General features: G+C 38.8%; 1 protein-coding gene across 6 annotated transcripts; it reads right to left on the bottom strand.

Moving 5' to 3' along the window:
- Window positions 1–8326: 8326 nt before the first annotated feature.
- mvb12bb (multivesicular body subunit 12Bb) lies at window positions 8327–43831 on the bottom strand. 6 transcript variants are annotated; one of them, XM_072388339.1, is made up of 10 exons: window positions 43768–43831; window positions 42052–42153; window positions 34091–34186; window positions 32183–32273; window positions 31052–31181; window positions 30741–30851; window positions 23968–24029; window positions 13347–13402; window positions 12776–12835; window positions 8943–9078 (listed from the first exon to the last, which is right to left on the bottom strand). In XM_072388339.1, exons 1-10 carry the CDS (start codon window positions 43795–43797, stop codon window positions 9037–9039), a joined length of 780 nt encoding a protein of 259 aa, XP_072244440.1. In that variant the 5' UTR covers window positions 43798–43831; the 3' UTR covers window positions 8943–9036. The 6 variants fall into 6 exon arrangements, with proteins under 6 accessions (XP_072244436.1, XP_072244437.1, XP_072244438.1 ...); XM_072388340.1 differs by having other exon boundaries at window positions 23968–24026; XM_072388335.1 differs by lacking the exon at window positions 13347–13402 and having other exon boundaries at window positions 8327–9078.
- Window positions 43832–65220: the final 21389 nt, after the last annotated feature.

Raw genomic sequence — 65220 nt, 5'->3', positions numbered from 1 at the left:
TTAATCCTCAAAATATGCAGAACATTTTCTTTGAAGTCGCATAAACACTGTATCTTACTCTTGACTTTATCTTTCATTGAAGTAAAAAGAATGTTGGAGCTGTGTTAAAAAGAAACACACACAGACAAAAATGCTGCGGTCATTTTTGATTCTTTTTAGTAACTTTTCTGCTTAAACATTTTAAGGAGCCTTTAATAATACGAAACACAGACACATTGTACACTGTTATTTTAAAAGGTTTAAAGAAATGTAAAAAAAGAGAAAAACATAGTTGAAAGTATTTGTCCCCAAACTAATTATTAAATTCTTGAACACTAATACGTCAGATGAAGCTACTTTATCTTTAAAATGCTGTCGGTGATATCTGTGCAGGCTTTGAATGTATTCACCATTACACAATTTATATTTTGAAGTTTACTTATTCAGTTTTATGTTTTCATTTCTTTTCTTGAGACACTTTCTATCCATCCAAAATTAGTTAAGTTATTAGAAAGAAGTTGTTTTATTCAAGTAATACATTTTAAGTAATAAATAACTCAGAAAAGGCCCTAAAAGGTATTAAGAAGTGTTTTACTTAAATCTCTTTCTCACAAGCATTGGAGAGCAAAATAAATGACGTAACAATAACAATGTTTGGAGAATGATGTGTTTATGATCGAGGTAAAAACTAAATTTGGATAAAAAAACAAAACACATGCAACGTATGTCTGTTATTCATTTATCGCTGTACCACCATGAAGTTTGTCATTCTACCCCAAGAATGCAAAGCACATTTTTTTCTAAGCAATTATTTTAGTCCCATTTGTGCATTTTGGTTGCTTTTTCTCTTTTCAACTCACATTAAAAATACTCACAACTTTTGCTGTGTCTACATCTTTAGTTTTTTGTATGATCATAAAACATTTCTAAATTAGACTTAGTCTAAAATCTGTCTATAACATCAACAACGGTAATAATACTAATAACAACAATAGTGACTGGTGAAAGCCCAACAGTTTCTACAAAATTATCTCCAAAATATTTTCAGAAGCTGCTCAAAACGGGATGAGAGGAACCAGATGACATTTATGAAAGCCAGAAACAACAAAATGTTTCTGTTCTGTGATGTGGGGATCTCGCTTCCCTTCTGTTTAACTTCACACACAGGCGATGGCTAAACAAGTCCTCTTGCAAGCCTAAGATGTTCAGAGACGGGAGGAACAGCTCAAAGAATGGCCATTTTAAGTTAAACCTTCATTTCCAAGTGTCTGCATCAAACACACACATATCTGTGTGTGTGTTTGAGACTTTCACTACTGATGAGCACAAAAGCAATTGTAAGTCTTTGTCCAGTGATGACCATTTACAATCTCACGCCAGGGAAACCAATTATTTGAACTCTGAGAAAAGTTTTTCAAACGCTTGACACACTTTGACTCGTGAGATCCTTTAATGTTAAACTGTCGTGCCAGAGCTGGACACATGGCATTTGTTGTTACATGGCTACTCTCTGCTCAGGCAGGATTTGCAGCTTCTTTCATCAAATGATCATGTTATTCAGTGGATTTGTTTCTGAAAAAATAATGTTTCCTCGAAGTGAAAAGTTTGACCTGCGGGAGGCCAGGGGCATGATTTTAGGACGAGTGCCATGAACAACAAGCGTCGGCCTTCATGTGGAGTGTAAAAATTCTGTGTGTGCTGAATACAGTGCATGTGCTGGCAGATTTTGTGGCTTAAGTATTGAAAGATATTCCAAACACACCCAGATATATACTTTTATGTTGAGGTACAACTGAATGTCTCAGTTTTCAGGGCACAAGCAGAGAATCAGTATGCATGCATAATATGTTCTGAATGAAAGGCAACAGAGACAAAAAAAAAAAATCATTTTTAAAACCTGTAAAACTATGCAGAAAAATCTGCTTATCGAGTTCAGCAGCAAGTTAACGCCCTCACAATCAGATATCTGCATATGCGTCTCAATCAAACAGAGTGGACATGTTTTTATGTACTGAATGTGTGTGCAATGTGCACATATATGATTGTGAATGAGTCATTAATAGGCTGCACTTCAGAGAAAAAGGTAGAAATCCTCCAGATGTTCTGCAGCTGGGTGGATCTGGTAGTGAAGATCTAGACAGCATCTGTCACAGGCGAACATTTCTAATCTGTCCTGAACATTAGGCAGAGAGCACTAAAAAACCCATCGCTTGCAACATGTGCGGCTCGGTTCACAGTGTGCTCACCACAGGCTCTGTAGTTTGGCCCTGAGAAAGTTCACAATTAAATGAGAACAAAAGCAATATCTATCACACTGAACAGAAAATAAGCTATTCAAACTGCTTCGAAATGCAGAGACTAAGCAAAGCGGCTAGCTGAAGTTATTATGGCAGAGCGCCTGAGGCTAGAGAACAGGGCTTTGAACTAGAGGTCCAGCAGAGCTTAGTGAGGTCAAAATATGTATAACAGCAAGCAGAACTAACGTCACAACTTTCTAGACAGATAGTTTCTTCAAATAACTTCAGTTCTGCTTTTCAAGGGAAACACAGAACATGTATATAAACTGTGGTACACATGGCCACTTACATTATAGCTTACTGCCATCATCATGTCAGTCACCTTCAGTATGAAGGCAGATTATAGATAGATGCAAGCTTTGAAAGTGACTTCCACTATCTTTCTGAATATTTAGGTTATTACATTTGAACAGCAGTAATACTACTGTATTGCTGCTTCTAGCATTTTCTAAGCTTTTGGAACTGTGGGAGTCACAGCAAGCAGACCTTGATGGTATCTAGATATTTCCCTTCCTGGGTTCATGTGCCTAGTTACTACTTGGTCAACCTTGTGCCCTGTGAACTGACCCTGTCCTCCTGTCGAGGTTTGAAAGGAAAAGAAACCCAATCCTCCAGGGAGCGCTCTGACTAACAAGAAAACTGCTGGCCCGAATCTCTCAGAAGTGCTGTGTTTTCCCACTGGACCACTTTCAGCTTAATAAACATCTTAACTAGCCAGAGGTCCCGCGGGAGCTGCTGGGAAATCCTCTGGGCAGCCAGAGCTCAGGAGCTGGCCCTTTATTGCATCCAGGTGGTTGTTAAAAAATGCTGGCTGGCCATAAATGTCCAATAAAATGCAAGTGGCACCTTTGCGGGTGGACAGGGTCAGTGCACCTGTCTGGGGACGAAAACTCCATGTCCGATCAGTTTGATGTCACTCTCTGTGTTGTGCCACCACAGTGCAGATGCAGAGATTATTCAGCAGGGCTTCCAGGTCCAGAGGTTTAATATTTTTTTTGCTGAGAAGTCAAAACACAAGGTAATGTAAAAAGAACTGCAGAGACTAAAAACTTGATATTGAGACAAAAACACAAAAAAGGCAGACACAATAAGACACAAGGACAATAAAAAAACAGTGATACTTAAAACTACCATTTGGAGATACAAACTGACCTCTAAGAGTTGTAAAACAATTATAGAGCAATAAAAAAGGCCACAAAAGGACTAATTAAGTCAAATGTAAAAAAATCAGAATATACAGGGAAAGTAACTATTACAAAACTATTACAAAGAAGAAAAAAACAATCCAAAAAGACAACAAAAACATTCTAAAGGACAACAAAAAGACCTAAAACTACTTCTAGAAGACACACACTAAGGGATACACAACCACAACAACAATAAAAAAAATTCCCATTACCATTGTGTGTATGTACACTGAATCAAAGCAACGCCCAATCATACAGACACCCAGTCATTGTGGGTGCCTTGCTCCCCTGTAGGAGAGGTAGGGAGGTCTGTTATACGTAGTTTCCATGCATTTAATAATCCTTTCCTCTTTGTGCTCTCAGCAGATAAATCAGTCCTGTCATGCTGTTGCACTAATGCACAACTATGCTGTAAATTAGTGGGACACTGGTTGGAATTCTGTCCAAGAACCTGTTTGTTTACGAGCGCTTCACACGTAGGTGAACAGTGGCAGCAGCTTCCCCTCATCTGTCCACCCTGATCGCTGTCCAAAGGGAGAGTTAATTGTCCCGCAGGTCTTGGTAAGACCTGGTCGGTGTATTGGGTCTTTGATCTGACTTGAAAGGAGTTAATTGATTTCTGTGTTCCAGGCAGTGTTAGAGGAAAGAGGGAAAAAAATAAATGCTTGCTGGTCATTTCACAACATGTGCCAAATATCTGAGAGAGAACGACGGGTGGGGGTGGTGGGTGAAGAGAGAGATCACCTCACACCCGACTCCATCCCTGCACAATTATAGTAATGTGACTCACATGGGCAGGCTGCCGTGGCTGTGGGAGAGAGGGGAAGAGAGCTGCTGTCTGGGGTTGAAAGGGGGTTCCCTGCTCTGGGAGATCACTCATCTTACCTCTAGCTGAAGTATGGAAAGACAGATATGATGTGCAGCTCCCCTCAGAGTGCAGCCTGGGGGCTTGTTAAGGTGGCTGTACGGTGAAGACCACACGTCTAACCCCTTGCTCCTCGTCTCAGTGGGGCACTCCTGCACTTGATGACGTCAGCAAGGAACAAAGAGAAGAAACTGCAGGAGGAAAGCAGTAAAATGGTAGAGAAATGTTTGACTGCTTATGATCTGGATGATTGTATCTCTTTCTTACAATATTAGAACTTGATTTTCTGACCAGCTTCAACTGGTCATGAAGGTTAAACTTGACCAAGTGTTTCCTGTTTGTTCATAAAAACAAAAATGCGGAAGGAATTCAGTGAACTTTGCATTTTCTGGCTGTGTGATTTGCTGCATCACCAGCTCTTTTCAGACCTGCTTTGACAGGCCTCCTGCCTTTACTCCCTCACCTCACTCTGTCTCTGGTCACCTCAGCTCAGGGGGAAACAGGGCTGTCAGAGGGAGAGTGGCAGGCTAAGCCCGTCTTAACACAGCACCTCAAACCACCTCATAAATACAGGCTTCCTCTTCCAATTTCCAAGCGGCCCATCTACCTCTGTCTACATGCTTACACACTGCTGCATGTCATGGGCCGGGGTGTGAGTTTAAAAATGACCATGAGACATCTGGTGGACTCACAGAGGGTGGAGCTTTGATGTGAAGCTCTGCAGTCCAGTTTAACTTTAGCTGAGCCAAATCCTCTATAGGTAACACAGCAGCGGTGACTCAGGAGCTTAAAGTGGGCTTGAGACTAGATAGCAGGAGTTTAGGTCTCTTGAAACAGATTTGTGAAAGGCTTAGACACAGCAGCATCTATCCACAACCTCAGACTGATTTTTAACTGAAAATAGTACAAAGAAAATATTCGATATGGTGTTGTGGTCTACAGTTTCTTTCTACGGTCTATGAGTTCTGTTTTGCTGTTAGATTCTCTGTTTAAGTGTGTTCTTTTGGTTTTCCATGTTCTGTATTGTAGTTTATTTGTTGGCACTGGTTCACACCCTGCATCTCAGCTACATTGTTTCCTGTTTTATTTATTCAAAGCCTCCTCTCTTGTGTGCTGGTCAGCTGTTCAGTTAACTTCTGTTCTCCTCTGCCTCACCTCCATCTTGTTTGTGATTACCCTCCTTAGTGTATATATTTCTGGGTTTTCTGTGTTCATTTGTCCTTTTTGTAGTGTTTTATCTTGCTATGCTCAGCCTTATTTTTCAGATGTTTTGCGTTCTGGTACCCTTGGCATTGCAACTCCCTCAGTTTTAGTTAATTTGTTACCTCCACCTGCCCTCCTCTACACACACACACACACACACACACACACACACACACACACACACACACTGTGACATGTTGAAACTGGGCAGTTTTGTTTTTGGACAAAAACGAGCTCATTTTTGATTTGGTGCTAGACAAATGAATCAGATGAGTTGGGACAGGGGCATGTTTATCCTAGTATTGTATCACCCCCTCTATTAAACGTTCATTTAGTATTTTCAAAGTGAGGAGACCGAGTTATGTTAGCAAAATGTTTTCCCGTTCTTGTTTCACAGCCCTTCAACAGTTTGGTACCTCCATCATTTTTTTTTTTCTTCCAGAAAATTGTAAATGTTCAGACCGTGGTTTAGCGTTGTTTGGCTGAAATAAGCAGTATTTTGCCTGAAAGGAAAGGGTCATACAGATTGTTCCTCCAAGACCTCTAAACATATTTCAGGAATAAAAGTGCCTTCACAAATGTGTAAGTTATGGGATGTGCACTACTACCCACACTGTGGACAAGGTGAGACAAGGGGTCCATGATTTCAAAAAGAAGAATTATAATCCTGATTTGTCAGACTACAGGACAGTTTTCCAATTAAACTAAGTCAATTGTTTTTGTTCTTTTTGCAAGGTAGTATTCTAACTTATATTTGCGGATGCAGCGACAAACTGTTCATTGACAGAATATTTTTTAGAAGTGTTACAGACTCTTTGCAGTGATTCCCACCACAGAATCATGTCAATTTTTACTGTATGCAGGCCGAGGAGCTGAAGTAACAGTAATTCCCGAGTGGCTTTTAACCCTGTGCCTCAAAAAAAGAGACTTTGTTTTAGGATTCTATGAATATTTTAATGATTTGGGTGATTAAAACCTCTAATTCAAAAGTTATTCTTAAATGACCTATTTGTTAAGGAAATATTTCAGGGAGTGTGGAATCTCTGCAAACATGAAAATATTCTGCCTCTCTGGGACACTTTTTTTTTCTGATACATGATACATCTTAACGGCCTGTAACAAATTAATCTAATTAATTGAAAGATGCTCCTTGTGTTGTGTTGTCCAGACTGTTCAGAAGTGTGTTCCTGCCATCAAATTCAAAAGGAGCATATACATCTACAAGTTTACTCGTCTTTTTTTATTTTACAATAAAAATAATAATCAGTTTTAACATTTGGATATGTTATCATTAATTAATTAAATTCAAAGGTTTAAATGATTAGATTTCTCATTCAGTTTTTACAAGGCCTCCTAACTTTTCCGGTAATAGACTGGTGCTAAACAGACAAAAAAAGATTGTTTTTCTCTTAATTAAATATTGTGGTTTCTGAAAAAGATTATTTTCTGTATCATAAAGTGCATTGAAAGAAAAAGTGCAATCATGTGAGGCAGCTTTTTGATGGGCAGGTTTCACGAGGGAGTTGCGGTGGTGAGAGAGAGGCTGCTCCTTGCCCATCTGGAGGCTTTGGCTACGCTGCTTCTCTGGCCATGAAAGCAAAACTGGTGATTAGCTTAATCTAAACACTCACATCTGACCTGCACAGCTAACAGCAGACTTTACCTGCTGTCCATGTCTGCTTACAGCAGCAGCTTGAATGCTGCTCACATGCAGCTCAGTACTGTTTTAGTGCAAGTTCTCCCAACATCTATAAATATATACTAACAAACAAAAGTACATATATCTATATCTATCTGTATAGAGATATAAGTATATATATATCTATCTATATATATATGTTGTTTTTAACTTTATTTTACAATCATCAAGTAGGTAAAACAAACAACAAGATAGTTTATACTCTATCCAGCCTATCTGTGGCAAGTTTGTAAGATGAGAAAATACAGCAGTTTCTTAGGATTATTTCATTTAAGTATTAAATTTTAGTATTCAGTTTATGCTGAATATATAATTGTTTTTACACTGACATGGGGCTCATTGGCTCAGACAAATATAATACAACAAGCTTAAGATAGTACCTAAAACAAGATTGTATTTAGATGAATTAAAACTGAATAATAAGTTTATGGATCAAAGTTGTAGCATTTCAAATCTTACACGCTTTTCAAAGATATTTTGTAGTACATAAGCAAAAATGAACTGTGGAAAATGAAGGGTGTGGGAATATGGATACATATGGCAGACTGTACATTGCACTATATAAACAGCAGGCAGGGAGGCTGTTGAAGCCTGTCGCTGTGCTCTAGGGCATCACTGACATGAGTGTCACCTTCATGAAGGAGCGTGAAAGCTGTTCCCACTGCAGAGGATTCCTCAGACTGTCGCTCTGATTTTAGCAGCAGAACAGAGTAACAAACGCTTGTGGAGGGTTGTCATCTGCTGCATGCTTCATTAAACACCTGTGAATATGAAGAGCCATTAGGAATTTTGGTCAGGAAAAAAAAATTAAACGTTTCCCACGCTGTTAGCAGAATTCTAAAGTTCACAAACTTAGCAGGAGGAGAGGCTAATTAATAACTGGGACTTTAATCTGTTCATGAGTTTCTGATACTAATTACACCTACAGATTCTCACAATTTAATGAGTTGCAGATGACATGAACAGTGTGATGGTGGAAATTCTGCATCTGAATTTGGCAGCAAATTGTCGTTTACATTAAAAAAAAAAAAGAAAAAAGAAAACATCAAATAAAGATGATCTCTTTTCAGAAGAATGAATCAAAACGAGTCAACAGTTTTCGATGTAATTTTCCGTCTTTATATAGTGCAGATTAGACAAATATACTGTATGTCACAGCTGAAACGTAATGTTGTCCTGTTTTTAAAAAGCTGACTCAGTAGAGGAGTCACAGTTGACGTGGGTGGGTGTCTGGGGTAAATGCTCCCATGTCTCAAAGCGCTGCTTATTCTTGCTGCACGGTGCTCATGATGAACTTTCTGATGGAAAGATGCTTCTGCTGGAAAATGAACATCAGAGGGGCCTGTTTGTCTGTCATGAAGCTGCGTTCTGCTTCAGTTTGTCTTCCGTGATTGTTTCTCACTGTCAGCGAGGACCTGATACTCTGATGAGCCAAATGTGAGTCAAAGCTAACATTCTTTTTTTTTAATTAATCTATTCAGGAATATGAACTAGTTTAGCATTCAAATCATCTCCTGTTAAACTATCTTAGTGAGATTAGGTGAAAGCCAAAAGTTAAACATGTACAGAAATTTAACAAGGAAAGTAGATAATCACAAACGTTTCAATCATATTTTGTTTAAATAGAATCAATCAATGAAGTTAAAATACTTCTTCTGTATAAAATTCCACAACAAGCACCACAGCATTGCTTTCCTAAATGTCTGTGCATTTCACAGTTGAATTTTGTCCACAAATGATTAATTTTTTGTCCATCTGGACTGTTGCAGTTGTCGGGTAAAGGGCTGCGGTGAATCAGGTGGGAAGTCACTGAGCAATGCTTCGCTCTGTTCCGAAGTTGTAGTGAAACTGTAAAGAGAAGAAGAAGAGAATGTACACACAGAAAAACAGAACAAAACTATCACCAACCGAAAAATAAATCAAAATAAAAGCACAGCCACTAAAATCACCCAAATAAATAAAGAAACAAAATGACCGTGTAAGAACATAACTGATTTGAAATTGAAGAATTTGAGGTGTTGATTGAAACTTATTTTAATAATATTCACCCAAATTGAAATTACAACTATTCAGAGCAGAACTATATAGTTGTCAAGAAAGAAATTTGGGAAACATGAAGAACCAGTGTCCCCTTGTGGCAGGACATGGACATCACTAATAACATATAGAGATTATGTCAAACATTCCTGGTTCATTTGACATAAAGTACAAGTTAGACTGTATAGTTTAAAAAAATATTAGATACAATGAATTAGATATTGTAAAGTCATTTTTTGTTAAGTATTTTTTATATGTTTTTTTTTGCCACAGACATAAAATGGCTTATTTAGACACAAAACCAAATATAATAAAACGAGCATTGAATGTTAACACAGTCGATGACGCTTTAGGCCCTGACAACAATCTAAAGCCACAGCATGTCAGAGTCACATAAATAACTGACTCTTTCTCAGTGTTACTATGAAGTTTAGTGCTTCCACGACCAGGGTGAAAAAAGTCAGTTTTCACAAGCACATAAACATCTGGCTTTAAGTTGCCTGTCATAAAAATGACTTCTGTGCAGTGTGATATACAGTATGTTAGATAGATCTATCTATCTATATCTATATCTATATACATACACCCATATATATGTATGTATGTATGTATGTATGTATTGTATACTGTATTTACATATCTATACATATGTGTATATATGAAAAAGTCAAAGTTCTAAAAGAAAGTCAGTCAATGTGGAGTCAACAGAACAGAACAGAACAACGGGTTTCAGCAAAAGAGTTTCACAAATATATGTAACATGCACAGCTTTCCTGTAAGATGCTGCATGTTCAAGTTGGTGACAGAAGTAATTCTCACTTCACAGTTAAAACAGTTGTATTACTGCAACACAGCACTAGGTGATGCTATATGATCACTGAAATAAGTTTCAAACTCTCCAACAGAAGCCACTGAGAAACAATAGCTGAAAATTTGAAATTGGGTGCTCGCTATGAAAAAAAAACACCTTCACTGATTTTCATCTACTTGAGGGGAAACAGCAAGTTACCCTAAACCTGTCACATATCACAGGCCTATTATTTGTGAAAGAATTCAACCCCCAACCACCCCCCGACCACACACACACACGCACACACAAATCAGTCTCAACATCTGGCACAGTAAATAAATATTCCAGTGTGTGTGTGCGTGTGTGTGTGTGTGTGTGTGTGTGTGTGTGTGTGTGGATGATGGATGGGGGAATGGGGTGTTATCAGGGAGAGCATGTATCAATGTCTGCCAGTTTTACACACAGGCTGACAGGACAGTGACACACTAGAACATGGGCGGCAGTCACCCAGACGAGCCGAGCTTCATTTCCTGTCCCTGCTCCACTGCCAAAAATATGTGACATGTTGTCTTCATTAATTCCACCTCTATTTGGAGCTCTCCCTCTCACACAACCCTGTACACTACTGTCCTTACATACATTCGCGCTGAAACGCACACACATTCACATACATGCATAACCAGGCACAGAAACACACATACACTGATAATTCCCTACAAGCACTAAAAACCAATCATACATAGGTGCTAATGAAAATCTTGTCATGTGTGCATACACGCTTCTTTCCACTCTAGCATACTCCCTCTGAAAATCATTAGCCAGCCGCCAAAAACATTTTTCAGCAGAGCAAACTACATAAAGATGTCACTTTAAATCGCTTACTAATTAACACTTAAAAAGACACAAATTAGATATGCGTGGCTAAAAGCAATTATAATATCCGCAAGTTTTGCGAGTCATTTGGGAAATGAAAAGAATGCCTAATTGCTGGAACCAACATCATCTGAGACATGGCTTAAGTGATGCCTGTTAGGAAATGGTCTTATCTACAACTGCGGCTGTGATTACAACAGTTTTCCTCAATTACATGTGCATATGGAGAATTCTACAAAGGATATTTATTTCGTGAATCTATGTTTTTCTAATAAAAACGAAGAAACTAGAATCTGTGCAGAAAGCACATCTTGTTTCTGAGATGGGGAAAAGAAACTCTGCTGTCATGCAAAGCAGACAGTGACCTCTTCTGGACAACAGGAGAAGCAAGTTTCATCCAAAAGCAATGACAAAAGTCAGGGGAAATTTATTGATAAAAAAGTTTTTCCTAATTTCAGAACTGTGCCTTTGTTGTTTTACATAATGTAACCACGAATGAGGTGCCAACAGAGCACAGAAAACAGAGCTGGCATTCATTCAACAGTGTATTACAGAAAAATAAAAAAAAGGTGCAGACTTTTTCCAGCTTTTTAGCAGGAAAATCACTGACTATATCCCCCCATTGTTCTGTACATCTCATCATGGGATAATAACAAGAGGAGAGAAGTAAAAATAACACAATGGTGAGGGATGCTTCCACTTGGAAACTAATTATCAAGCTAAGCTGTGACTTATCCTCATCAGCCTGGCCCCACCATTAATCTTGTGCTGTCGTCCACTTCACTAAATCCTGTGTGTTACACTATCTCACATTTACTTCATCAGCTCCAGCGCGGCTGTAATTAATGATTTCTCATGCCCTTCCCTTCTCTTCCCCAGCTCAGCTCACCATGTGTCCTCCTGCTAATCACACTCTCTGAGAAGAAAAGGAAGGAGGAGGAAGCAAGTGTGTAGGGAGAAGAAAAAAAAGACGAGAACATATAGGATGAGCAGTCAGCCTGTCTCAACCCTGGACACACACACACACACACACACACACACACACGAACACGTACATACCATTAATACCTGCACCGACAATGAGCTTCATTCAAATGACCATATGACAAGATGGCGACTCTGTGTGATTTGGATAGTATATGACAGAAGACAGAGGCAGAGTGCAGAACAGACACCCGGTTTGATGAGGGAGTGTTTGCCTTGTAACACATCTCAAACCCAACAGCACCTGTTCTTTTACAGTGGTCTGTCACTTCCTGGCAGTTCTGATACCAAGATACCGTGCTAATGAGAGAGAAGGGGGGTTGTCACTCTCTTTAAAGAACACACGCACACACAGAGACACACAAAGGCATGCTGATTCTCTTTCTCTCGCTCTCACAAACACATGAAGTATAAAAAAGGAGCTGCTCACAAATGATTTTCTTCCCACAGATGCCTGTAGGCTACAGTATTTCATCAGAAATAGGAAGAACTTTGTCGTGCTTAATATTTGCTCAACACAATCTCAAACTTTTTAACTATGAAGCTGATTAGAAACCTAAAAAGTTAAACATGTGGAATGTGACCAGAAAGGGCCATTAAGATGTGCAGCACTGTGGGAGATGCTAGATTGAGCTGTTGGAGGAAAGAACTGGGGAATAAAAGTCAAGTGTTTTGGAACAGGAGATGAAGCTTTTAAGAGAGAATGGCTGCCTAGCATAGCCATGCTTTTATTCAATTGGGGCTTAGTGGAGCCAACAGGGCCTCGCTGTCTCAGACACTTAATTACAACCCCAAGACCGTTTGCTTTGCATTCTGGGCCAGCGGCGTCAGTGGCAGTCGAGCGTTGCAGCCTCTACTCACTTCCTCCTCGATCTCTGCCAGGGATTTGATCGTAATGCCCATTAAATTGACTTGCTGCATCTGAAATCAAAAGCAGGGAAAGGAGGAGGGAGAGGAAGAAGAAGAAGAAAAAACACAAGAAACATGGCGGTTAGGCTCATGGCTAAGTAAGCATGCTTAAAATCTTTAATCCTCTCCCTCTCTGTGTCAATACAAACGGGGCTATAGTGACAACCACTGCCAGCCAGCCAAATGGACTGCATTGAGCCAGCTCTGCCTGACTGCATGCATTCATCACTCAGAAGAGAGGAAAGAAAAGGAAAGAAGTGAGAGGAAGGAAAGGAAAGGACAGAAGAGGTATGCACCTGAAGAGACACGGTAAGAGAGGGAACTACCATTATTACTCTCATGTTACATATAGACCTGTCCAGGGTGTACCCCGCCTCTCGCCTGATGACCGCTGGGATAGGCTCCAGCCCCCCCGCGACCCGACCGACGGATTAAGTGGGTATAGAAAATGGATGGATGGATGTTACATATATTAATAAAGATAATATGATGGATTGCACAACAACCTGAAAGATTTTTTTACCTCTGTGGGTTTGTCATGAAATTTCTCTGAGATCACAAAGGGCACATCATCCAGAGCTGCAACAGACGAAAAAACAAAGTAAAAATTTGACTTTTAAACAAAACCAAATTACTTCCTATTCTTCTATTTCTTCAAGACTAAATGTGGGATTATAAAACAGCAAAGCTATCAACATCCCCAGCCACCCTGACACCTCCCCTCCTTCAGTCTACTGAGAGAAGATGAAAGGCTTTTTTATTCTCTGCTACATTTGAACACCTCCACTCTCTCCTCCAACCCAGCCCTTTTCCAACCCTCTTCCAGTTTAATTACTCTTGATTATTCCCGATTCTGTCTTGTCTGAAAGATGTTCACCTCTGAAACAAAGACACACTCACACTAGGCACAGAAAAGCGGAAAGAAGAGAGACAAAACATTCACCAGATATCAAATTTGCATGAAAATAAGCCACACTGTTCAGCCGGCAAAAGTGGATTGAAATGAGGACTTGCCAGGAGCGTGGTGGTATAATTAGCATTTGACCAAACAAACGAGCTTCAACAGAGCTATAATTAAGCAGGCCTGTAATTAAGTGTATGCCCTTTATCATAATGATCGTGGTTAAAATGGTGTGATGGCTGCCAGTTGATTATTAATGGTGTAACCCGTCCTGAATGCATCCTGCACTGGAATCAAGGTGTCATGACTGTCAGGCTAGAGAGCAGCCCTTTGTTTATAAAATACATTAGGGCCCAAATTAACACAGGGTGACAAGAGACACAAAGCCTCTCGTTTCCAGGCTGAAAGGAAACCTGCAGCTGCTCAGCTCCATTTAAAAACTCCCAAATCTGGAAGCACAAAACTTGCTGGTGCTGGCTTCAACAAGAGCTCTAAATATCAAGAGGTCGAACTCCCAACTGTTTCTCTTTAAGCCAGGGTCCATCAGACCACTGGCACAGGAAAAGGAACTCATAAACCGAAGCCAAAGCTCTTCGTGAGTCATGGTTTGGGATTTGATGCTCCTATTACGTTTTCTTGTTGGAAGCAATAGTCAAAGTATGAAATTACAAAATTCCCTCACTTTGACACTTATGTGACTTGCTATCCTCTATTGGCTGTTACGTAGATCTATGGTTTGGCATTTTCCATGCAAGTGTAGTACAATGTGATCTTTGTAATCAAAGCATGACCCTCTCCCTAAGGACCAAAGGAAAGCTTTTTGAGTTTCTTGGCTTCCAATCATCTGCGTGCTGCTTTTAAAGTGGTGCTTTAAGCTGTGAGCTGTGAGCATGCTTTGACGGTCATAATTCCAAAGATGATGTGTTAAATGTTTACCATCTTCAACAGTTTAACATAAGCTTATTAACACCTAAAAGGTGAAGCTACAAATATCTAATATTATTAAAAAAATAATATTTAAGTTTTTCCCCTTAAAACCACAAATGTCACACTCACTGTGTCAAGCATCACCAAAGTCATAAAAATGTATCCTCTGGGCAACATGAACATCTGTACCTAATTTCATAGTAACCCATCCAATAGTTATTAAGATAATCCCGCCTGGATCAAAGTGGTGCACCAACAAATGAACAGACAGTGCCATTCTTAAAACCATAGTCGATACTTGGCTAGTAAGCTGCTTAGTGGAGGGATTCAAAAGATGTTAAAAGCCAAGACACAACTTTTGCCACAGCAGCTTCGAACTTGTGGATATCTGGAGCATAAAGCCAGCCAAGGCAAGTGGTATGATGGCTTGCTCAAGCTTATAACTACAAGCAAATAAACGTGCACTACTGTGTCGCTGGCAGCACCAATACCAGGCAGAAGTAGGCAGCAAGAATACATTTAAATCAATAGCCAGCAGTGGGAAGCAGAGATTGCGGCTGCTGATGGATCTACGTGGCATGGACAGATGAATGCAGAGAGCTGAAGGCCAGAGAGTTGCTTTATTGCTCAAGGATTACATTTAAAACCAGGTCTCACTTTGTATTCCCCGACCATCTATACTAGAGAGCCCATCTTACATCTAGACAAATGGAGAGGCACCGGAGATGACTTGGTGGTAAGGAATGCAGGCTGTACTCTAAAGTAATCTTGAGGTGCAAAGGGCAAAAATAATGTAAATTGAATCCTCTGACCAGGAATCCCACTATGAAGCATGTTTGAGCCGCTGAAATGGCCAGGCTACACCCCATTAACCCATGAGTGTATTGCAGTGTGGGGAATTGGATAGTTATTTGGCATTTGGAGTATATGAGAGCAGTCAATACGAAAACATCTGGCAGGACTTTTGGTACACTGACTATGATCATGATGGTGATGATGATGACTGTGAGCACAGAGGTGGCGTTAAGTAAGGAGGACCCTGTGGCTTGAGTGATTGTAGTGTAAAGAACGAAGTCAGCACAGGGCCCGTGTGGATCATTGCCTTATTAATGGCTCCGTCAGGTGCGATGAGCAATGGCTGCATTGTCATCTCCAGCCCCTGGGCACAGATGAATGGCTGTTTCAGGGCAGGAAGGGCTCCCTCGTACGCTGGGCTGAGCACTAATCCCTCACTCTTCCATTGTTGGATGCACTGTCACCCAGGACCTCAGCAACACTATACATCGCATTTCCAGGGCTCCAACAGACATAGCTGTGCATAACATGAGCTCCGAAATACCCACACACACACGCACAATCACATAAACCACATCAAGTTGTGAACATTGACTGATGGAAAAAAAATATGCGTGGGTGATCAAGCGTACCCCATATTACCTGAACCACAACTCAAGAGTCTCACTTTAGGAATGTTGATGAACTTTTATTTTACACTTCACTAATCCAGCACAATTGCATTGATCTCCGTCTGGTATGATTACTTGGGTGAATCGGTCTTGCTCCTGAATTAAGTGAGGAAGTCAAAGTCGAGGCAATAACAAGCAAACAAGAGAGAACATCTACAACATTTTTTTAAAATCTGTTATTCTGTTGTTCTGTAGCATAAGATCTTAGGGAAATGATAACCAAGAGAGCCCAGAAAAAGCTTGAAGTTTTCTCTGGAAGCTGCTTTATTTCACATTCCAAACAATTGGTTTCTTTCCCTTTCTGTGTGTAGCCAGGCTAGACACTGCAATGCCTTCCGTATCGATGTGACTCTCAATTTGAGCCAGATTCTTTATGCAGACCATGGAAATGCTATTCCTGTTGCAGACCCTGCTCTCTGTCAGCAATGCAGTTAATGGTGAGTAGATGAACAGAGAGCTGGAGGAGGACCCCCTATGCCCACTCACAGCCCTTAGCCCCACTCTGACATGAGAAATAGTGCCCAGGCCTGACAGCATCTCGGAGACATATTGTAGTTTATTTTGTCGCCCGGGCATGCCATCTGTGCCATTCCAATGGAGGGTGTGTGTTCAGGCTGCTGGAGAAGAGAGGGCGCAAGGCTCTGGGTCCCTCAGTAGCTCTGCAGCCGCGGCAGGTCATTAGTCAAATTGCCTAATGAGAGAGAATACAAATGGCCCCCTACCCTGACAGGAGGAATTTTGGAGGTGTCAGAGCTCCTGACCCGTGCTATGAGAACAGATGATAGCGAGTTGCTATTTTCAGATTCTTTTAATGACTATGGCTCTGTGAAACCCATTCTTTTTCTTTTATCTTTTCCCCACTTTTTCAAACCCTGTTGACAGATGAGTGGAAAAAAAGGAAAAACTTTTCAATACATTAAAAATCTCACTTGCAAAATTGGAATTGTAACTTTTAAATTATTCAAATGTTTACTTGGAAGTCAATTAACATTCAAAAAGGCGTATAATATTGATACAAAAACAGATTATGATGTTGAGGGTTTCTGATAATGTATTTTTATTTGTCTCTGCTGGCTGTGTGCAGCGTGTTTCTTCAGTCTCACTGAAGTGTGTGCAACCTTCTGTTGCAATTCTCCTGACAGCAAGATGGTTAGTTTATACTTAAATATTAATTTCATTTCATCTGAATGTTGGAAAATGTAAACAAGTTTAAAAGGTTTGTGAATACTGAGAGTACTGTGTAAGATATCCAGTGGATTAAACTGTTTATAGTTACACACTACAGGCTGGGGGCTGCAAAACAAAATAGATGTGTGGAGAAAAACTGGAGGAGAATCACAATCATTCCATATACGCTTACTTTGTCCACTTTTATGATCCTTTGTGAAAAGTAATGAACACACCATCAAATACCTTACTTATACATATGGGTAATTATATTATGAAGCATTGTGAAACATAGTTGGACATACTGTGGACATACTGTAAAAACTAGCAGCAAACACATATCTCATTGAAATGATATAAAATTCATCAGTGTTAAAGTTATTTATCTATTTTTTTTGGCATCAGATGTATATGACAAGCTAATGTAGAATGACCCACTTTCTTTTCCATATGTGACAAGCAGTTCTTGAAATCTGGTTAAGGATCTGAAGCGGTGCGATTTACCGTGAGATGACTGCAAAAACAGCGGTATAATTCAAAGACGCTGAGGGGTGTCTTCATGTGTGATAACTTCTCTCACAAACATGTATCCAAGTTAGAAGAAATTTTGTCCAAATGTTGAGCTGTGAGGTTATCTTGTATTACTATAGAATCAATTTTAATAATCCTTCAAAGTTGTAATAACAGGAGAAATACTGGGAGAACCCTTTTCTATTGGCTGGTTATTGAGAGCTCTCTTGAAACTAAATGGACAATCAGACTTTAATCAGCAGCACAGACTATTTTAAGACGCTGCCATGGCACTGGCATTGATCCCCAGCTGTGGCTGCTGGTAAATGTGCAGCAGAATGTGTGTATAAATGGGGTACGCCTCTCTGGACAAGTGTAAAAGCTGGCAGAGGGCTGACAGTAAATTGCATGTGCCGGATGGGACACAGCAGAAGGCACAATTACACAAATCCCCTCTTAATTAGCGGTTCTGTGGGCAAACTAACCCGTAATGATGCGAGGGATGTGGCGAGCCCCAGAAATCCTAACAAGAAACACTCAGCAGCACTGGAGACTGGGTCATATGGCCCCAGCTCCCCTGAAGTAGTGACTGACGCATGATCTGTTTTGATCAGTGCGACTGCAGGAGATGATTCCCATGTAGCGCAGCTCCCTACCACTCTGAGCCCTTGCTTAGCTACTTGCCCTCTGGACTGTGGGTAAAGCAGCAGGCCCTATGTGGTTGAGGGTGGCATTATTAAGTTTTCCTTGCTCACAGTACCGGGCAATGTAAAGTGGCATCTCACACAGTGAGTAATGAACTGTGCCAGGGCGGAAGCAGGAGGGATGACAGCCAAAGAGGCCTCCTTGGCAGCCACTAACCTGGGCATCCACTAATTCATCATTCCCTAGAACCAATCCACCAATGCCTCACTGCCATTTGTCATTAATTATGCTAATAAGGATACCATTACTCTCCTGATGAAACAGGAGACTGTTATTAGTATAATACATTTACAGTGTAATACATATGCATTTGCTTATTAGTTTTACTCTCTGAAGAGTCAGACTTCAAAAAGAGATGTTTTCCAGTGCTTAAATAAAACTGCAATGCAATTTCTTCCACAGGTGAGGCAGGGACATCTGCAACTGTTCTATAATTATTCACTATTCCCAGCTCCATAGCAAAAAAAAAAACAAAAAAACAAGGCTTCTTCTGTGTAAAAACACTGATGTGTTTGAGTTTTTTTCACAACATACTTCATGGTTCTAAGCAAACCAGTCTGAGCAGAACTATTTAATATAGCTTCTGGGAGCCCCAGATGCCCTTTTCCAAAACGACTTCATTCCCAGGCTCTCATTGTGCTTTCTAAATCATACCACAGTATGTATTAGAAGATCATTAATTACAAACTTAACAAGTCAGCAGAGCCATTAAAAGATCTTTAAGGCATATTTGACCATAAATCTCCTTAAACTATATTTAATGACTAGATTTTTGTGAAATATTTTTTATCAAGTTCTAATTAGATGTGTGATAACAAACCCTGCTGTACATGGGGCAGATGAGGGCACCGTGACAGGCCCATCCATTGAGGCCGTCCACGTCTGGACACTGAAACTAATGGAGCACTGCCTCTATCTCAGGGATGGATAGAAAGCAATGAGGGATGAGACTCCACAGTCCAGTCTGGCCTGCAAATGCAAAGCCATTTGAAATCCTTTTTTGACTGTAATAAAGGTTCAAAACTGCCTTTGGGCCTCAGGCTCCAGTCAAAAATTCCATTAGGATTCATACAGGATTGGTCCTAAAAAACCTAATGACACCATAATGCTGGAATTGGTCATGTTTTGTCACCAAACCTAGATGGTCCAGTAAGATTTCTATAATATGAATTACATACAAGTCATCAGCTCTATTTCAAGCTTTGTTTCAATCCAGTTGAACTGAATATGTAATTGTGTCTCAATGGTTTAGAATAGCTTATAAACAATAACTTTAAAAATCATACAATAAAATTAATGACTGATGATTTACATTATTTCTGTAATACATGATTCACAAACCATACATAAACTCAAAATGATATCTAAAAACAACCATGACAAAATTAAGCTGTTGGGAAAATTACACAATCCAAAACACGTAATGTATAAAACCCACGTTGGTCCACAGAGGACAACACAATAAAGGCTAAAAAAACACAAGATTACTAAAACGTCAAGACTCCCAAATTGTTATATACTTGCCATGAGTTGCCTATATTTTGAATTGTGTGCAAATGCCATAAAAATTGCCCCCCAAAAAAATTGCCAATCTTAACAAGCCCAAAGGAGGGAAGAGCCAGTTGCATTCACCCTTGGATTGTCTTACAATTCAGACTAACATTATTGAGAGTTATTGAACTTTTTAACTGTACAGTCAGCCCTGCTGATTAGGTTGAGAAAGGTAGAAATCATTTTAGAAAACAACATTATTTTGTTTTAGCTATCAATTTCTGTAAAAGCTGCCCTACACAAATGGATAAAACTACTTTTCCATTTCACTATTTTAAAGCCAAGAAGACTGGAATGTTTACTTTAGCATAGCACTTTGTTTACAGCATGAGAAGATAGGATCATAAGATGATTAAATTAGTAAGTAAGTCAATTATAAGCTATAGATTTATTATTAAGAAATTAAACATTCCTTCAGTTGTTCATGAATGTGTGTTTGTGCGTATATGTGCACTTAGTGTAAATACTATTCCCCCACTAGAACATTCTCCCTCTCTTTTTTGCCTTTTGCTGACCAGGGAAATTAAGAAGCAAAACGTGGGTTTTAAGAGCATTCCTTTCATGTCTTGATGTAAGCTTTGGCATTACTTCAAACATCGGGATCGGTTTCATAGAAATCCCATTCCATCTAAAGTAAAAGCACGGCAGTAAATCTGCCCATGCCTCCCCCATAACACTTCCATAAATGATTCATTCAGCTCAGTTTAGCTGATGCAAAACAGAATGTTAGTGACTTGTGGATGAAGCCTGGGTTGCAAAAGGAGGACAAAACAAGCTGTTCAGTAATTTCATTAATCTATAATAGAGAAAGAGGGGAGAAAGAAGTGAGAATAAGATGGCATACACTTATAATAACTGTTGTGTCACTATTCGGGGGTTGTGTTTTTTAATCCCTCAGCCTAAAGAATTGTGTTATTCTAAAATATAACCCCAGCGGTGCAGAAGCAGCTGAGATCCATCATGGTTTGAGATAAGACCCGGCTGATCTCTTCCCTCTGCACAGCCTTGCCCAGAACTACAGGGGGAGATAAGATGGAACTTTTGTTTGAAACCTGATGAGAAGCCTCTTAATGAAACTGCTGCGCCAAAAATAATCTTTTTTCTCCATGTTAGTCAATCAAGAAATGGTGTAGTTGGGGGGGAAAAAAGAGGAGAAAGAAAGTAATTTTGCATAATCAGTGAGCACCATCTGGAACAATTAACCAAATTCCACAGAACTCAGAGGATCAGTCATATTGGCTTATTAAAGATCCAGAATTATACAAGTAATAAATCCTTGGAAAAACGAAGCGTACCCCTGCCTGTCACGACTATTTTAACTTCAAATACAGTGGAATACTTGATAAGGCTGAAAAGAGGAGATTAATATATGCAAATTATGTCGAGCATTTAAAAGCCCCCAACAACTGTCTCGTTTTTTTCTGTCTCTTATTACAGGGCTTTATGTTTTATTCATACACCAACTCACCTGTCATTTCATAAGCTATAATATTATGAGGGTATTATTAAACAGTATAAAGTGGAGCTTTAATTGGAAAGCTCCATTGCATTTTCCAATTATTTGTAGCAAATTAAAAGCAGATGCACATAGTTTAATAAGAATTCTAATATTGTTTCCTGAGAATCAAAAATCACTGTCATTCTGCCAAGATATTTTGCAAACCCAAGTTAATTTTGAGCCTCCTATTTTTTTCCTCCTCCTTCTCCACTGAAGGATGAACTGTCTAGTGCCTGTTAATTGAAGTTCCCCTAATGGATAGGGAAATAATTGCTCTCCATATTATGTTAGATCAGGGCCAGTGTCAGGATCTATTTTTGATTAATGCTATAGATATGCAAATGTATTACTTTTTATTAGATTTACCTTTTTATCAGGTGGATGCCTGCTGAATACTATATGTTGTTTTGCTCATAATAAAGAGAGACTGCAATGCAACAGACATCAAATTGTTTTCTTTAGGATTTCTAGACTGATTTCTAACACATTTACTTTTGTTTTAAAAGATATCTGCTTTTTAGACAGATTTCTTGAAAGCACATACAATTACCTTTAAAATATCCTGATTTACTGTCAGTGTTTGAATAATAGACCTAATTGCCAAAAGGACTTGGCATGGATCAAAGCAATGCCGGTGAAGAAAAGCAAAAGGTTGGGGCTGCTATGAAAACTTGATAACTTTTCAAATGAGCCTGAACTGTCAAGTGATGGAGGGCTGCAAAATAAATGTGAATTAGTTTTTAATATTCTGGTAATAAATGTCAAAGCTTCAGCACATCACAACTGTACATGATGTGACTGCAGATGACAGATTTCCTCGACATGTTACCTCTCCTCCCCTCAACTCGTTTTTTTTTGTGTGTTGGGGTTTTTGTTTTGTTGGGAAGTGACGGAGGGTTTAATCAAGAAAGCAGGCAATTCATCAATCCTAAAGAAGGCGCCTGTACAACCCTGACAGAGCGCACATGGTTTTAGACCAACTCGAACCTGGCCAGCTGTCAGCCCACACACACACATGCATGCGCAGGCACCAACGCACACGCACACACCAATGCTACCGTCATGCTAACAATTAACACAAATAGGCTGTCGGCTACGACCTCACACTTGGGCTGCAGGCAATCACGTTGTTAATGAAGGGAAGTTGTGTTCTCTCACATTCACAGTGTGATGCTGTAAGGCTGACGAGTACACAGTCCCAAGTAATAAAGCAAGAACCATCTCAGGCTGACTCCATTATTCTCTTTTCTTCAAAATCACAGTTCGTGAAGGTAGAATGAGGGAGTCTACTCTGTGCACCTGCAGAGGACAGTTTTCTGCAGGTAAATGATGACTGCTGGCAGCGCACCGTACAGTATGTGCATGTTCCTCCCTGTCACTCAAATCCCGTCCCAGTGGACGAATCTCACACCAAATGCCACAAACCTTTCAGCTGTGTGTTAATATCTGCCTCTTCAGGGCCTTCTGTGTCCTGACTAACTCATAAAATTACTGTCATACGTAATAATAACGTAATAATCAGTGTTATTTTGCAGTAATGCGCCAGTTTATTTTTTTTTCCTCCTTTTACTTTTTTTAAAGACGTTCAATTCAAAATAATTTTACCTATTCAAATAAGTTTAATATGATGTACAGCAGTTTTGATCTCCGTAGTTATTTATAACTAGACTTTCATTAAATAGCCTGGGTGTAATATGGCCAAAGCATTGGTGTGCCTGAGCAGTAGGAGGAATCCTCACCACATGGTGTCTCTCTCCAGCTGGATAAAAAAGCTCACTTGCACAGCTCACACGCTCATGATGTCTACAGCTTCTCAGCCGCTTCTGACTCTGCGGCGCTGAGACTGTCGGAGTCAAGCTCTGTTTCCTAACAAATTTGCTCTTTTTTCTGATTTAGTCATACGGCATCATGCTGAGGTTGAGTTTCTCTTTGACCAAGAGTAAGGATTTTCCAGTGCATACAAACATATGTAAGTATGGTATGTAATGGATCATCTCTGACAACTGTTAATGCAGGGCTTTTCGAGGAAGTCACATTCTCTGAGATAAACATTACTCTGTATAGCGTCTATCAGAGAGAACATCTAGACATGAAGCATAGGTATATCAAGTATCAGAAGAGCTTTCCTTTTAAATAGACATACACTAGGAGAAACTATATTATTTATGCTGAACTATTAAGACTACATTATATAGAATATTTATATATCTATATAGATATATAGATAGATATCTATGTCTATATATGCAACAAAGGAAGCATTAATACAAGTATTTCACTTTTTCTCCAAATACTAGCGTTAATTTAAGGTAAGAAATGCTGTGTAACAATGGAGTTAAATTATTCTAATTGTCTGCAGTAACACAAACAGCATCAACAAATGGCTCTGACTTGTATCCATAAGTCTGAGATCTTTTACCTGTCATGGTGTAGATCCCACTGTGCTGTTGTTCATGGTAAGGCCGGCCTATGGTTCTCCTGCTGGCAGAAAAAAAGACACCCTGGTCATTCATACAAAATATATGTAAACTGATCATGTCAAAAGGACTTCCTCCAAGAAACATATCTAAGAATTTTAAATTGATTCATTAAAAAAAAAATCAGAAGCATTGAATTTCTATTTGATCACAAAAGTGTCAAAACAGCACTGACATAACAGACTGAATCCAGAGAGAAGAAATATAGGAAAAGTTCAGCTGCTCCACAGCTGCCCAGGGGCTTCAACAGACCTTTAACGGAGGGTTAAAGCAGGATCTTGTTAATTCAGGAGGAACTCAGAGATTCCATTATTCAAGAGAAGTCTGATTTTTTTTTCTTTTCTCTTTTTTTTCCTACTGTCTCGTGGCCTTGTACTACAGAAAACAGCACCGAATGCACTTTGTGGGTAGTTGAAGTTAACAAACCATATAAGATTGAAATCCTCATCAATCAAGCTATCATGAATTACACCCTGTGACTCACCCCTACGGATCGATAAATCCACAGCAAGCAGGGGGAAAAAATTGCAGCCTCAAGAGTGCTGCATAACATGACATGCTTTGGAGGTAAAATGATTTCAAGAATTGGCATTATGGAATAAATGATCATCTAATGATAATGCAAAGCAGTTGGCAATATCATTAAAGAGGGGAGCTGCTTTGATTAGATGACAAACAGGCATGAGAGTTTGATGTTAAGGACCAAGAACAAGACAAGGAGGATGTAGAGCAAACAGGAACTCTGTCCTGAATTTTAACAATGAAGATATAGACAGATATAGTGAGTGAACAGGTGTGAAGTTGCAAGTAATAAAGTGCATTTTGTATTTTATGTTCTGTATTTGGTATTTTGGTATTTATCTATGGAAAAACATAATCAATCTTTGCTTAATTGGAGTTAATATAAAACATTCCCAAAATGTAAGCCTAACGCCAGATCTGCATATTCTGAAGGTGCTTTATGTAAGGTGTGACTTTCAAAGCCTTATCTCTTTGGATGAGATAAATAAACCCAATAATTTCCATCAACAGCAATAAACAAGACTTGTGACAGGCTGTGGTATTTATGAGCTGAAGCCTGCAACTCAGATTTATTTGCAATGAAAGGGCCGACTTTTCTCCTACTCATTTACATCAGCATTTGGCCATGTTAAATCCAGGCCAATGGTGAATTTTTAAAAGGTTGGCATCAATCTTGGGAGAACGACTGCCATATTCAGCAGGGACTTCTTTTACCTGTAAAGGTTGATTCCACTGCTGAGGGAGAAAGGTACACATCTTTCAAATCACAAAGACATCTCATGGATAAAGTGGATGCAAATAGTTTTCATTTCTTTTAAAGCTTCTTCTGCATGTTTGTCTTATTTCACTTTGTTTCAAAAGAAACAAAGAGAACAGAGAAGTCTGGTTCTCCATCTCAGTATGCCCACAACTTGGTGTGAAACACGAAATTTCTGCTCAAGAAATGCTTCTCTACAGGCAACCTCCAGGGCTGATTTCCCATCTGTTTGACAAACACAAAACTGTCTCAATCCAAATAGCTGATTTCTAAATACAATTTTAGGTGCATTGGAGAGCGCAACATATGGCAAATCAATTAGACAGCTAATTCTTAAAACAAAAACATGGCAAGTGCATTTGCTAATCAACAGCAGTGTTGGGGCTCGTATTATGTTGGCCACTGGAGTTTTGAAAACAATTAATCCTCATTTCAGGCAAGGAGAGCCATATTGACACATATTCCTAATTTGAATATTCAATTATAGTGAAGTTCCTCATCAAATTATAGTAAAACTGGGAACATGGCCTGAAAGATTTAGGCAATTACAACATGGGTGAAGAGCATTGTGTTCCTCTGAAAACTGCCGGAGTTAAAATCATATTAGTGTAGCAAAGCAAAGCACAACACAAAGGATTACTTGACAACATGAATTACAATTCAACAGATTTGCTTTGTATGGAGTTTGTCTTTGTTGTTTCACACAGAATAAAGAAATGAGTTGTTTAAATCAAAAAAGAGAGAAAAAGAAAGAAAATCAAGAAGTAAAACAGAAAGTGGGAAAGGCTGTGGGGACAGACAAGCAGTAGTCAGTGGAGAGGTAAGATGAGAATGAGAGTAATATCACTGACAGAGGAGCCTGAGCTGCGATACAGAGAGCTGGAAGCTCTTGTTTTGACACACATCCAACCTTCCCCGTGACAACATCTCCACACCTTCCTCTATGTGCCAACAGTGCTGCTTTGTGGGAGCTGCTTTCTCACCCATCATTATCCTCCTTTAAGCTCAGTGTCAGGTGCTGAAGAGAGGATCTTTCTGATTTCCGTGGCAAATCACTGTATAGTCTGCGCCCATCTGATCTCAGTTGATCAATCAATCATTTGTGGCACCACTCTGCATCCCTTTTCTTGATCTCTGCTACTTTTTGCAACTTTTTTGAACATAAAGTAATGAGTGAGATTGAGCTGGGAAGGATTCTCCTTCAGCACTTCAGACAGAAGATCTGTCATGTGACACACTGACAGTCACAGTGTCTCTTTTTCTTAACAGTCGTGTGCAGTGGGAAGTCTTGGTTAACCAGCATGCAATGAAAGCTGATACAATACTCAGGCATAGCTCCAGCAATGTGCGAAGTGTCACAGGTAAAAGACTGTGCAATTCCAAATGCATTGATATGAACGCCAATTCTGACAATGATGACTCTCTAGAGTTCATGTGTTTAGAAAAAAAGCAAGCCAAAAAGATGCTTGGCCTTGACATTTTTATCACTACACAGTTTGGTTTAAAAAGTGTCCATGTGTACAAATAGCCTTTTATTCTAAGAGAAATGTCAAAAACCTTGATTCTGAGCGAGATGAAAGAAATTGCAATATTAGGACGAGGCTAATTTATGCTAGCAGTCACTGTAGAGGTCAGATATCAGCCTCAGCAATGACAGTTTTATCAGGAGAACAAATAGCAGTGCTGGTCAGGAGGAGGAAGGAGGGAGATACTTTACAGGATACATTAAAAGGCTGACCGGATGGTGCAGGTTTTTTACATTATGAAGTCAGGGAGTGGCTGATAAAGTCTGTTTTGACAGAGAACAAGCTAAAGTGGTTGACATCAAGCTGCAGCTATGAATCAAATCAGAACACCGTCACGGCTTGAAATGCTGTTGACAAACTTGATAAAGAGACATTTAATACAGGAGGCATAAATGCATTTGCACAGAAAACAGGCCTCTATCTTTCATGGGCTACATATATGGTAGATATAGCTTAAAACAATGAGAAATACTAGTTTTAGTGTTAATCCTTGTACTTTTAGTTTTATATTAATCAAGAAAAACAATTATTCTCTAACGACTAATGAAATAATATATTTTTCTGCCATTTTAGATATTACATAACAATATTTTATTTTAAATAAAAGATGGATATAGCAACCATGATTTCCCTCATTTGCCTACAGAATATTTTCTGAAGTCTTTATCATTTAACTTTCCATATATTTTTTGGAACTAGAAAGGAGGTGCAGGGGCTGGATGTGCATGAGACCCTAAGCACACTATACACATCCATCCACCTCATACGGCTTAAGATGTTTTGTTGTAATCTGACAGTATATGAATGAAATTAAATTGCACTGTCACTCTAAGCTGTCTTGAAACAACTCCAATTCAAAAGCATGGATACTATGTAAATGGTTGTTACCATTTAATTAAAGATAAGCTAATTTTTCTCATGAAATGGTGAAATGTTTCATTTTCACCTTTTGATATCTTGTCAATGTTCTATTGTGAATAAAATATTGTTTTATAGTATTTGCATTGTCACCTTCTGTTTTTAGTAACATTTTACTCAGCCTCCAAACCTTTTTGGAACTGGTCTGCTTTCTTGCATACAAAAATTCTCGTACAGTTCAGTGAAATTAACTTTGCATCAAGCTATGTTCATACAGTGTTGTAAACATGTTTATATCTGTTCTAAAGTTAGGACATTTTATCTGGGGATCAATGGGGACTGACTTGCTTTTGGAGCAAGCCTGAAGTGGGCTTTTAAGAAACCTTTTGGGCACTCTCGTGTTGGTTTTATTTTTCCCTCTGGCAGTTGACGCTTAGATCATAAAACCCAGATCATACAACCCATATCCATGGATGGAAAATGAATTTGATACATGATTTTAGTATTCCCTGGTTGGAAATAATATGTTTTAATCTATCTAATCCTATACACACTTTATTCTGTTTTGGAGGTCTGGAGCCTATCCTAGCTGACACTGGGCAAGATTCACAGGACTAACACAGAGAAGGAAACCGAGAACATGCAAACTATAGGTTAAAACCTTTGTCTTCCTTATACTGAGATAACAGTGCTAACCACTGCATCACTGTGCTACACAATCGAACTTTCCTCAGGATATAATTACTTAATGTGACCTGGAAAAGCAGTCAGGAGTTTTGTCACTTTGATTTACTTTTAATTTATTTTATGTACGGATTCTACGTTTTTTGTCGTATATCCTAGTGGATACATTTCTTCGTTCATATTCATAGCAAACAAATTGATTACAAGAACAGTGGGAAATTTCAGGGACACTTCACATGACTTTTTGACAAATGTTGAATGAAAAAAAAAAAGCTAATGGAAAAAATTGGCTGATTGTCCAGTAAGTAAAAAATAGCAGTTATATGTCTTTCAGTTTTAGTTTTTAATAAAAGCAACACTAATAGTGCTTGTATACAGTGGCTAGCTGTGGATATAGAACTTGTAATAAGTCTAATTGGCACTGACTGAAAAGCCTTTCAGTTTGTAGGTGTGTGAGATCTCCTGACAGCCCATAATTACATGTATATACAATTAATAACCAGCATTACTGCCTACAGTCGAAAATACAAAATATCAAAGACTTTTGCTAATTGAATTTTTGACTCTCTGAGGTCCTTTCCAGGATCTGTAGCCACTATTTTTCGAACTGACATAACAATACCAAACAATGCGGATGAAACACATTAGCCTTGATGCAGTAACCTTGTGCATCCCATAATGATGCAACACTCTGCAGTTACTCTGTGCTGCTGAAAACCTGATTTGTAGTTTACGTTTGTACACAACAGTGACAGGCTCTCTCTGCCTGAGGCAACTTAACATTTGAAGGGGGCGGGGGGGTCACTGTGCTTTCAAAATTATAAGGGTCATTAAAAATTTACACGTTATTGACTGTATTTAAAACATCTTTTCCAGTGACTGTAAAGAGCACTTAAATTTAAGAGGTGCTACTCTCCAAAGGCCATAAAGTTGTTATAGATAGCCTGAAGGAGGCGTGGAGGAGAGAATTTTCTCCTGCTGAATATGAATAAAGTACAGCGAAGAGTTACCACACAGTTACATTGTGGTACTGCACTTACTTGACGAATCAGTGAGACTTGTTTATAAATCACTGTGTCAAACCATCTAATCTGTGACTTTAAAGAAAGTACAGAACTATTCATACCTTTAAGTATGGCTGTCTGAAGTGTATGTAACTACACAGGAATAAATAGTCAAAGAACTGCCACAGTATAAATTGCCCAAAGTCCTGTCCTTATGTGTCAGTGCTTTACGGATGGAAATACTCTCAAAAGAAGACTCTTGGAGTGTGGAATGAATTTTAATGTTAATACAAAAACAGCAGCCTGTGATCTCAGCAGGCATCAGTAGGGGGGTGTGAGTCGCTTGGAGGTGCAATTTATTCCAACCTCTGAGCCTCACAAACTTGAAAGTGGGCTTCAAAAGAGCTGAGGATTACCGGGAAGAGTTGTGAAGGCGCACATTGGCCTGAGTTCTTATAATAGCCTCAACACATCATAGATTATTGACCAGCGACTTCCAATATATGGATAATTCACAAAACTATGCAGTTTTCTATTTGAATCCACAGCTGTCCGTTTCTTGCTCTCATCCAACTCCATGGCCATGTGAAAAGAAGCTCTGTTTTGAATATGCCTGCTGGCATCCACTGCTCTGGCCTGGTGTGGCTTTTAAGTGGCTTTTACTCTTCCCTGCACAGAATGGCAGAATGCTGCACTTGAAGCTGGCAAACACATCACAACCCTGTGCCAAGCTTCCCTCTCCATAGCGCCGACGCATGAAGGAGTCTCCATTGTTTATTTACAATTTGCTGTGGAAATCCCCTGCTCTTGGTTGTGATAAATAATTGAGCTGTTTGATCTGGACACAGTACAAAGGTTTGCTTCATTCACTCTGAGGCCTTAGGCGGAGGAAGCCAGAGCAGCATGAGCTAAGGAGGGAGCGCACACATTCCAGCGTGGCGGAGATCTTAGAGCTCTCCTCCCTTCCTCTGCAGCTGTCGTTAACTCTCCGGGCAACATCTCCACCTCTTTGTCTGCACAGTGCAACAACTCCTGTCACCAAGTCAGAGGAGCGACTTGCCTCTGCCTCCTGGGACACACCACAAATAACAAGAGTTTAGCCCTCATTGAACTTGTGTTCTTGTTCAGGGGATCGTGTCTAGTTAGCCTGTCTCACCAGTTCACCCTTACTACCTTGTTGTCCAGCCACAACCTTTACAGCAGATTGCCCAAGAGTGATCAATTGCTTGTGTCTTCGTTGTCGCACATATGGTAGAGATGCGAAACAAAATCCCAGCAGGGACACTAGATGTGAAACGAAAAGAAAATCAAGGAGGAACGTTGAGCCCCTGCTTATACTGCTGAATACTGTGACTTGATGCTACCTTGAGTTGCTGAGTAGGGCGTCAGCTTGGGGTCCATTCGGCGTTTCCTGAGACAAGTGATGCCGAGGAAGATCTCCCATTCGATACCATATTCCCATATTGTTTATATCACTGTATAAAGAGGAATAAGACACAGATATTTCTTGAAGCTTTAAACAGCTAGGTGTGTGATCTTGTTTTTAACTTTGTGATTATAGTGTCTATACAATAATCTAAAAAGGTTAAAAGAAAAAAAAACCCACAAAACTTGGTGTGTAACACAAATGACAAACTATCATGATTTCATTCATTTCCAGTGTTTATCAGCTCACCCTACACTGGTGTGGTTAACAAGGTGGAACTTGGACTTCAGAGTGACCTGAATGTCACATACAGCTGTATCGGCAGTCTCACGACGGCTCATTTTCACACAGAGCCTCTTCTTCCTAAAGGCGGTTTCCTCTGTTGGGTAAAGTACACATGAGGGTGTCAGAAAAGAACTAGTGGTTGCATATTCAGTTCCTCTGAGCCTCAGAGAAAAGAGAAACCTATAGACATCTTCAATCTCAAAGAGAAATATATTCATTTACAAACCCACTTATATTTATTATTTTGCCATTACCACTCGAACAATAAGAACTGAGCTAGTTTTGGATGACTTGCTGTGCTCAATGGGAAATGACTGCATTCTGAAAAGCTACAAAATTTGCATGCATTATTATCATTTTTATCATTTTAGTAGGTAAAATGACAAAAGCAAGTGAATCCTCCATCAGCTGTAGTGCACAGTAGGGATTTAAACTTGATATTCCCGATAGAATCTCATACATAATGTCACATGTATACATTAAACATGGATTCACGTGAAGTAATAAAACATTAAATTACAACACAGGCAAACAAAACATAATCTCTTTTCTTCATTCTGGCAAAAAAGCATTGCCATGCGTTCCTATATTGCATCTGTGCCTTGCTCATTTATTTCCGCGGCAACACTAGAAAGTGCAGTGTAAATGCAATGATAATAAAAATAATAAACAAGCTGTCCTCTCTCCCCACACCCAAATATTATTACATTTCCAAGGCATGGATAGCGAGGGGGAAATACGTAGCACTCAAAAAGCACTAAAGCATTGGGGAATGCATTTCATTAATATTAGATAACCCCCATCTACTGGTCCTCTCCCCAAATAAATACATAAATAAATAAGCCCCTCATAAAGAAAAGCCCAGCTCCAGCTGAGATAAACAATGACTCATGATTCTCTTCTCTTGTACCTCCAGGGCAAAATGTTTATTTTATTCCCACAGTCTGCCATAAATTAAGCTAACCTGCACCCATAAAACATTCACTATCTCAAGCAAAGCTGCCCCTGAGGACCTTTGCATAAGCTGGTCGGAGAGCGAAAAAAACTACAAGAGGAGGGGAGTGGGCCTGTGCTCAGTATTGACTGTTTATTTACTCGTGTCCAATGTTCCTTGCACAGGTGTGAAGAACTCTGGCAATGCATCCTTGATGTCAATCAGCTTCATATCCACAACAACTTCAGGCCCCTGAAAGACAGAGAAAAGGCAGTAAATTGTAAAAAATAACAAAAGTATGTATGCAAATTTAGCTTTTGAAAGGACAGAGATCAAAGACAAGCCCTTCAACCTGGGAGGGATCAGGACAGCAAATGTAGATAATAATAGGGTCAATGATATATAAAAAGCTCTGGAAGTCTCTAAAGAGAAAAGCTGACAAAAAAAGCTCCAGTAATTACTCTCCTACAGATTTTTTTGAATGAGAGAAGCATCTGTAATAATTTTCAACCTTTTGGCTAGAAGCTGTGGTGTGATGGGAGACAGCACAGGCAGTCTGATCAACAGAATGGGACTAGTTAAAAATAATCAGGGACTGTGTAGCTGACATTTTCAAGCATGACTCTCCCCTGCCTCCCATTACATTTTCATATTTTGCCATAATAAATTGCAATAATACACAGCGGCAGTAGAAAGTGGAGTGAACCAGGCATGACTTGATGCGTCCGAAAGCCTGGATTACACTGCTACTGTTGCCTGACTGTCATTACCATTAGAAGCATTTTTTATTCATAGTTTTTATACTGACGTAAAGAGGAATATGGATGAATGTTATTACTATGCATGAAACCTTTTTTTTTTGTTTTCCCCTTTTTCTCAAGATTTTTTTCCATCACAGGCTGACAAAAGGGGGCTATCTACCTTCAACCTAGAGTATGATAAATCACAAACTATTTACCTCCCCCCATATAATTCAGGGGCTAATTTTACAGAATCTGTTTTTGTCATAGACAATTACAGTGGGAGTTTCATTGACTGGCAGACAAAATAGCCTTTGTTGATGGCTCTGCCATGTTTTATTTGTGTCAAAGTCTTTAAAGCAGTGTGGACACACATTTAAAGATAATACGCAGGAAGTAGGGAGAGGCTATTTGTATGCTATATCCTAAAGTGAGGGCCAAATTGAGCTAAGGTATGAGGCAGTCGCTGCCAAGCTGCCTGGCTTTTAGAGGACAGACTGAAAAAAATATGACTTGATTAAGTACTAAAATTGAGCTGATGCAAAGTAATAACAAAAATTCAGGTTTTGTTTACAATGCTGTCTGCATGGTCCACCTGCAGCCCAGGAAAACTTAATTAATAGACAGCCAATAGCAACTGTATGAGCTTAGGTTGGACAGGTTGATGACTCTGGCAGTGTAAGCAGGTGTATTTATGGCCACAGAGCAGCTGACAGCCAAGAAACACATCACCTGTATGCTGCAGGCAGGCGAAGGGTCCAAAAATGACCCAACAGCATTATTAGAAATGTAATGCAAAGATCATTTCAGCCACAGAGGACTCACGGCTGCTTAAATTGGCAACGCTATATATAGCCCAACCAGGCTGAAAGTGCTTTTTGTGTTGTGGTTTATTTCTTACAAAAAAGAATATTCATATTCAAAAGTTATGTGTGCATCAGCTTTCAAGAATCACTGGTTGGTAACAATTTTCTCTACAGGGACAGTGTTGATTGAATAAATTGGAATAGTTAAAATACAGCTCATTGTTATTTCATGAATAAACATAAATAATATCCTCAGGAGAGCATACAAAAAGAAAAATATCTCTCCACGGTATTATTCATCTGGAATATGCATGCAAATCCATTATATGTAAAACTTCAAAACTGCACAGCTAATGCTGTCCTTTTTAAGTGGGACTTTTCAGTGATCAAAGTGCAAAGTGCATGAAGATATTCTGGCTGCAGAGAGCTGAGCTAATAAACACTGGCAAACAGGAAAAGTGCAGCAGATGAGGTGTTAGTGGTGAAGGTAGTGGGAAAGAAAGAAGTTTACATTCCTGCTTACAGTTTTTCTGGAGAAACAGAGGTAGCGAGTGACCTTGGATTTGAATAAGCCGTCCTTCCACAGGTCGGCGTCAGAGCCATCTGTTGTTTGTGCAACCTACGTGAAAAAAAGAAAAAAAAACAAGGGGGGATAAAAAAACACATGCAGGAGGTGGGATAAAGTTAATGTATGTATGCCATGGGCATGCTGCTTTTGCCTCTTCCTTTGCATACTAGCCTTAATTAACGCTTGCCTACACTTGTGCTCCATCTCATTAGTGCTCTGCGTGGGTAAAGTCTTAGCCTCCAAAAAGGTGGCTAAAAATATCATCCCTTGGGACCAGGCTGATTAAAGATGCCCTGACAAGGATCTGCTCTAATAAGGAAACCAAACTTCAGTGTGCTTCAGTGGAAAAGCTGCGATAACATTTGGGGTAAATGTTGATTATATTATTATTTTAAGCAAACCTACTGTGGTAATAATTTGCAAGACACAGGTAAACTGGGAACATTGCACATGTCCCTGCAAGTAGATTTACTTCCATTATTTAAAGAGGGACATTTTTACAGAGTAAAGTACAGACAATTTAATGCCAGTCTAAATCCAAAGACCTGATTTTCTGAGATTGCCCTTGTACAATAGAACCATTCATCGTTGTAAATGAGCAGTAAAGTCAGTTCAAAATATAGATTGCATCACACTGACAGCATGTGGGTGCCACAAGTCAAGCTCAAGGTCCTACACTACATTGCTATGTAAATGTAGGTATGCAAGGGAAAATGATAAAGCAAAACATAGCATGCAGACTGCATCAGAAAGACTCTTCCATCGTTCGAGCAAACATGCTTGGCTGAATCGTCATGTTCCATTGGCTAGCATGTGTGAATCACCTAAACAACTGCCAGAGTTATTTTCTAAAGGGATCCTTTACAAAGAAGAGTCAATCTAATGAGGTTCATTCAAATGAAGAAGTCATAGATCTCTGCACCCACCCACACACATTACCCCCTTGACAATAATGATGAATGACCCCAGTGACTAGGTGGGGGAAAACATGGCATGGGGAGATTCATGCAAAACCAGCACTGACTTGATGGGATGAGAGCAGAGACTAGCATGGGGAACAGAGACAGATAGGGTGAGAGTAAGAGAAAGAGGAGCAGACGAGCAGGGAGACGGATTGTGGGGCGTCTCCAACAGCAGTTCCATGAAAGGTCCCAGAAGGAGCCTATACATCACCAGCCTCCCTCTTCCTTACAAGACAACCCGTCTTGGCCACTTTTTCCAGGTCAGTAGCCAGCGCATCCTGTCAGCGTAAACAAAGGGCTCGCTTTGTGAAACCCAAAGTCAAGCTGAGGAGTAACGAGGGCACGGTCCTCTAAGGAGGCACCTCAGGCATCATTCTGCCACAGCCGCTGGCAACAGGGGTGCGACGCAGCATGAATGTGAAACGCCAACTGCTGAGCCACAGCACAGGAAGTATGCATAAAGTTGCACAGGCTTTTTCTTTAACACCTTCAATTGCGCTACAACATGGCTTGATCATTAAACAGACTTCAATGAGAAGAAAGTCACACACATGATAAGAGACATCATACAATAGCTCTGATATTGAAATGTGTCATAACTTGTGATATAAAATGCAATGGCAGATTCAACTGCCACTTGCAGTGATCTAAAAGCCCACCTGTGAAACATGTCTTAAGGGGAATATTGAATATTGCTACCGTATGAAGCATCTCCGGAGACAGACACCAACATCAAGTTGCTATGAAGCACTGATAGGCACAGCCATGAATAAAAAGCTATAAGGGCATGCAATCAAAAATCTCTGGAGATTTAAAGCAAGTGAAGTAAAGAAGAAATGGGGCAGGTACAGGAAAACAAACAGTCTCTTCAAAAGAGAACAGACAAGCTGAAAAGATGAAATGTGAATCTTATGAATCTTATCTTTCAACTGAAAATAGTAGGAAAGGTGACTTCTGACTATTTGTTGTGAACTTCAAACATTTTCTCAATGTTAGGGAAATCAAAGTCTCTTATTAAAATTATTATTCATATAACTCGCAAGGCTTTGCATTAAGTGTTCCAGAATGGGTGCTTGGGCTAGTTCGCTAGTAGTTTAGCTGAGAATGAGGGGAAACAGCCCCAATGTAACCCTTGCAATGAGCATGAGTGTGCAAAAGTCTGCTCATGGTGTTTGATGTTGGGTGAAGCTAGTGCTTCAGCAAAGCTCCTGATCCCAGTGGAACAGCGTTTGATCTTGGCCTGTGCTCTCTTGTGTTGGAACAACCTGCTCAGGTTCAGAGATGTGAGTGCACCATATCAGAGAGCAAAAGAGGTAATCTTCCCTTTGATCTGCTATATAAACTGTGTAGTAACTATGGTGAGCAGTCAGTATTAGGGAGGAATTTGAAAACGATTTTCAGTATGAAAGGGGGAAAAAAAATCAATACAGCTTAATATACTGAAACTTCCCCCCATTTGTGGTGCTTTAGTACACTGATCCAAGGTGTTGATATTTTTGTTAGTATTTCAAATCTGAAGATGAAAATACACTTAGTCTTGTCCAAAAGTTGTTCTTGAAGATAGGACAATGGCATTTTGGCCTTCAGGGCAAAGTGTGGTGAAAGCACGCTCTAATTAACGTCACGTGCACAGATTTGAATTTAAAAGTTTACAAGGAGTACTTATCCTGAAAAAACAAGAATGCTGTGGTGTTCATAGCTTTAAATCTGGTGCACATGTTATTGTATTAAAATTACTATCAGAAAGACAGTAGAGTGTTTTCATATCTCTATTTTATGCCTCCTTAACTCATCGCTCCTTTAAGCTCCTGGCTGTGACCCAGAAATTGAGCTCAGAAAAACCTCTTGAAGGAATTCTTAATTCTTAAAAGCCACCTGACTTGCCAGAGGAGCTGTAAGTGAATATGCACAACTGTTTCCTTTGAGGTCTTCAGCTGCTGAGATAGAAAAAAAGAGGCGTGACACATTGTCTCACATTGTAAGCTAATTAAAAGTTAATAAATGAGCTGTCACAAACACTATTAATACTCATATGACAGAGAATGTGAAATGGAGTGGTAGGTTATAACAAAACAACGGACACGCAATGCAGCTGAGTCACATGTCATATTTTATGCACATTGTTTCATAGAGAAATATGCATTTCTCATTTCGTAAATGTTGATACTTCTCTCCTCATATTTCCTCATCAACTCTTCAATTTTGTTTTCAGGTGGGACGGACTGAAATGAAAGGGATTTCAGGGGAAAAGTCAAGGATGTACAATCTGCGAGATAAGAAGGGTGGACTGTAAGTAGGTCCACAATGCTAATTACTGGCAGAAGAAAAGGTATGCTACAGTCTAAAGTTAGCATGTTAAATTGCTCATTCTGGTTGCTCAATATTTCTACTTTGAGCAAAAAGAGATCAACCAACTGCTGTGTCAAAAATAAAATAATTTCTCAATGGATTATTTTTTGGAATATTTCAGATTACTTCAGAGTAGAGTATTTTCTCAGTTTTTTAGCATTCATGAACTGTTGAAACAAATCATGATTCAAAAACTTAATGACAATAAGATACATAAGATTTGTTTTATGTTATCTATCGATTTAATTATCTACTAGTAAATTCAAAAGTAAGCCAGATTTATTTCCTCATTTAAACTGCTGGTGTACTGTCCTTTCTGGATGGCCTGCACTATATATTGTACAGTATTTACAATATAGTATTTGCACATCAGTTGTCTAACGGGCTTTCTTTCTGTTTGTCACTATCATGCAGTGTTTTGCAATTTTCACGCCAGCAGCTCCATTTGATCCCACCCATCATCTTCTGCCGGAGATCAGAACAAGCTGTGCATGTAGGGTGGAGCAGGAAGAGATAAAAACCGGGAGAGGAGGGAGGGTGTGGGTGAGTAAGGTTTTAACAGAAGGGGTCTAAATAGGAGGAGAGGAAAAGAGGAAGAGACTTCTGGCCTTGAGCTTGTTTTGTGCTTTGTTTAAGCTACACGTTCTCTTCTAGTTTTTACCCTCTCCAACACAGTTACAACTACAAAAAGGTCTCATTAACAAGCTTGGCCTGAACTACTTCACATCCTGACACATCCCTGCTATTGGTGAAGTTGTGTGAGGCTTGAATATAAAGAACTCACAGGGACAAAGTTAAATAGTATGGGCTTCAACCAAACATCATTAAACCCTTGCCTCTGGTGTGTCTACAATACTGGTGGCAACCAGTACAGAGAATCCTCTAAACCATCAAAGCAAACTTTATGAATAAGTCATGTAACAGTTATAACAAGAAAAACAAAAACAAATAGGACACCATGGATGGCTGCCAATTTTCTAACTGTGCATTATATTACACAACCAGTTGTAACAAATATGCAAACAAAAGCAAAGAACAAAGATAAAACCATTTATTAGATCTAAGATTAGACCTTGGATCTCTCTTTTTTTTCCCCTAAGGAAATTAATATATATTGGCTAGACTTATTAAGACAAGGAAATTAGCGAATAACTGCAACACACAAACACACACCCAAAAAAAAAACTCTGATGGGAGTGATGAGTTATGCTGCATGGACGATCAATTAACAGCTCGGAGCTGATTCATAAGCATGAAATGTAGCGAGCTCATTTGAAAATGACCACCATACTCTAACCAGAAAAGCACAAGTAAGAGTAAGGTTGCTAACAAACTGACCTGTTGACAACCATGTGTGGGTTCTTTACTAATTTCACAGGTGATTCTTGTTAACATCATGGGGTTCAAGTGTGAAGGTGACCATTCATACCACTTGTTAAGTGGTTGAAGTTATTCAGACAGACAGACAGACAGACAGACAGATAGACAGATAGATAGATAGATAGATAGATAGATAGATAGATAGATAGATAGATAGATAGATAGATAGATAGATAGATAGATAGATAGATAGATAGATAGATAGATACTTTATTAATCCCAAGGAAAATTCATGCTGAGCCGTTTGCTTTTAATGGTTTTTAGTGCCTTCATAGAATACCCTTTTGGACAGATTTCAAACTTTAACTTATTTAATTTCAAAATTTCTACTGCTATTCACAGTTCAGGAACATGGACAAAAGTTATGCCGCCAAAGCCTGACATATAACAACAAAAATAAGGTAAAGATCTTAAACTGTGGCGTACAGCTTAGGTTTGCACGGTTTCACCTGAACAAACAAAATATATGACTTCTGGTAAAAATGTCCCTTAGACAGACAGGATCAAAGTGGAGAGGTTTGGTCATCATACACAGAAGCACATTATGAAACAAAACACAGTATATCATTAGAAACAACTCATTCTATCAAGCACAGCAGCGGAGGGCTGATGATTTGGGTTTGTTCTGCAGTCACAGGACCTGAGCCTCTTCTTGACACTGGTTTGACCACAAACTTTTCTGTTTACCAAACTATTAGATTCAAATATGAGGTTATCTGTCCAACAGCTAAAGTCTGGCCAAAAACTGGGACATTGGTCAAGAATCAAAGTATTACAATGGTCCAGTTTTTCACATTGTGAAACAACAAAGAAACTCTTAACTTCATACAGAGAACGAACAGGTTTTTGCTGCTAATGGTGGCTCTGCAAGCTACTGAATCATGGCATATACTTATTCATCTGGGGTTGTATTTAACTGATTTTAAGACCTGTTGAGGACCAGTTGATTCTTTTTAAATATGGTCTAATATCTAAGCATTGGTAATGGAAGCAGGTGCACTTTCATTTTCAAGTCCAAACAAAAACCTTAGCAAATAGCATTGAGTGATGTGTTAAAATGCAGTCAAAGAGAAACTAAACACGGCCCATTATGGAAAACAGCAAATGCACTTCAGACACTTACTTAAAGCTGTGCATTATTAGTAAATTCTAACAGTAGTTTTTAGGGTTTTCCCTACCAAGAATCTAGCCATCAGAGTATTTAAGTGTAAATGTAGTCACCCTTTCATTCAAAGTAGTTATATCCTGATCAAAGCTTTTTGAAATGCAGTCTTATTGAAGTCCTTAAATTTATATTCAACACAATGAAATAGCAGTTGTAGCCTTCTAAACTAAATACGTGTCATTTGTACATGATCAAATGACTTAAGGGCCTGCTTCAAAATGACTAAACTAATTCTTCCAGTGAAAAAAGTTTAACTGGAGAAATGTGACTCCTGATACTGACATGATATCTGACAATAGCTTTAGCTCAGGTTATTCAGAAATAGCAAGTTTGGCTGGTCCCTTCACATGTCCTGGTCTCCTTGGGCAAGACAGTGAACCCTGAGTTGCTCCAGATGGCAGACGAGCACCTTGCTGCCAGTGGTGTGTGAGTGTATGTGTAAATGAGTGAGAGCTTTGTGGAGGTTAGAATCCATCTAAGGTTAAAAGACTAATTTTAATACATGCAGTATTACAAACTGATGCTTCCTTTTCCTCATGAACAATCTTTGGCAGCAAACAGACTGCAAGCTATACACAACACAACGCTTGTCTCTCTTGTCTTTTTGGGGTGTAATCTGTTATGTCGGAGCATTAAGGCTTTTTTCTTCAGCTGCTTCTGTTGAGCAGTCAATGAGAAAGATCGCTCTGATTGGCTGCTCAGCACAGTAAGTAGTGAACTCTGTAGTCCGTTAACGTGACTTTAATGCTTGAAGCTTACATGCTTAATAAAGCATGCATGTACAAAACAATCAGAATAACGTGTTAGTTTTAACTGAGATGCAGGTTTTTGAGCCTAAACACAATATACCACCTTATAATTGAGCTAGGTATAACTTGGATGATAAAAACTGAACTAATAATGACCAGACTGTGTACAAACATTGTTTTGCCGACATATTTTTTTTACCTTACTGAATCATTTATAGACTCCTGCTTCGATCTGCACAGCAAAGTTGCGTCTTCTTGCACATGTGTACACTGTACCTCAGAGTTGGCAGTTGGAGGTTGGCTTTGCTCTGTGTTGAAGAGCAATTTTTTTCCTCAATGTTGCTGACATGTGGAGACACAGCAGGGTGGTGTGCTGTCAATGCTTGTTCTTGACATCGATTTGGTGTATAAGAAAACTAAGTTTTACTTTAGCTTTTCATAAAAGTACAAGTGGAGTTGGTCTAATTCACAAGAGCTTGTCAGACCATCCTCTAGGAACACTCTACTGCTTCTTGAAGGCTTTACAGAACAATATTCTAATAGTGAGAAATAGAGTAGAGATAAAGGATTGGATAAGATGACTAATTTTGCAAATTTTGTTGACCTGGATGTCAGAACTGGCTGCACAGTGGTGTGGTGGTTAGCACCATCGCCTCACAGCAAAACGGGCTCTAGGTTTGAATCCTGGGGCCTTTCTGTGTGGAGTTTGCATGTTCTCAAGGTATATGCTTGGGTTTTCTCCAGATACTCTGGCGTCCTCCCACTGTCCAAAAACATGCATGTTAGGTGAATTGGTGACTCTAAATTGTCCTAGGAGTGAGTGTGAGCGTGCATGGTTGTGTCTCTCATACATCTCCGTGTGGCCTGTGATGGACTGGCGACCTGTTCATGGTGTACCCTGCTTCTTGCCCAGCTGGGATAGGGTCCCAAATTGGCTGACCCTAAATTGGATTAAGTGGGTATAAAAAATGGATGGATGGATGGATGTCAGAACACACCCGTCTGTGTGACCAAATAGCTTTTCACATTTATACACTGTAAATTTTGCTCTTACATGCAGATACATTGTAGCATACACTGTAGCATAACACAGCTCTTACTAAGTCACACAGACAGGCTGAGAGGCTGAAAATAGTGGACATTTCCATATGAGGACACGCAAAAGCACACACCCACAAACAAGCACACAGGTAGAAAATCTTTACAAAGAAAAAAACTTGATTTTGATTGAGCAAATAAAAATGCATTCAAGTAAACCTGGATCAGCATTAACACTGATCCTAAGGATCAGCTTAAGGCAACTATACTCACAACATAGTAGCCCTCTGGGGCCTTGGTGAATGAAGTAATTACTCCAACTGCAGAGATGGGGTCTGTGGGCAGCAGGTTGCTCTCTTTGGACATGTTGGTGATCTGTTAAGCAAGCAGACAAGCCTCATAACAGGGAAAAAACAATTACAATAATCAACAGGTTTGTTTTATTCCGATCCAATTTGAGTTCTGCTTATACAGAAGAAATGCTGTAAACGTATTGCAAGAAAAAGAAAGGCAAACTGCAAGAAAATGCTGAAAAAATGTTTAAAAAAATCCTGTGAAAAAATAACCATAAATAAAAAGATTATTTAAAAAAAACAACATTAAATAAATACACAGAATCAAAATGAGGATCACACCCTTCACAGTCATTATCTGCAGAATGGACACAGGGCTTTCCTTTGCTAAAATGGTTTCATTATTGACTTCTTGATGAGGCTTATTAGCCTCTAAGAAAAAGTGCCCTCCTAATCAAGGATCAAATGACAAGTGAGACCAGTGACTAAACACCAGTTGGAGAGCACCCAATGACTTCACCAAATCACAAATTAGGGGGAGTGATCACATATTTTCAAGGAAGTCCCAATCAATTGCTATCTATTCCTGTCTAAGGGTATTTTTTCCTAATGGGCATGCAGGCCTTTTACTGGGTAAGTGGCTTTGCAAAGGTTCCCTTATGCAATTTTATTAGATTAGGTTTAAAGCTTTCTTGTACCAACTGACAAAGTTGTTGCATTCAATCTTGATATTTACAAAATCTATTGCAATTAAGCTGATCAAATTAGGGGATTTACTCCAGAAATAGCTGTCTCTTTAACAAATGTTAGGTAGGTCTACTCATTCAAATGAAACGGGATGGCAAATTAGCTAATAAAATGAAAGATAACTTTCTAAAATAATTTTTTCAAGAAGAGCTATTTTTTCCAGCACACCACTGGAACTCAGAGACTCAAAAAAAGCATCCAAACAAATCTGAAACTCCCAAGAAAAATAGAGTGTTTCTAAACGATACTCAAATCAGTATGTCTTTCATGGTTAATAGCGGTTTCATTGTGAATGCAGTGAACACTATCTTTACAACCGTATGACTTGTACAATATTGAAACATTTGTTGAAGCACCAATAATAGTTTGTTAATTTAATAATACAAATGTGTAACTGAGATGATTTTGTAGCTTGTAGTATCATACATTGCCATGGTCTAATTAATGGTTGCAAACCTTATGTGGTATTAAGTAAGTGGTAATATAGAAGTTTGGCTCCTTAATTACAGCTTAAATGTAAACATTATGTGAAAACTAATGAAAAACTGTGCATTACTTACATTTAGAATGGTAACTCGGACACAACTTATTTTTACTTACTGTACTCTTACTGTACTCTTTGAGGCTTTAAACCATTAGGCTTATAGTTTTACACGATTTACCGCAGAGCAGAGCTCATTTCACAATAGAGTTCTAATACACTAGTGTTACAGAGTGACATCTCATATACGCTATACTATAAAAGTACTGTGACTCTATCCGTGACTGATTATGACTGCAGTAGCCTACAACATGTAGTGCACTTTGTGTAGTATAGGCTACCATGTCAAGTGAGAGTCAAATAACTGCAGTGTTGGAGTTCTATCAGCGCTGTCCCAGGCATCACGCTGAGGTGAAGCTAAAAACCTATAAAAGCACAAATTTGTGTATTATTGCTTAGCTTTCTTACCTGTAAAATTCTCTTCCTGCTCAGTAGCATTCACCTTTTCAACTCAACATCGGACTTCACACCCGTGGGAAAGTAACACTTCCGGAGTTCACGAGCTGCAAATCATTAACCAAAACCCAATGCATTATCACAAATAGGCCTTTGTGGCTTACGAGCACCTGGTGTTTCAAAATATTGAGTCAGTTTTCATTTAACTAAGAAAATTCTGTTTTCAGTGAGACAGCATTCTGTTTTTAAAATGTAACTGTAGCTTTACTTCATATTTTTATTTATAAAAGAAACATATTTTTTTTAGCACAAGGTGCAACATTTTCAGTGTTTGAATTATACATTATTTTGCATTTATTCAATTTAATTTTATTTAAATTTATTTATTTTTATTGTCCAGTAGATTGCATCACGAGATTTACTGACTACATTTTAAAGTAATCTGACCTCAGCTCTGTTTATGTTTACATATCATCAGCTAATTACATTTTTATGATGTTTCTCAGTCACTGAGATCAAATCAGTGGAACTTGAAGGGTGAAGGGTTAACATGTCAATTTACTTTAAGTACAGAACATAGAAGCCGGATGAAGCAATGCCACATTGACTTGTGGGTGTATTTCTTTGCAATAACTTAAGCGATTCAATTTAGCTGTTCTAAATAAAATAAGATTGTGCCTCACTAAATGACTATTATTACATGGATACATCCACAGGTCATGCCTCCTGACAGTTGGTTGTCTCTCTAATAGTTATCACATGTCATTACTGTAATCAGATAAAAGTAAGACAAAGAGTGATGAGTGATACTAGCTTAGCTGTTACATTAGGATGTGCATATCCCTGAGTACAGAAGCTTCTTTGTACACTCTCCAAACCAACAGGCAACAGATGCTTCCTCATCATCAGGTTTATTATTTCTACCCCCCCCCCCCCCCATCCCCCATACCAATCAAATACATTATTTAATTGTACAACTATTATCCTAATTAATTCAAATCAAAGACTTGTTGCTCTGTTCTGTGACATGGTGCCATATGCCAGTAGGGTGTCTTCGCCAGGGCCACACAGAGTGAGATGAACATACTGACATACATGCAGGCCTGACTTGCAGGCCTCAATATTCATGTTAAATGTGTTTTTTATTCACTGATGATACATAATAAATTGAACAAAGAAAATCTTTGACAGTCTTAATAGCAAAAAATACTGAATTACAGAGCGGAACCTGATGTGACCAGTTTTTCCTCTGCTGACAGTCATGGTCACATTATGCTTTCATTCATTCTGACGAGATATTACACATCGTGACTCTGTCGTTCCCATTTTAATTAATTGTACGTTTGTATGTTTAAATGTTTTCAAACATGGTAAAAAAAATATCTCCACTTTAACACGTTGGTTCTGGTAGAGATTTGTGTACTATGAAGATTCTTGGAGCAGTATTGTCGAGGGTAATAGGCATCAGTAGATTCTCCCAATACAAATTGGTCCCAGGGGATGGTCCAGGCAAAGTATGCTGTTCCCTTTATATGAAACACCCAAAATGAATTGGGAAATAGAAATCTCACAGTAGGTTATCTATCCACCCATTGGGGAACTGGACTCTATTCCAGCTGTAATTAGGCACAATTTTGATAATCTATCACAGGGCTGACAAAGAGACAGTGTCAAATTCATACTTTAAGTTAATCAATAATCATCAATTAACCTAACATACACATATGGGGATTTTGAAATAAAAGCAGTGCATGCAAACTCCACACAGAAAGGCCGTGGCCACAAATCAAACGAGAAATCTTCTTGTTCTGAGATGACCATGCTAATACATGAACTTGCACCCACCCTAGTACAGCCTATTCAAAATACCTAAAACATCAGGCCTTCTTGGAATGAATCATTTCTTGCTCCATTTTCTTATGACATTGCTGTTTTAATGGAACATTGATATATTGAGAAACTGACATTATATTGTGCCATAAAACCTTATATATATATATAAAACCTTTCATCAAAGTTCTATCCAAAGTATTCCCTTAGAATGAGGCTATGAAATGAATCTCAAGGTTTGAGCCTAAAAACATTAGATTGACCACATTTATATGTGGAAGACACATTAAAAAAGTTTACCCTCCTGATTTACTAAAGAATATAAGTTAATATAGACAATAGAAACTAGATTTTGGACATTAAAATGATTGACAGGACAGCATCTTGAAGATCGCAACTTGCTGCAAAACAATGTTCCTCAGAGCAAAATAGCTGCTCGTGGCTGACTATAATCAGTGTTTTTTTTTTTCATCTGGCAGCAGCAAATAGTTTGAGCAGAGAAAACTAGATGCTGTAAAAAGATGTTCTTTTCCAATAATCTCACTTCGTCATCTTCGTGGCGACACATCATCACCACTACCCACCTCGCATGCACATAATCTTACCAACACATGTTATCACATCAAGGTGTTGAAGACATGCTGAAACAGGCATGCTCATTTTACGTTGAATTTGTGGCAGTGCTGAGGGTAAGAGAATTGACTCTCAGGTGTCAGTTGGAAGGAGAGAAGAAAACACACACACACTCACACTCACATGCTCTGGCTGGGAAAAGGTGCACCTGCTACAGTAATGGTCTAATTATGGAGTAGGTGATGAAACGCTCATTGAAAGTCTGGAGTTATCAGCAACACATGCTAACTGTGAAAACCATCAGCTTTTACAGTGTTTTAATGTGTGGCACCTTGCATGCTGAGGATTGTAGGGTAGGATGAATGATGGCTGTGGCAGATTTCTGTAGGGGAGCAGCCAATGTGAGATGCTTGGTGTTACAGCTGGTGTCTCAAAAAAGGTTCATTAAGGCTGTGATTTCTTTATTCACCTTTTGTATCATATACTTTAAGACGAAAGTCAGTTGATGCTGACCCCATAAATGCTGGATCCTCTTACCATACAGTATATGAAATGTAACACGCACATTCCCAGTCTTTACTATGTCGTAATCATGAGAAGTAATTAGCAAGAGACAGACAAGTCCTTGAACCAAAATAAGACCTTTATGAATGACTTTACACATAAAAGATTAAAAAGAAAAAAAACAGCAAAGGCTTTTTTTTATCTATAAAGGTTATTCATTATGTTTTAAAATTTGCTGACGCTTGTCTCGGAACTGAAGATGAAGATTTCTGTGTTACCACCCTAAGAGTAATAATATCCCCATCTCAACTTGGGAAATCTACTGCACCCCAATGTCACCTGCATGAGCCCATTATAGGCTGTGTAGAAATATGCAGGTCTTGTTTCATACAGAACCTTCAACCCCTTCCTCCTCACTTTTCTGTCTACATACAGAAATAAAACCCTGTGTCTGAATGGTTTATAATAACATGCTTTAAGAAGCCTACCCTTAGTGCCCCCATAGGATACGGCCTTGCAGGGTTCCATAATATCATGCTTCTTTCTAATTAAAGGTCAGCTTGGTCAAGTCTCATTGTCGCTCTGACTGGAAAAATCTCCTGAAACATGATGGTTTTTCCAAATGTGATTTAATTTTCCATTTATGCCATCTGTTTTTTTTTATTAAAGCACTGACTTGCGCAAGTTGAAAATGTATGAACTGCCAGATTAATTTACTAATTCAGCACATTTGTGAAAGAAAATAAATCGAAATTTAAAAAAAAGAATTCATAAAATGCTTATACATTAAATGCAAACTTCTAAAATGAAACAGTGGTTTTCTTTATCTAATTTGTGTGGCGCTTTTTTTGAGCTTGTGCATGAATCTCATGCACTTAGAGACTTGACTACTGTAACTAATTTCTTTGGTAATATTTTGCTCATCTCTATCAGTTTACACTTTCCCACTCAAGTTATCATCAAATATACACACATACACTCACACGTATCCGTGCATACAGCCCTCACACACACGCACACACACATATACTTTCCTCCGTCTGGTAGGGAGTCTGGACTGCTCCGACTGACTGCGCCTCACTGCCCTTGTGCAGTGGTGTGCCAGTTGTGCCTTCCCCCATTGCTGTGAATGCCACCATCTGGTGTGCCACGTGGACATCATAATCTCCCCTTAATTACATTAGCAGTGCAATCAGTTACTGCATTACAAGGCCGGGCGAAGAGCTTTTAAATCTTGGAGGAAATCATAAATAATTGCACTAAGTACCCAGCGCCAGATGTGAGTGCCAACTTGGCTGGCATGAGATAAATAGTAACCTCAACAACAGTGTTCACATTTGAATCTGCAAACAGTTTTTGGACAGTATGATCTTTCTGTCCTTTGCTCTCATCCCTGTCCTCGTCCTTTCCTTTTAGATTCGCTCACTTTGTGTCTTAAAGCACACAGAGAGGCTGGGCTCCACTGTATTCAGTCAGCCACCTGTTGCTTTAGAATTTCCCCTCCACTGTGTGACTGATAGCATTCAGGAAACATTTTGTAACAAGGCATCTTACCTCATCACCATTCTGTCCATTACTGCCCCTTTCAGTCAATTTTTCAGCATATAATTTGATGTTTCTCAGGTATCTTGTTTGGCAAGTTGAAATTCTTTATGGATTCTCAGTAGTTGGTTCAGCTGTGTGAATGTATGAGCAGCATAACAAGATATTACACATCATGAGGCACCATCAAGTCTTTTATTCCACTGAGATGAGATTGAGTTGTGTTGCATGGTACTTTTCACGCATCTTCCTGTCAGCCTCTCAGTCCCAAGGGTTGCTTATACTGACACACATCTCGCTCAGTGTATTGCCAGTTATGTGTCGTCCTCCTGCCCACAGGCTACAGGAAGAGTGGTCACCAAAACATGAACTCCTATGACGAACAGGAGGCAGTAAAAACCCTTCCACTACAGTTTGACTTGTCATTTCAGGAGAAGCATCGCTGTTATTAGTGTTCCTAACATCTCCAGTGAGCCAGCATACATAATGCAATGTGATCGTTAATGTTATTATCTGTACCTGTATTTCTCATGCTATATAACATCTCAAAGAATATGCCACAAAAAGCTATATTTCAGTCTACAATGTGGAGCTTTAACTGCAGGTAAACATCATTTAAAGAGAACAATATCTGAGTGAAAAAGTGTTAATGTGTCTATTGCACTTAGGGAACATGGGTAAAAAAGAAAGGAAGCTTTCGAAAATGATATTTATGGTACTCATAAAAATCCAATTTAAGAATGCTGATAAAAGCTTGAAGTTCTCTTTGAAATGACTGGACATAGCTTTACTGCTGCATTGCACTTGTTTTTGGGACCCCTGCCAGGAGTCTGGATATTCAAGTACATTCAGAGTAGTGTAGCTATTATCCTAATGACAGTGTGCAAGCACCACCATATTACCCCATCCTTTAAAAACCTCTTTGGTACCTTGATGAGAGAGTTTAGATTTTTTGCACTGACTTATCAGTAAATCAGTGAAGAACTTTCTGATAATATATTATGTTGAGGATATGGTCAAATATTTGCAACACAAGCTGGCAACGCATGATTGCTTTTTCAATGAAAGATTTGATATTTCAAGATTCAAGATCTGTTTGTGTCCCCCAGATCACACAATGTAAATAAGATATACATTTTATAAAAGGCACCATGACAACCTGTCTCCTTCATGAAGATATTGATAACAACAGAGAAAATGTCCATTTCAATTTGATCACAATCTGGCTTCAAAGTGCAATTTAAATGGATGGCTTTTCTTTTTGTCTAAACAATTTCAGGATAAAAACAGAGCAGAGTGAAGAAAGAGAATTACAGATATTGACTAAATACGACTTATCATTTATCATAATTTCTCTATCCACTTTGTCACGGCTTCAGCATTTAAGGAAGATAGATGATACAAGATGTTGTCCCCTCTTTCGTACTCTCCGTGCTCTGGGAAGTGTGTCCAATTTGGACTTACTTTACCTCTTTGTAATTCAGTTTGTCCATGTTAAGTCACTATTGAGACTATTATGTTTTCCTTGCATGTTTTTCTACATGCTGAGCCACAACATCTGGCATTTGGACCTCTAACCTTTATCATAAAGGATACACTTTATAAGCAGCAATAAATCGTACGGATAACAAATATTTAGAGGGCATCGTGTCAAATTGCTACATGGGTGTTTTAGTTGACTAAGCGGCTGATATATGTTATTCAGGGACTTTCTGAAGGCACAACAATGTCAGAGTGGTGTCATTAAGAAGCAAGGCTCTGAAAGGTGTAGCATTTGCTATGTTGCATCACAGTAGGCTTTATGCTGAGGTGGTTTCCTCTGCAAGGGCAGCCATTAATATCTAAGGAGGAATATTCCCATGGTGAGGCGACTGGTTGAAGAAGGTCCTGCACTTGTGCAGACACGTAAAACATGATGGTTCAGAAAAGTGCTGACTTCCTCATAAGCTCCGCCATCTGCTCCCTAACTAATGTAAAACAGCCATCGTGAAAAAAATGGTAAGAAGCTTATGATCTACTGTCCAATTTTACTTACAAGACCAAGATATTACCATCCAAAAAAATCAACCAATCTCACATATAATGAGAGAGGAAATAAAAAGGAAAGTAAACAAACAACATCAAGAGTTATTAGTTCAATAAGATGTACGGTTTGGATTATCACAACAGTTTGCTTTCATTCCTTTTGTTTCATGGTCTTCATACAGTGATCTTTAAATCTATTACACACGCAGGACTTTGTCACTTAACTCTCTCATGTATTTGGATGTGTTGTTTGCCTCTGTGTTGTGATTTAGAGGGAACATTTTATCAGAGCTAGCCAACAAAGCCTGGTCCACCAGGGAGCCAGGCATTTTATAGGGGTATAAATAATCAATGACACTGAATCTGTAATAGGCTGTAATGCTGTTTGTTAACTCCCCCATTCCATCCCTCCCCCACACAGAATGTCGTGTGTGTTGCTCAAACAATAGAAACGAATTGCCATGGCTAATTGACAAAGCAGGAGAATCTCCTTGTAGCTGCCTCAGTTTATTCCCGTATTTCTTTTATTGCCCATGAACTGTCTTACATCATGCAGTGAGATACTTCTCTGTTTTGTTTCAGCCATAAATCACTTGTGACTGCTTGTTGTATGTTACACATACCACATCTGTTTTCTCACAAGAGGTATACATGGAACAGACAAAGTCTATACTACAATCTATGCTTTACATTGTATTCAGAATACATTATATTCAGATTAAGTTGTTGAAACAATTTGATTATTGTTGAATAATATCAACTGTTGCTTATTCTGAGAATCTATCTGAAATGAATCATTGATCAAATACCAAGTAAAGGGGGCTTTAAAGAGTTGCCAAAATGTTCACTTGTATGAAACATCATAAACCTACAAGACATGTGGAGATTTTGAATAACTGTGGTCAGTCAAATGTGTCTAACGGAGGAGAGCGTAGCTTTGAAATAAGAAATGTCAGAAATACAGATTATTCTAAGTGATTTTTAGTTGCATACGATCGTGTTCTTTTTAACATATTTGAGAAGAGGAGAAAAACACCAAAGTATAACCACCCTCCAACCCCTCCTGCATCCAAGCGTACACCCACAGCCAAACATGATACATATTTTGAGTCTCACCCCTCCCCCAGAAGTCACCCATGAGCCTTTGATTTCCATTATTATTAATATCTGCCTGTTTAATTTTCAGCTCTGTCATAATGTGTCGGCCTAAACTACAAGAGACAATCCCTTATTGATTACTTTCCCAGAAGCCCTGGCGCATGCCCCAGCTGATCACGCCTCTCATGCACAGACATCTCATGCATTTCAGATAATAAGCTGCTGCTCTGGAGTTGAAACAAATTGGATGTGCAGTCAGTCACTGTCCAAGTAAATCATGTTGCAGTCTGTCAGCAGACAAGGCTTGGATTATCATCTTACCCAAGTGAAGCAAAAAAACATAGGAAAAAAAGTTAGGAGAACCTTCTGTGAAGACAGGATGGTATATTTGAGCAAGACTCTTGTTGCAGAGTTAAATATAATGAGCCTACTGATCACCAAATGAGTTCAAATAGAATGTAACTTTGATAATAAAAACTTATCTGAGGCTGTCCCGTAAAAAAAATAAAATTTGAAAATTGTATACATTTTTTTGGATCTATTTTGAAGAAGCTTGAGGTTTGAAATGAGTATAATGTCCATTAATTTTACCATAAGTTGCTCACTTTTGAGTATATTGATAGCCAAGAACTGGCATTTACCATAAACTATAGCAAGTCATTGGTCCCTTAAATTAAAAAGAAAGTACTAATTTGCAAACAAACATGACAACTTAATAAGATGCTAGAAATTTTCTACCAGAATGAAAAAGATCAGCTATGTTATATCTTGTATATTCACCGTATATTAAGGTGTGTTGGCAGACATCTCCATTGCATTACAGAGGTAGCAAACTTTCAATAGCTAATATTAGGCCTTGTGCACGTTCCACTCTACACAGACAAGACATATTGTGCCAAAATCTATGTCCAAAACAATGCTACCATTGTATTCATGTGCTTAGAATTCTGTAACAGGAAGAAAATAAAGCATCCTGTCACCGTGAACTTGGCTGTGTTTTAAATTCAGCACATTTTCAAGCGAAAAAAAAATCAAAAATGGAAGTTTTTGGAGTTGCATGGGAAGGCATGATTAATAATACATCAGGATTATAGAGCACAGACCTTGCTGCACTGACTTTAATAAGTCCATGGAGGGAAAACAAACCCAGACAATAAAAACAACCACATTCACTGCCTGGAAAACATCTGCATTTAAACTCCAATAAATCTGCACAACCCCCCCTCATTGAGTGTTAGTTGGCTAGTTTCTTATTAGAATAAACCCAAATATTACTGATAGCTCTCATATCTTATAAAAATACTATACAAAAGAATGGTTTTATTTGGTAAATACACCTGAGCTACAGTGGTTTGCTGCAAAACCCTGAGAAGTAGAATAATTGGCACCCTAGTGTAAGACTCCCTCTGTTTGGTGCCAGCTGTTTAAAATATGGATGATATTGTTTTCATTGCAGGGCTTTTATTGAGTTCTGCTTGGGCCAGGCAGTATAATCCTCTGACTTTGACCTTTTCTGGCATGTGGAAAAAGTAAATAAACAAGGCACTGATGTATTCCCTCCATTACCAGAGAACCTGAGCAGCAGATTTTCTGTTGATCATATTCAGGAGTCTGGATTCAGAAAGCTGTCTGTTGTAGCCTTAGCAGGAGTGGTGAGATCCCTTTTTTTGTAGAACAGGCAGAGAAATAATGGATGATGGGGAGGAGAAGAAAAATTATTGACAATAGTGATTGGTGTATAGCTTCTTCTCTCCTGTGACAAATTTTCCCAGCTTACCAAACTAAAGGTTGTTGACCATATGATGTTTTACTCAGAGCTTTTATAGTGCAGCTCCTCATTGAGAAAACAATGATATCTACAACAGCCAGATCTATAAGTTAGGTGTTATTTTTAAACGATATCTTTGACACACTGAAAAAGACTACACAAAGATTCCTAAAAGTATGAAACAATGAATGAAGCAAGACAGTGTATGATGTGAGTTTGTGAATTCTCCTCCACTCCAAATGCAGTATGTGGCGCCCTGCACAGTGCGTATACTGTATGTGGCGTCCTACACTAATTACATTATTCCATTCATGACTATCAAGTGTTAACTTTTGCATAAATGCATAGATCAGAAAATTATTAGATTTAAGTCTTTCCAGTCATACACTGTCACCTTAAATCATGCATAAATGTGATAATTACCCACACAAGGCCAAAAGGGCCCATCACTGCCACTTTAAATCCAATGAACGCCATGACCTGATCACTATAATTGACCATCTATCAGGGTCATTGAGGAGCTGAATGTTGTTAACTGACGCTTATAATTCCTCTTGATCAGTGCTAATTATAGAAAGTAGGAGAAACCAATATTTTACACACCCAGAGAGCAGCTGGCAACCATTTCAAAGAGGTAGGACTGAATATTTTAATATAAGTAGGTTTGTAAATTGAAAAATGCATTGTGGTTTAAACTGCGGACAGTGAGAAATTATGTTGTTGGAGGGGTGGGCATTTTTCTGGCATAGACCGAGTCCACTTGTCCCCTTGTCGGGAAGGGTCACTGTAGATCAATACAAAGTTGTTCTGACTGATCACCTTTATCCTATGATGAAACATTTTTATCCTGATAGCAGTGGTGTACTGATGACAGTGTCCCCGTCTATGAATCACAAGGGATCATTGAAAGGTTTGACTAGCATGAAATATAGCATGAATACTATGATCATAATCTTCTCAACCCAAGTTACGCCTATGTTTAACTGATGTGTTAGCTTACTCCAACACAAAATCTGTTTCAGAGGAATGGTCCTCCATCTCTCAAGCTGAGTTCCAAAGACCTGTAAATTCAGTGCCAAGATTAATTAAAGCTCATCTTGCAGCAAACTGTGGCTTAACACATAAAATACCCACAATTGTATGTAAAACTTACTCTAAAAATTATTTGAATAAATACTTCAAATTCAATGTTTTGCACAAGTTTTACTAAACACTATAAAGTTGGGAGTGCACCAATGTGAGCTCCAGCTCCAGCATTTGACTGCTTTAGTGCAGTTTTATATGGCAATTTACAAAAATTAAGCCACAAATGTGTTATATTTTAATATGGTTAAGTTTGTGTTATACATAAAGGCATATTAAATTAGAAAGGATTTTGATTTACTCAAGGGAGAATGGCCATCTGTTCACAAAATTAATTTAGTCTTGTAATTTCTGTGGTATATGAGGTGCACTTAGCGGTCAGTTTTTACACAGATGTCACATATATGTATGACCTGTAAGGAGATTTTAAATAAGCCTAAATATGCAAAAATTGTAGAAGCATATTGCAACCTTTTTAGCAGTTCACATCAAAAAATTACTACAACGTCTGCCAGAATTTGCACCCCATTTCTTTTTGTCTGGGATTCTAGCTGCACTGTTCACTGGGGCAAGTCATTGAGAAAATGCACAATTTATTGAAATTTTATGGAAAGACTCTTACTCCCTCTCACCACCGCACAATTACGTAAAAGCCATCTAGTCCTTGTGTAATCCATTTTATAGTAATTCATTTATGACTTTGGTCACAGAGGGAATGTCTCTCCTGCCACTAACACCCTACAACATGTGTGGATGGCACAAGGAAGAAATCCACAATACACTCAAGGGTACAGCTTACATCAAGAAATTCTTTTTTTTTTCTTCATGAGCACTTCATAAAATATTTAATTATGCTTTTAGAACAGACTTGTTTCATTACAAAGTTGTACGTTTTACTGCCGTGTACAGAAATGACAGAACTGAGGATCATTTTTGAGTATTTCAGAATTTTTCTCCTTGATGGAAAACAGGCTGTTCGGACAGTTAATTTCAAGGAAGGAGAGAATTAAGAGATGGCCAAACTAAAAAGAAGAGAGAAATGGTGCTACAGACACAGGGGTAAAAGGAAAATGAGACAAAGATACCAAGTGAGTGGTTGAAAGCCTGCTATAGTCTCTCCTGAGGTGAGTATGATGATTGCACCCACATTCCACTGCAGAGCTAAAACCCTTGGAGGCTTTCGGAATGTGAAAACCTACTTCTTCTCTCTTTATAGTACAACACTTAGGCAGCGGACCACTTTTTTTCCCCACCCTGAACATTGCTCACATCGCTGCTCCCTGAAGCTTGAAAGCACAACATTTCTCAGCCAGTAACTCCCACTGGGACCAAAGCCTGGAGATGGAAATGCAAAGGATAAGTTTTATTGGACAGTTGCAGACAAATAAATCTAAATATGTATTTTGGTCATGTTTGTGTGCTGACTGCATCCTGAGGGAGTTGAAATGATTATATGACATAAATAACAGCGCTGTAGCATGGTATTAGGTCACATGTTTACATACCAGGACCTAAGGTCAGGGAAGAAAATAATGCAAAGACTATTTCTCCTCTTTGAAAGTAAACATTGTTTGGTAGCATACATACATGATGTCTGGAGCCATGCTTTCTTGTGTGCATAGACTATTAATGAGAGATGGAAACTTACAGTCAAGTACAATATACACGCTTAAGTTGAGAAAATTCATAGTGCTATTGAAGCCTGCCAGCGAGGCACCTCTCAACCTGTCCAGCATGGGGGGGGGTGACGGTGACACTGGGTCTCACTGAATGAAATGGTTTAGGCTCAGTGGTCTGCGTGAGGGAAAGTCAATGGGAGGTGTCAATGAGAGGGCAGGCGGGGACTCCTGCAATCACATGTCTTGTGATTGACATGGCCTAACCTCTTGGGCTGTGCGTGATGTCAGTATAGAGCAGACCAGTAATACCGTCTCAGCCCAAGCTTCACAGTGAGTTATGGACGAGGACTGTAGGTTACAAGAACCAATATGTATCTCTTTCACTACGTAGTTTTACAGGTCAATCCTGGGCTCTCATTTGAATTGTGTACATTTGATTTTATATGTTGTTTTATGTAATATCACGAAAATGTAAAGATAAAAAAAAGTGGTTAAAAGAGCAAAGTAAGAAGTAAAAAAGTTAGTTTGTAATGTGAGTGACAGTGCAACAATATATGTTCCAATATATCTTTCCTGGCCTACCTTAGACTACTCATCTCTCAGCAGACTTACATCATTACTTATCAATTAGTATTGGCGTGTCAATTTAGACTCACTATCTCCTTCAGCCAACTTTTTGTTGAGGTTGACTAAAACTGTCATATGAATTGCCATTACAAGCTTTAAACAATAGGCTACATGATCTAGTAATATGAAATAGTATCAGTAATAGCTTTACTGTAAATTAAAGCTCTTAAAATCTTGTGTAGCATTATTTGTTAAGTGCTTTGGACTTAAAGACATTTGACACCTCTCATCTCATTGGGCTGCGTACATAAATTATGTAAGCTATGCTCTGAACAATATGTTTTAATTCAACTTCAGTTTGTAATGTAACTGATTTTGAAATTAATTTCTATTTTCTGCCTCCTAAGACAAGGAAACTGCTGCTCTATAAAACAGTGTATTTTCTCTCACACAGTGTATTTGAAGGCAGAGCAAACTTGGGAAATAAAAGTGGCAACCTATGGCAAACTGCACTTCAGAGAATTCAGCCCCTTTTTCTCTCTGTCATGTGACAAGTGAGCCGTACAACTTTTCAGAATTATATATCCGTGTGTCTAATTATTTCTTTTCACGTCTATACAATGAAAGACTGCATGCTTTTCTCTTCCTGGGGCCGGGACAGCAGGAGGACTGCCCTCCAAAATATTCTCTCTCATGCCTTTGACACACACGTCTGTCTGCATGTCAGCATAGCAACTTTCCCGACGTCTTTGGTTTTAATGAAAGAGATCTGGGGGCTACAAATGCAATAGGTGCCGTGATGACACATTTCAGTTCCTATTGTGCAAATAGAATTGCTCAGACTTTCTTTTAATCTTTCTTATTCACTGATCCATAGTTCATACAACAATGAAGATGTCAGAGAAATGCCCTTCAAAACAAGGCATACGCACAGGCTCTATTGTGATGAAGATTTAGTTCAGAAAAAGACTTGGTCAGAATTGTAATGGGCAGAACCCTAACAAGAACAATTTTGAAACTTTTCATTTGAAATAATTCCTTTCTGATATACTTAATAGTGAAAATGTTGTATGTTGGGTATTTTTTTTCATTTCTCTGAAGTGAATTATTTTTCTTCTATCGAAAAATGGCTGTAACGAAATGCTTTTGCTGCAGTGCGGTCACAAGGGGGTAGCATTGACACAGTTGTTTAAGCCCTTTAGTAGGCAGCCCAGCAGCAGGACAAACTGCCTTTGATGTAATTGAGGTCTTAGACCTCTTAGAAAAGCATATATTGGTTTGTATGTGGAAATGTTCAAGGAACAATGGATTTCCATAAATGGATGTAAAATCGTATTTGGAGCATCCCTGGCATGCTAACCATTCTCTAAACAATAACAAAAAGGACTCCTTCAGGATGGGATGGGTAATTCCAAGGCACTTACTGCCTTGAAATGTAATGGAATGTAGCATTAGGATTAAATGTGTGACTAAAAGATACAGACTTGACTAGTTTTACCTGGGTGATTCATTCAAATAAATCTGCAGATATTCTCATCCCTGCACAGCACAACCATACATCCTAATAGAAGTCAACAAGCAGCATATAAGTAAATGTTTTTCTTTTTGTCTCGCTTTTGAAGGAATGATTAAAAGCTGATTTCTTTATTCAGATTTTAGAAACACAAATACAGTCATCTTTCCACCTTATAGCAGGAGGCAGGTGAATTATGACCTCCAGATTAACCTGTTAATTATCAATCATTCCACAGCCACACTACTACTCCCCTAACTAACATTTTTGTCCATCCATCTTATCATCCAAAGTAATACTTAAGAGTACGACTCTGGCAGGCCCTCATAAATAAAGCTAGCCTATTTACATATTCAGTTTATCATAGATATTGCATACTCTGTACATAAAAATTCAAATGCAGACTTTATGAAATATGATCATGCAGCAAATGTGAGAAAACACAGAGCACAACCTATTCATATACAGAGGGGATTTAGTGCAAGTGATTAATAAAGGATGAAATAGACATCAGACAGAATTGAACTATTTTTGTTTTTATGGCTTATTCACAAAATTATGTTAAGTGAAAGCATCCTTATTTCTAAGCAATTCAGCAGCCATGACTAAATTTGTTATATGACAGTCTTTAGATGAGGGATACAGAAGGAGTTGTGTTCCATGAAGTCAGCACTATATGCAGACTCTGTCTAATTCAGCAGAATATAAAGACATGTATAACACAACTGACTTTTTCTGTAGTAGCCATTCTCTGTTCTGAGTTTGGCTTAACACAGACACCAGTGTAGGTAAAACTGATAACTCAAATAAACCTCTAGAATAACAGTTTTATGGATTCAAGTAAACACACTTACATTGTTTTGCGATGATGATTTTGCTTCACATTCTAAAGATATCTTGAAATATTGGTACAGATCTATTGACTGATCAGCATGCATTCAAGCACAACATGATTTGTGTGTGTGTGTGAAATAAAAATGTTGGAAATAAATCCTTATTTTCTCAGAAGAAACTAAATATGTGTTGTCGATTATTTACATTATACATTTATTTTAAAAAAGAGAATAGGGTGTTTGGTTTGTACTTAAAACAGCTGAGTGGAATAATGGAATAATGGAATAAATGGAATAAATGGAATAATAAAGAAGCAAATACTGTGCAGTAAATGTCTGATCTCTTCTCATGAACTAGTTAACCCGAAAGAATATGATCTACAAATGTGTTTCAGCAAAAGCAAATTACCTGGGTTTTGTGGAGGGGAACTAATCTCTCCAAGCATGACACTGGACAGGAAAGGCCTCTTACTGTTATTATGATGTGTCGGCTTGTGTTAGATGGAGGGCCTTGATGGCCGCATCACAAAGGAGCATCGAAGCCCCTCTACCATGACAGCGCTGTGATGGATGCACGGGTGGTGGAGGCGCAGTGAAGATGGAGGTTAGAAAGCTGGAGATGAGGAGAAGAAGAAGGGTGATATGAGGTGCAGATGGGGGTTATATACAATGGTAAATACCTACAAATGCAATGCATTAGCATTAGGCGCAGAACCTGAGATAACATTAGCATGCACGATAAGGCTTTTCATTGGACAGGCTATCTCTGAAACAAAATAAGGGTCCTGAGTGGTGAATTTCCAAGCTTTTTCTTGTGACCTGTGATGGCCTGTGATTAAATGGTATATAGTCTAGATTCCTGGCATTACGGTATTAAAATTACAACAGCAATGTCATACATGTTCAAGGTGTTTTCTACAAACACAATAAAATGACATTAAGTAGTAGCATGTTTACATGTTCTCCAATAAAGTACTGTAAATATATTTCAGCTCAAACATGTAAACTAACGTAACGCCATTTTGTTCACCTGTTAGATGCATCTCTAGCTAAAACTTGATTAATTTGTTTTTCATAATGTTTTATTTACCTTCAGAGCTAAGAATTTTCTCAAAAAACACAAAAGGAACATTTCATGTTTTAGTTTCTCTCCACATTATGTATTATAATTAATATATATATATCACCCCAGAGCAACTCCATAAGATGCACTGATTGCTAAATCATTACTATTTCATATATTTGCTTTTTTATGCCATAACATTTAAAAGTAGCATGGTCAAGAATATGCTGTTGCAGTAGCAACAGTTGGTGTAGTGTAGTTGGTGTATCGCAATGTTTGTTTTTTCCATCAATAAGAGTGCTCACAGCTGGGGGTGTACACAGTATCCATGCTAAAATATTAATAGTCAGTTTTCTCCCATGTCAGCAGCTTGTAATTTGATTTCTGGTTTAAGAATGTTGTTTTGGGTGGCAGATATCCCCGTGAACACAGGTCTTCGCCTCATCTTGCTCCTTTGGGCTCCCAGGAGACAATGGCTTGGGGAAAATGTTGTAGAGAGATGATGCTCCTCCTTGGCCTGGTAAAGATTGGGGGTGCCAACGCACAGCGGGACAGGTGTTCTGAGCTGCACACAAGGGAGTCTCACCAGGCTGCAGTGCCTGGCCCACATCCATCTCTGTACCTGGGGAGATAAATGGAAAAATGTGACCTGAACAGTCCAACAGCACAGCCATGGCAGGAACGTGTTCTAACAATGGGGAGTAGGGGAGGGTTCCCCATATCATTACTAAAATTGAGGCACACACTGCAATTAATTTCCGGCCTAAATGAATGTCTGCTGCTTGCAGCTACCTCTCTGCAGCAACATACATAGATTAATAATCCAGAACAGAAAGATAGTCTTACTTGGTTCCATAATGATATAAAATGGGTTTCAATGCATATTTCATTTCTTGATCAACATTTTTTTGTCACCTTGAAAAACCTACTTTTTCAGCTTTTATTGTATAAAATGGTGTGATCTTTCGACTGCCCTTTGTCTTGGAAGAAAAATTAATTCTCATTTGCATTACCACGTCTAAATGTCAGCCACCGATATTTTGTTAGACATTAGTAAAGCTGGCAGCGAGAGGCGCTGGATAATTGCACTCAGCCTAGCAGAGGGATTTACATAATTTCAGATAGCAATTAAAGAATCCTTGGGAATTTTCTTTCTGGCCTCTCTCTCCAGCTCACTTCTACAACAGTACAAAGGAGGCATTCGTTTACATTAAGCACCATGCTCCTTGCTGTTCATTTGCATGAAATTAAAGGTTTTCATGATCCTGAACAGCGGGGTAACATTTAAAATGCTGTTTTAAAGCCTTCACCTTGGAATAATGAAACACTTAGACTTTTTTAGAAGGCAGTGGGAGTTCACTTACTGCCTGTCCACAGCTAAACTTTCTCAGTTTCCATTCACTCATACAATACGGCTCAATAATGCTTTTAATTAATTAAAAACATAACTTTTTCTTCACTTTTCAAGGTCCCCTTTCTCTTTTGTCTGTCGTGACTCGTGACCATCATCTCGACTCAGCTCTCACAAGTTCTTTAAATGTATGTTTAAAGAAAAAATTATCTGAAAGAATGCAAATGCCTCCATCAAAATTTGCTTTCTAACTTGGAATAACAACTAAATTAAACTAAAATCTACTTCCCGGCTAATTTGCAGGATAAACAGACATGGATGTTTGCCAGTGCTGCAAAGACAAAACATTGCATGTACAGTATCTTTAATTAGGTCCCAGTGGGTCCACTGTGTTATCTGCCATGCTGATGAGACTAAACAATAACTTGTTTTTGCCCTGACTCTGATATATGCATTCGTGTGTGGTGGCAAGAGTGCAAAATTAGAATAGAGGTACTTATATTTTATATTCCAGTGTTGTTAAGGGCATGATGAACCCTGCATGCCTTACTGGCATAGCCCACATTACACATTTGATATGGGTATGGATTATCAGAATCAGTGAACCTAACTCTTCTCCTGGGAGGAATGAGCCTCAGATGTCCAATGTGCATAATGTTACTTTACTTAACAGTACAGCGGGTTTACCAGCTCTCTTTTGTGTTTAATCAAAATGCTTCCCAATAAAAAAAGATATGCTGTCATGACCAAAAAAAAAAAAAAAAAAGCCTGATGAATAGTAGACAATAAAGCTTTGTCACAGTGCTTGAAAATAAATACAAAGACTAATCAGAACAATACCCTTCACCCTTCTTTCTTGATTCCCCTTCCATCCTTAAAGGCATCACAAAACATTTTCACACTAGTCGTCCCACCGCTGTGAAATAAATTGTGACAGTAACTCAATATGAAGTGAAATAGCTGAGAAAGCCTTGAGTTCACTTGCGCTGACAGTGCTGTTTAATTCCATCTCGTGCCAGCCTGACATTTCTGCTGCCACTAAATATTAAACATGTGTACCCGTTTCATTTGCATCTGGTAATGAGGTGGGAGACAGCGCCCAACTGGTCAAGCCTCTCTTTCAGGGTAGTGCGTCTGTGCTGCCTCCAACACACTCACATGGACAAGGGTAAAGCAAAAGAAATATTTAGAGGAATGGGTTTGAGACAGAATGGAATAGGAAATAAAGAGTAGGCAGGTACGGGGGGGAGAATACAGCACCCCTCTAAGTATGATTTAGATATTATTCAATGTGTGTGAATCTAAATCTGTTTATACAGGGACTTTAGTGAAACATCTTTCTTATGAAGACACATCATTAGATTTTAAGATAAAAAGTGTTACTGTTAGGCAAAAAACAGTTATGGTTAACATTAAAGTAATTCTCCAAGGATTTAATATGCTTTGAAGTCTTTTGTGTCTGTACTCTCCAGAATCCAGAAACCAGTCTGAAATGACCCAGCGCTCAAGCAGTGCCTACTCCAGATGACATTTCTCCCTGAATCTTTTAAGATGCATTCCTTGCTGCAAAATGCATTAGTGGGGAGAGGAGAAACAGAAGCACGAGAGGAGAGGGTTAAATGTGATTCCTCTAAATGTCATCACATCTTCATAATGCAATATATATTCATGATCTGGCAGTCCAGGAGGGCAGACATCACATTTGTGTTCGGTAATTCAAATGTTTTAGCCGAATGTTGCTTCACCATACAATTCTGGGCAGTTATTTCAAACCAGGATATGTCTCACTTTTTTAAAGCTTTGTATATTTGCATAGGCTGGTGCCATCTTTGTGTGATGTGGATGTTATTGAAAAGGTGACCGGATGCTAACAATATACACAAGTTAGGTCTACATTTGCCATTTAGAATCTGTTTATCTCAGAAAACTAGCAGCAGAATCAGAAGTATTCCACTTTTCCGATGTTTCAATAAATGGCTTTGATTTTCTAGTCAAAATGTTGAGCCTTTCTCATGTAAAGAGTAAAAGATCAAAGGTCAAAGTTCAGAACAAAGAGAATTCTCTACCATGGATGGAACTTTTTGCTTCTGGAGCCTATCCCAGCTGTCACTGGGTAACAGGCAGGGTACACCCTGAACTGGTCACCAGTTCATTGCAAGGCTTCACAGAGACAACACCATACATGCTCACACTCACTCATAGGGTCAAATTAGAATCACCAGTTGTGTTTTTGGATGGTGGGAGGAAGTACCTAGAGAAAACCCACATATGAATGGGGAGAACATGTACATTCCACACAGAAAGGCCCCAGCCAAGATTCGAACCAGGAGGCAACGGTGCAAACCAGCACACCACCATTTATTTTACATAAAACGTTTTCCTATCCTAACACAATGCAGCACATTACATAGTCTGTTACTTCAGATATGGTGTGTAAGTATCAAGCAGGCTTTTGTTTGTTACTCATAACTGTGACTAAATGTTGTATAATTATGAAATACCACTGCATTCATGTTGTGTCTTAAAGGCATCAGCTGCTGTCAAGACCTACCCACTATTGAATCCTCTATATCGTCAACACTATATAGTAAGTGAGTGTTGTAGTGAATGAGTGGATGGTTCAAACACAGCATAAGAATGAGTTACTGCTTTGCATTCCACAATCTTTTGCTAGTCAGATCAGGTCCTTTCTCCAAGGAGGCATTAAAGAGATAGACGCTTTCAAAGCAGACCATAGATGCAATGGCAATCCCCACAAAGTCAACAAGCTAAAAAAAAAAGGATGATTTTCTTTATTTTTGTGAAATAAATTTATCATCTTAGTGTGGCTCAAACTCATATGCCTGAGTCTCCCAGATGTTTCCTCCTAATATCATTTTGTGGTTTTAAAGAAGACTTTGAAAGAGCTCAGCACAAGTGTTGGGTATTGTGTTTGGTATAGCAGTATTTTCATGTACTTTAAAACCTGTCTGAAGGGAACGCTACAGCCCTAACAGCAACTAGACAATTATCACATTGTCTTCATGAGGATCTAATGTGAATTATTCCTTTTTGTTTATCAGATATACATTGTGTAAACCTGCTTAGCACATAACGGTAGAGGATGGATTTAGCAACAAAGTTAGTTGTTGCAGCTTAATATTAATATGCCAGTGTTGCATTCACAGCCTGTTTCTGCTGCTCCCTTGCGGCAAAAAACCCCCAAAACATTTTAAAGTTTTATTGGGAAGGGACAAAAATACCTTAAAATTGTTGGAAAATATTTTTGAGTAAATGCTCTTGTCATCTGCCATTACCACAAATCAGTACGATGAAAAATGTATTTACCTATACACATTTTTTTTGTCTTTTACTAATTTTACATTCAAACAAGCTACTAAATACATTTGTTTTTATTGTTTGTATGCAATACTGTTCCTGCACTGTACTGGTCACTGTTTTGGATAGAAAAGCCAGTTTTTCAGATGCTGTTGAAATGAAAGCACAATATTCTCTTTCCTCTGTCAGACTCTCATGACGGCATACAGTCATAACCACTTTGAATAGAAATCAACATTGTATGAGTATGAGGATACTTCACATATTAATTTTAGATGTATGACTTCTTAGGCATGGATGTACCTTTTTTTGCTGCTATAGTGGGGAAAGGAGATGTATTCCTGTCATTGCTCTTACCTCTCTGCAACAGTTAAAGTTAAAATACACTGTGCCTCTCTATGAGGGCTTGTATTGCTTTCATAATATATATCAGATATGTCACAAGAGCCTTGATCAAAACCAAAGCTGACTGTCACGGAGAAACAGGCAAACATCAAAGAGCTTACAGTAGAAAGGCAGAGGTGGTTGAAGTTAGATACATGTGAGTGTGTGTGTATGTGTGAGTGTGTGGAGGGAAGGAGGCGGGGGCTTCCCACTTCTTGTTAATTCTCTCATAAGAGCTGTTAAGCCCACTCAGCAGTCATAGAGAATTGCGTCCACTCGCGGTCCTCCGGTGGGACTGCGTGTCCTGAGGTTTACTGTTGCTAGCTTGTCATGTCCACGTCAACAGCACTTATCGCCTTCTGTCTGAGCGCTAAGACATTTCCCAGGCATTTAG

This window comes from Leuresthes tenuis, unplaced genomic scaffold, assembly GCF_036924035.1.
Source record: "Leuresthes tenuis unplaced genomic scaffold, fLeuTen1.0.hap1 SCAF_6, whole genome shotgun sequence".
Lineage (NCBI taxonomy): Eukaryota > Metazoa > Chordata > Actinopteri > Atheriniformes > Atherinopsidae > Leuresthes > Leuresthes tenuis.
The sequence above is the reverse complement of the archived record's forward strand: the minus strand, read 5'-3'. Positions and strand labels throughout refer to the sequence as shown.

What these genes read in the sequence shown, in the direction of transcription:
- mvb12bb (XM_072388335.1), bottom strand. Translation starts at nt 43,797, where the DNA reads ATGCTACTGAGCAGGAAGAGAATTTTACAG. An exon ending in CCCCAGAGGGCTACTATGTT is followed by an intron (nt 34,187 to 42,051) that starts GTGAGTATAGTT and finishes TTTTTCACGTAG; the next exon opens with GTTGCACAAACAACAGATGG. An exon ending in GCCCTACTCAGCAACTCAAG is followed by an intron (nt 24,030 to 30,740) that starts GTAGCATCAAGT and finishes TTTTTCTGCCAG; the next exon opens with CAGGAGAACCATAGGCCGGC.